The sequence below is a fragment of the Bufo bufo genome, chromosome 7 (assembly GCF_905171765.1).
Source record: "Bufo bufo chromosome 7, aBufBuf1.1, whole genome shotgun sequence".
NCBI classification, from domain to species: domain Eukaryota; kingdom Metazoa; phylum Chordata; class Amphibia; order Anura; family Bufonidae; genus Bufo; species Bufo bufo.
The window spans coordinates 7,081,306-7,153,394 of NC_053395.1; the positions used below are offsets into that span (position 1 = coordinate 7,081,306).

General features: G+C 44.6%; 2 protein-coding genes across 2 annotated transcripts; both read right to left on the reverse strand.

Annotated features, from left to right (window-relative positions):
- Nucleotides 1-296: 296 nt before the first annotated feature.
- Nucleotides 297-19,418, reverse strand: LOC121007943 (transmembrane protease serine 9-like). The gene is made up of 8 exons (XM_040440210.1): nucleotides 19,237-19,418; nucleotides 18,867-19,138; nucleotides 6,742-6,911; nucleotides 6,135-6,414; nucleotides 5,386-5,617; nucleotides 5,016-5,287; nucleotides 1,104-1,273; nucleotides 297-776 (listed from the first exon to the last, which is right to left on the reverse strand). Exons 1-8 carry the CDS (start codon nucleotides 19,383-19,385, stop codon nucleotides 297-299), a joined length of 2,025 nt encoding a protein of 674 aa, XP_040296144.1. The 5' UTR covers nucleotides 19,386-19,418.
- A 178-nt stretch (nucleotides 19,419-19,596) lies between these two features.
- On the reverse strand, nucleotides 19,597-38,756 carry LOC121007944 (serine protease 33-like). Its single transcript, XM_040440212.1, has 6 exons — nucleotides 38,717-38,756; nucleotides 38,201-38,405; nucleotides 27,671-27,930; nucleotides 21,811-21,974; nucleotides 20,929-21,145; nucleotides 19,597-19,613 (listed from the first exon to the last, which is right to left on the reverse strand). The coding sequence occupies exons 1-6, from the start codon at nucleotides 38,754-38,756 to the stop codon at nucleotides 19,597-19,599; spliced, it is 903 nt and encodes a 300-aa protein (XP_040296146.1).
- Nucleotides 38,757-72,089: the final 33,333 nt, after the last annotated feature.

Sequence of the window (72,089 nt, forward strand, 5' to 3'; positions counted from 1 at the left end):
ATAAGGTTTGACAATCACCTATCCTGTCTTATCATTACAGGAAGGATTAGAATGACAGATATCACCTCTGTGCGTAGATAAGCAGGTAACTGCAGTAAAGTGATCTGTACAGACCAAGAAGTGGAGCCGATTATTAGGCCTAGTGGCCAGTGTGGAAACTGCAGGATTTCATGGGTTCTGTTTAAATAAAGATATGGACATGGAAAATTAAAAACAACATCAAACAATTTTACAAAATATTTTAAACATAAAAATGTGATTTTAATAATAGGCTATTTTCTGGTGACACATTTCTTTTAAACGTAATGAAAAAACATTAAACTTAAGGCAAGAAGAATCACAGTCGTCATCTCTTGACCCAGCAGCTTGGAGCCTTCATTTGGAGCTTTAGTTGGACCAACTTTAGTTGAAGCTACAGTTGGATCACCTTTAGTTGAAGCTACATTTGGATCACCTTCAGTTGAATCACCTTCAGTTGAAGCTACAGTTGGACCACCTTCAGTTGAAGCTACAGTTGGACCACCTTCAGTTGAAGCTACAGTTGGATCACCTTCAGTTGAAGCTACAGTTGGATCACCTTCAGTTGAAGCTACAGTTGGACCCAGGTTTATGAAGTTAAGTTCTGGGATGTAACTTTGTATCCAATGCTGGTAGAAAGTAGTGAGGGTGTAGACTCCAGGGCGATAAGGTTTAGCACATCCCTCGCCCCAACTGACAATGCCAGCCTGGTACCATGCACCATTTACTTCACACACCAGAGGTCCTCCAGAGTCTCCCTGAGGGAAAAAGACAGAATTGGTGACCACTTGGCCTGCTGAGAGGACATCTTGTCTTGAGTAATTGTTAGGTGTAAGTCATTGACCAGCATTGTCCACAGCACTAAACAACCAAAACACTGAGATGTCGTCAGAACACATATGGAGAATATTGTCTAGAAGGAAAGACAAGCTAGATATTCCACTTATGACCTCATCTCTGGCTTTATCATCTGAAAAGTCAAGTAATAAACATTTCTCCTCTCCATAGACGCCCATCAGCTATGAAAGCTGTTAAGTGACTTCTAAGGAGTATATAAAGGAAGAACAAGATATAAATCTGTGTACCTGGCATGAATCCTTCATTCCATTTTCGTACCCGGAACATATCATATCATCCTTGATAATGCTGGTGTTCGCATTCACATTAGAGTTAACGTGGTACATAGCATCACACTTTTTGTAGTCAATCAGTGGGGTCATCACTTCTTGAAGAGTCTTAGGATACGGTAGATTCACTGTGGTGTTACATAAGACATTGTGAGGCTTCTCATCTATCTACACATGACTATTACATTGTACAAGTGCAACCATTCTTTGTAGAATTGAGTTCTAAACATTGATAAAAGGACCAACCTCTCCTCTAGTGGTTCTTCTACATTTCTTCTAAGGTTTGGTGTAGTTTAGAAAACCAAGTTTCCAATACCCGACTAAGTGTAGGGTCCTGTGTACTGGATCCTCATTTCTTGGTCAGAGCAGAGAATGGTTTCAAATAACATCCATCTATCTGGAGGATCTGTGCCAGATCTCCTATGATAGTGCTGTAGGGAAACGAATCACTTACCGGCAGATTCCTCTTCATATTACAACTGATTGGTGGGGACTCAGCAAGGAGACACTTTGTGAGCTGCTTATTGTCAAAGGGACTTTCTTATCAGTATGATTTGTCAACACAGAGAACTTCTTTCACCTTCTATAACCATGACTGGAGTTTACTGTGTTCTGCCTTACAATTTGTCTGCCTTATAAATTTGCAGATTTGAAATTTACACTATCTAGAAGATGGAGCTACAAGAGCAAATAGAAAAAGCCCCAAGTAAGTATTGGGTTTGGGATTTAATTCCGGGTGTATAACCTAGAAAGATATTTCAGCCACATTGTCTTGACTCATGGAAAGACCGTCCACCATAAACTATGCTCAATTTTGCATTCGCCATCAGACCACTGGTTTTATTTGAATCAGAGAAGACTCAGAGGAGCTTTGTACTCATTAATGACAGTACTGCCATTGAGATTAGAGATGAGCGAAGTCCGGGTCGCCAAATTTTTCGGAAAAATTTGCAGCGAATTACATAAAAAAATGGCTATTTCCTGTCTGCAGAGCCTTTATAGTGATGTAGAACACAGTGCCTTGCAGTAAGACGCATAGGGAGTCTGCTGTGGTAGAGAAATAATACTGTGAGTCCGTATGACCTGCAGATGACAGACGTCGCTCTTAGAATCACTGCACACTTCACTAATTTGCGCAGTCACGGGGCCAAAAATGACCAAATAACTCAAGTGTGAACTCAGCCTTACAGGTCAATGTTAGCGCCAAGAAGAAGCGCACTCCTTTTACACCGTCGTCAGCTGATTCCACATAGATGTCTACAGAACCTGTTCTATTAAACACTGATACAAGTAGAGCCCCAGACAGAGTGGAGAGGGGGTCAGCAGTAAGTTTGTGTTGACGTCACTGATTATTTTGCCCTTCCTCTGATCCGTCAGAACAATAACCCCCAAAAATCGGTCAGCATTTGCTCAGTAATCCATCAGCATTGCTAATGCCCAAAAAAACAGGAGTGGATCCAAAACAGAGATGACACATGAATGGAATATGTCCATGTCTTCTGTGTTTTGTACCCACTCCTGCTTTAGGCTACCAAATCATAAGCCAATTCTGATGGGACCGTACAGGCCTTACAGCTGCTACACAGACAGTTTTTCCTTCCTTCTGACAGATCAGAAGAAAGGTCAAATAATTGATGATGTCAGCCAGGCCGAAAGCCAAAATAGTGGCCCAGTCGTGAAGTGGGGAAGGTGGGAACAGCACGAGAAGTCCACAGAGTGGCCCTATGAAATAGTGGTGAGATGGAAGCAGCATGAGGAGCTGAGGTGTCGGCAGCAGAGTCTTGAGGTGTCGGCAGCAGCGGCATCAGGAGGAGGCCACAGAGTGGCACAATGACAGAGTGTGGATGTGGCAGCAGCATAAGTAGGCCACAGAGTGGCCTAATGACAGAGTCTGGAGGTGGCAGCAGCATCAGGAGGAGGCCACAGAGTGGCACAATGACAGAGTCTGGAGGTGGCAGCAGCATCAGGAGGAAGCCACAGAGTGGCACAATGACAGAGTCTGGAGGTGGCAGCAGAATCAGGAGGAAGCCACAGAGTGGAACAATGACAGAGTCTGGAGGTGGCAGCAGCATCAGGAGGAGGCCACAGAGTGGCACAATGACAGAGTCTGGAGGTGGCAGCAGAATCAGGAGGAAGCCACAGAGTGGAACAATGACAGAGTGTGGATGTGACAGCAGCATGAGTAGGCCACCGAGTGGCACAATGACAGAGTCTGGAGGTGGCAGGAGAATCAGGAGGAGGCCACAGAGTGGCACAATGACAGAGTCTGGAGGTGGCAGCATCAGGAGGAAGCCACAGAGTGGCACAATGACGATGATTGTCGATTGATCAATATACTTCTGGGGGAACCTGCCTGGCATGAACAGGCCTCTTGTAGCTACAGACAATGAGAAGACAAAGCGTCAAGGTGGCTTTGAGCTCGGAAGAGTCACAAAGTTTATTTATTTTATGCGCTTATATAGCGCTACTATATTCCACAGCGCTTTACAGACATTTGCATCTAACTATCCCCAATGGGGCTCACAATCTAAGGTCCCTATCAGTATGTCTTTGGAGTTCATCAAGATACGTCATTAAAGATCTTACCGCATATAACCGCAGCGCTGACCGCTGAATTAATTTTGGTTTTTCAACCAAAATACTTCAATAAAGATTTTACCACATATAACTGCAGCGCTAAACGCTGAAAAAAGTTTGTTTTTCCACTGAAAAACGACAATAAAGATTTAACCACATATAATTGAGCACGGAGATGGAGAGGGTCTTCGGATTCCCCCCGCATTATACGGACATCTCAGAAATGAACCGCTGCTCCCGACAGCAGCTCCTGGGAAGGTCATGGAGCGTCCCGGTCATCCGGACATCTATTTGCCCCGCTGAAGGATTATTTTGAAAGTGTGTAGAAGCCACACGGGGCCCCCACGCTGCAGATTTATCATGGAGAGATCATGGAGATTTTACCGCATATACCTAATTTGTTTTTGTACTGAAATAATAATAAAACCCGAAGTGAAATGCGTATATAGTTTTCGTTTTGTACTGAAATAGGCCACTGAACGCTTTCACCACATATAACTGCAGAAGTGAACTGAGTATATTTTTCTTTATGTACTGAAACAGGCCACTAAACACTTTTAGCAGAAATAACTGCACCCCAAGTGCGCATATTTTTGTCTTTTTGTACAGAAATAGGCCACTAAATGCTTTTGCCACAAAAGAGTGCACCACTAAAGTGCGTATATATTTTTCTTTCTGTACGCTTTCAACATATATAACTGCAGAAGTGAACTTTTTCCACAGATATAGGCCACTAAAGGCTTTTCAACACAGGACTTGCACCCCAAGAACAAATTTCTGGAATGACAGAGCTGTATAATGGCTATTTGGATCCCCAAATAATCTTTCCCTGCACTTGTAAGTAATTTTTTCAGTTCTTTTTGTTCACAATGAGGTTTTTCCAATTGAAGTCCCTAGCTCTTTCTCACGTCTGTCTCTGCACTCAGAACGCTGGAAAATGGCACAATCTAAAATGGCTTCCATATTTCTAGGGCTGTGACATCACAGGGCAGGCTGGCTGCTGATTGGCTAAATGCATGTCAATCTGGGTGATCCCGCCTTCCCAGCCCCCAAGTCCTCAATCCTCACACGTGTAGCCGCCATTTTAGGAAAAATTGCAATTCATTACCACGAAGCGCGAGGAAATTCGCATTCGCTGCAAATAAAAATTGTCCTGACATTCGGATGGAATTCCACTTCATCAGCTTTGATTCGCTCATCTCTAATTGAGATATATATGGACTGAAATAGTATTTAGGAAGTTCTAGCTAAAAACCACAGCAGTTGAGGAACAAGTAATAAATGAAGACTCACCACCAGATCTAGTGTTCCCCCAGCCAGTTACCCAGCATTCCAAACCAGTCTGGAAGCTGACAGACAAAGATGGTAAACAGATAGGCAGGATGTAGTTGGTGTAGGGGACAGGGTCAGTCAGCTTGATAAGGGCAATGTCTCCACTGTTCACTGCCCCAGCAAATGTGGGGTAAATTATAATTCGCTCTACATAGGCATAATATTCATGGTAATCGGTGATGGACAGCTGGTATTCCCCCACCACGATAACATAATAGTCTGGGTTGTTGGGGCTGTGAAGAACATAGGAAACATATTTGGAATAGACACTTTGGGTCCAATATTCAGTGTCTTGTGGGAAATAATACACATGGTCATGAGTAAAACTTACTATCCAAAGCAATGAGCAGCAGTCAGGACCCACTGGTTAGAGATCAAGGACCCACCACAGATATGAAATCCCTTGTACCGCAGGCTGATCTGCCAGGGCCATTCCCCATCCACAGCATCCATGCCCCCTACAATTCGGTCAGTGAACATCGGAGAGCCGCAAACATAATTACTGGGTGAGGTTGAGGTATAACTGAGGTTCAACTGAGTGGTCTGGGGCAGAGAAGTCGTCACTGGAATAACATAATACAGACATGAAATTATTACAACAAAGATGATAATGAACAACTGCGTAGAGGTGAGCAAACTTCCTGTCTATAAAAACGCTGAAGGTGAATTTCCTATGGAGTTATATAGGCCATTACAAGGCGATGAAGGCTGAAATATGCATCACCATATCATGGCCAATATCTCCATAACAGGATATCCACCCACAACTAAAATGTTGCAAAAACAGATCTTCAGAAGTTCGGTCACATCTACATGCAATCAATGTTATAGGTGTAAATGGGTAACAAACCACCCATCAGCCTATGTAATTCCAGAGGAAGCAAAAGCAAGACCTTAGGGTGGACTATGACTGGCCATAGACCTGAAATAGCTGCTGGCCAAACATTCGTTCAACCAACAGAAATGGACCACCTTTGGTTGAAGCTACAGTTGGATCACCTTTAGTTGAAGCTACAGTTGGACCACCTTTAGTTGAAGCTACAGTTGGACCACCTTCAGTTGAAGCTACAGTTGGATCACCTTCAGTTGAAGCTACAGTTGGACCGCCTTCAGTTGAAGCTACAGTTGGATCGCCTTCAGTTGAAGCTACAGTTGGACCAACTTTAGTTGAAGCTACAGTTGGACCCGGGTTTATGAAGTTAAGTTCTGGGATGTAACTTTGTATCCAATGCTGGTAGAAAGTAGTGAGAGTGTAGACTCCAGGGCGATAAGGTTTAGCACATCCCTCGCCCCAACTGACAATGCCAGCCTGGTACCATGCACCATTTACTTCACACACCAGAGGTCCTCCAGAGTCTCCCTGAGGGAAAAAGACAGAATTGGTGACCACTTGGCCTGCTGAGAGGACATCTTGTCTTGAGTAATTGTTAGGTGTAAGTCATTGACCAGCATTGTCCACAGCACTAAACAACCAAAACACTGAGATGTCGTCAGAACACATATGGAGAATATTGTCTAGAAGGAAAGACAAGCTAGATATTCCACTTATGACCTCATCTCTGGCTTTATCATCTGAAAAGTCAAGTAATAAACATTTCTCCTCTCCATAGACGCCCATCAGCTATGAAAGCTGTTAAGTGACTTCTAAGGAGTATGAAAAGGAAGAACAAGATATAAATCTGTGTACCTGGCATGAATCCTTCATTCCATTTTCGTACCCGGAACATATCATATCATCCTTGATAATGCTGGTGTTCGCATTCACATTAGAGTTAACGTGGTACATAGCATCACACTTTTTGTAGTCAATCAGTGGGGTCATCACTTCTTGAAGAGTCTTAGGATATAGTAGATTCACTGTGGTGTTACATAAGACATTGTGAGGCTTCTCATCTATCTACACATGACTATTACATTGTACAAGTGCAACCATTCTTTGTAGAATTGAGTTCTAAACATTGATAAAAGGACCAACCTCTCATCTAGTGGTTCTTCTACATTTCTTCTAAGGTTTGGTGTAGTTTAGAAAACCAAGTTTCCAATACCCGACTAAGTGTAGGGTCCTGTGTACTGGATCCTCATTTCTTGGTCAGAGCAGAGAATGGTTTCAAATAACATCCATCTCTCTGGAGCAGGGGTGCACAACCTGCGGCCCGCGGGCCGCATGCGGCCCCCAGAGCCATGGTTTGCGGCCCCCGCCCTGCTGGGCAGAAACACAGCTGATCCTGCAATCAGCTGTGTTTCTGCACAGAGCGCCGCACAGCAGATGGATCACAGGTTTTGCTTGTGCACTGTATCAGGAGCAGAAAGGGTCCCCGGCTATTAGTGAGAGCGGGGAAGCCGAGGAGAAGACAGAAGCGCTTTATTAGAGATTCTGCCTTCTCCTCTATGAGCGCTCTACAGTGTAGACCCAGCGATCACGTGATCGCTGGGTGTCTCGGGAACAGAGGAGCGCTGCCCTGGTACAAAGCCTCCGCAGCAGGCTGGTTTCCCTGTAACTGGGGCTCCTTTGGATGCTCCAGTTACAGTGGAAAAAGTACAAAAAAAAATTCACTTATTGTCTCCCAAAGGTCTTTTAGTGACCTCTTGGGGACAAATTATGTGGTAAAAATATATTTTAAAAAAAGTAAAAAAAAATGATAAAAAAAAATTTGAAAACTAAATAAATTAAAAAAATTAAAAAAAAAAGAAAAAGTGCTTAATAAAAGAGTGTTCACTGTCCCACCACAGTCTTTTTATGAAAAAGTGCAAAATTTTAAAAAGTGACAGTGTCCCCCAAGGTCTTTTTATGACCTCTTGGGGGACATATTATGCAGCAGAAATAAAAAAATAAAAATTCATACATAAAAGAAAAGACACCCACACCAATCAAAACCGTCACCATTACCGCCCCATTCACGTGAAACTTTTCATATTATATAGCAAAATACACAAAATAGAGAACTAATTATAATAATTTATTTTGGCGTCAGTTTGCATATTTAAAGAATAAGGATAGTTTGAAAAAATATATACTTTTAAAAAACGTTTTGTACAGTTTCCCCCAAATAAAAATTGTTGCAAAAATTATCTTGGTAGTCCAACAAATAAGATAGTTACAACCATTTGAACCACCACGCGCGCTAAATCACAAAAAAGTGTCTGGTCATTAAGGCCTTTTCGGGCCTGGTCATTCAAGCGTTAACCAATAGGCGCCTTCCCCACTAGCAAGGTAATGTGCTTACTGGTTACTGCAGGACGCCTATAACTGGATTGGCAGGAGATGTGATAACCAGTGAGCTCCGTCCTCTGCAGTGAAGGAAACCGCTGATTTATCAATAGGAGGCAGGATGGAAGGAAATGTCGCCACTTTTCTGGTAAAAATGATTTTTAACAAGTTCCTGCAGCATGGCCTCTGAAATAGAAAATTCATAATTACTTGCTCCACTCCGCTCTGGTCCTCTGCGCTGCCTCCGCTGCCTCCATCTTCTGGTTCCTGCTCTGTTTACACCTGACAGTGCATGGCCATGGTCACTTGCACGGCTCCAGTCAATGACTGGCTTCAGCAGTGACACGCTACTTGTGGCCACATAACCGCCTAAGCCAGTCATTGTCTGGAGTGGTGTATGACCATGTCCATGCACTGCCAGGTGTAAACAGCGGAGGCAGTTCGGAGAGGCGGGGAGCAGGTAAGTATGATGCTGGGTTCACACCTGAGCGTACCGAAGGAGCGCTCTGTATGCGCAATTTTATCGTGCGTTTACAGACGCGGCTCCGGCAACAAGCAACGCCCATTGTCACGCGTTCCCGGAAGTCTATGTACGGGAACGAGTGACCATACGCCCCAAAGAAGTGTCTGTACTTCTTGGGGCGTAGGGCGTTTTGCAGCGCGTTCGTACGCGCTGTAAAACGCTCAGATGAGAACCATGCCCATAGGGGATCATTGGTTCTTGCCTGTTGAGCGTTTTACAGCGCGTAGGAACGCGCTGTTAAACGCTCAGGTGTGAACCCAGCCTAACTCTTCGGTTTCAGGGGTCATGCTGCAGCATGATATTTGGGACAATTACTGGGAACAAGTGTTCATAGGAGCGCTCATATCTTATATCTGGCCGGTATAATCGTGCAGCTGATCAGTTGATAAACAAGGAATCGCTCATTTGTCGGCTGATTTGCATATTTTATCAGGATGAAAGATGTCCGATTATCTGCAGCACGACTATGGCAGTGATCACTCCTCCCCAGTCACTTTGCACTGGCTTGTGTAATAGGCAGATGAGCGCCGATCAACATTTTTTTAATTTGCGGCCCCTTGAAATAGAGCGATGTGACAATGCGGCCCACAGACCAAAAAAGGTTGTGCACCCCTGCTCTGGAGGATCTGTGCCAGATCTCCTATGATAGTGCTGTAGGGAAACGAATCACTTACCGGCAGATTCCTCTTCATATTACAACTGATTGGTGGGGACTCAGCAAGGAGACACTTTGTGAGCTGCTTATTGTCAAAGGGACTTTCTTATCAGTATGATTTGTCAACACAGAGAACTTCTTTCACCTTCTATAACCATGACTGGAGTTTACTGTGTTCTGCCTTACAATTTGTCTGCCTTATAAATTTGCAGATTTGAAATCTACACTATCCAGAAGATGGAGCTACAAGAGGAAATAGAAAAAGCTCCAAGTAAGTATTGGGTTTGGGATTTAAATCCGGGTGTATAACCTAGAAAGATATTTCAGCCACATTGTCTTGACTCATGGAAAGACCGTCCACCATAAACTATGCTCAATTTTGCATTCGCCATCAGACCACTGGTTTTATTTGAATCAGAGAAGACTCAGAGGAGCTTTGTACTCATTAATGACAGTACTGCCATTGAGATTAGAGATGAGCGAAGTCCAGGTCGCCGAATTTTTAGGAAAAATTTGCAGCGAATTACATTAAAAAATGGCTATTTCCTGTCTGCAGAGCCTTTATAGTGATGTAGAACACAGTGCCTTGCAGTAAGACACATAGGGAGTCTGCTGTGGTAGAGAAATAATACTGTGAGTCCGTATGACAGGCAGATGACAGGCGTCGCTCTTAGAATCACTGCACACTTCACTAATTTGCGCAGTCACGGGGCCAAAACTGACCAAATAACTCAAGTGTGAACTTAGCCTTACAGGTCAATGTTAGCACCAAGAAGAAGCGCACTCCTTTTACACCGTCGTCAGCTGATTCCACATAGATGTCTACAGAACCTGTTCTATTAAACACTGATACAAGTAGAGCCCCCGACAGAGTGGAGAGGGGGTCAGCAGTAAGGTTGTGGTGACGTCACTGATTATTTTGCCCTTCCTCTGATCCGTCAGAACAATAACCCCCAAAAATCGGATCCTGTCTGTGAAGCATCCACCTTCACTCGGTCAGCATTTGCTCAGTAATCCATCAGTATTGCTAATGCCAAAAAAAACAGGAGTGGATCCAAAACAGAGATGACACATGAATGGAATATTTGCATGTCTTCTGTGTTTTGTACCCACTCCTGCTTTTGGCTACCAAATCATAAGCCAATTCTGATGGGACCGTACAGGCCTTACAGCTGCTACACAGACAGTTTTTCCTTCCTTTTGACAGATCAGAAGAAAGGTCAAATAATTGATGATGTCAGCCAGGCCGAAAGCCAAAATAGTGGCCCAGTCGTGAAGTGGGGAGGGTGGGAACAGCACGAGAAGTCCACAGAGTGGCCCTATGACATAGTGGTGAGATGGAAGCAGCATGAGGAGGCCACAGAGTGGCCCAATGACAGAGTCTTGAGGTGTCGGCAGCAGCAGCATCAGGAGGAGGCCCCAGAGTGGCACAATGACAGAGTCTGGAGTTGGCAGCAGCATGAGGAAGCCACAGAATGGCACAATGACAGAGTGTGGATGTGGCAGCAGCATAAGTAGGCCACAGAGTGGCCTAATGACAGAGTCTGGAGGTGGCAGCAGAATCAGGAGGAAGCCACAGAGTGGCACAATGACAGAGTGTGGATGTGACAGCAGCATGAGTAGGCCACAGAGTGGCACAATGACCGAGTCTGAAGGTGGCAGCAGCACGAGGAAGCCTCAGAGTGGCACAGTGACAAAGTCTGTAGGTATCGGCAGCACCAGGAGGAGGACACAGAGTGGCACAATGACAGAGTCTGGAGTTGGCAGCAGCATGAGGAAGCCACAGAATGGCACAATGACAGAGTGTGGATGTGGCAGCAGCATAAGTAGGCCACAGAGTGGCACAATGACAGAGTCTGGAGGTGGCAGCAGAATCAGGAGGAGGCCACAGAATGGCACAATGACAGAGTGTGGATGTGGCAGCAGCATAAGTAGGCCACAGAGTGGCACAATGACAGAGTCTGGAGGTGGCAGCAGCATGAGGAAGCCACAGAGTGGCACAATGACAGAGTGTGGATGTGGCAGCAGCATAAGTAGGCCACAGAGTGGCACAATGACAGAGTCTGGAGGTGGCAGCAGCATCAGGAGGAGGCCACAGAGTGGCACAATGACGATGAGTGTCGATTGATCAAGATACTTCTGGGGGAACCTGCCTGGCATGAACAGGCCTCTTGTAGCTACAGACAATGAGAAGACAAAGCGTCAAGATGGCTTTGAGCTCGGAAGAGTCACAAAGTTTATTTATTTTATGCGCTTATATAGCGCTACTATATTCCGCAGCGCTTTACAGACATTTGCATCTAACTATCCCCAATGGGGCTCACAATCTAAGGTCCCTATCAGTATGTCTTTGGAGTTCATTAAGATACGTCACTAAAGATCTTACCGCATATAACCGCAGCGCTGACCGCTGAATTAATTTTGGTTTTTCAACCAAAATACTTCAATAAAGATTTTACCACATATTGCTGCAGCGCTAAACGCTGAAAAAAGTTTGTTTTTCCACTGAAAAACGACAATAAAGATTTAACCACATATAATTGAGCACGGAGATGGAGAGGGTCTTCGGATTCCCCCCGCATTATACGGACATCTCATAAATGAACCGCTGCTCCCGACAGCAGCTCCTGGGAAAGTCATGGAGCGTCCCGGTCATCCGGACATCTATTTGCCCCGCTGAAGGATTATTTTGAAAGTGTGTAGAAGCCACACGGGGCCCCCACGCTGCAGATTTATCATGGAGAGATCATGGAGATTTTACCGCATATACCTACAGCGCTGAACGCTGATTAAAATTTGTTTTTGTACTGAAATAATAATAAAACCCGAAGTGAAATGCGTATATAGTTTTCGTTTTGTACTGAAATAGGACACTGAACGCTTTCACCACATATAACTGCAGAAGTGAACTGAGAATATATTTTTCTTTATGTACTGAAACAGGCCACTAAACACTTAGCAGAAATAACTGCACCCCAAGTGCGCGTATTTTTGTCTTTTTGTACAGAAATAGGCCACTAAATGTTTTTGCCACAAATAACACCCTTCCCCCCAGTGTTTAAACTAGGGACTGGGGGGGAGGGTAATTACATTATAGGAAAGGAAGATAGTGCAGATAGAGACCGGGGGCAGGTAGTGGGACTGGGGGAGGAATGGAAGGAGGGACCAGAACAGTTCAGAAGGAAAGGTGTAGGGTAAAAAATATACATAAACCTCTCAAATGTATGCATACTAATGGCAGAAGCCTGACTAATAAACCGGGGAACTGGAATTAGTGATGTGTGAGGAGGACTATGACAGTGGGAATAACTGAGACACGGCTGGATGATAGCTATGACAGGGGGAATAACTGAGACATGGCTGGATGATAGCTATGACAGTGGGAATAACTGAGACACGGCTGGATGATAGCTATGACAGTGGGAATAACTGAGACATGGCTGGATGATAGCTATGACAGGGGGAATAACTGAGACATGGCTGGATGATAGCTATGACATTGGGAATAACTGAGACACGGCTGGATGATAGCTATGACAGTGGGAATAACTGAGACACGGCTGGATGATAGCTATTACAGTGGGAATAACTGAGACATGGCTGGATGATAGCTATGACATTGGGAATAACTGAGACACGGCTGGATGATAGCTATGACAGGGGGAATAACTGAGACATGGCTGGATGATAGCTATGACAGTGGGAATAACTGAGACATGGCTGGATGATAGCTATGACTGGGCGGTTAATGTACAAGGTTATAGTCTGTTTAGAAAGGATCGTCAAAACCGGAGAGGGGGAGGGGTTCTCCTTTATGTAAAGTCCTGTCTAAAGCCCACACTCCGTGAAGATATAAGTGATGGACATGGACATGTGGAGTCTCTGTGGGGAGAGATACATGGAGCTAAAAACAACAATAAATTACTAATAGGAGTTTACTATAAACCACCTAATAGACCGGAGTCCACAGAAAATCTACTAGTAAACGAGAAAGACGAGGCGGCAAATCATAATGAGGTGGTTATTATGGGGGAACTCCGCAGATATAGACTGGGAAACTGAAACTTGTATATCTCATAAAGGAAACAGATTCTTGGCAATAACTAAAGACAATGACCTCTCCCAACTGGTTCAGGACCCGACTAGAGGGACGGCCATACTGGACTTAATATTAACCAATAGACCTGACAGAACAACAGACGTGCAGGTCGGGGGACACCGGGGAAATAGTGACCATAAAGTAATAACCTTCCAATTATCATTCAAGAGAGCGTTTCTACAGGGAGGAACAAAAATACCAAACTTCAAAAAAGCTAAATTTAGCCAACTAAGAGAGGCCATAGGACTAACTAAATGGGATAAAGTCCTCAAAAATAAAAATACAGCCACAAAATGGGATATCTTTAAAAACATCCTAAAATCTCATTGTGAGAGGTACATACCTTATAGGAATAAAAGGTTAAGGAACAAAAATAAACCAATGTGGATAAACAGAACTGTAAAGAAAGCAATAAATGACAAAAAGAAAGCATATAAAACACTAAAACAGGAGGAGAGCGAGGAAGCACTGAAAAACTATAAGGAAAAAAATAGAACATGTAAAAAACAAATAAAAGCGGCCAAACTAGAGACCGAGAGATTAATTGCCAAAGAGAGTAAAACTAACCCTAAAATATTCTTCAATTATATAAATGTTAAAAAGTATAAATCTGAAGGTGTCGGCCCTTTAAAGAGTAATGAGGGGGAAGTCGCAGAGAGCGACGAGGAGAAAGCAAAGCTGTTAAATTTTATTTTCTCCAATGTATTCACTGAGGAATATAAACTGTCAGATGAAATGCAGAATGTAAAAATAAATTCCCCATTAAAAGTGTTCTGTCTGACCCAGGAAGAAGTACAACAGCGACTTAAAAAGATTAAAATAGACAAATCGCCAGGACCGGATGGCATACACCCCCGTATCCTAAGGGAATTAAGTAATGTCATAGCCAGACCCTTATTTCTGATATTTGCGGACTCTGTACTGACAGGGAATGTCCCACAGGATTGGCGAATGGCAAATGTGGTGCCAATATTCAAAAAGGGGCCAAAAACAGAGCCTGGAAACTATAGGCCGGTAAGTCTAACATCTGCTGTGGGTAAACTGTTTGAAGGTTTTCTGAGAGATGCTATCTTAGAGCATCTTAACGGAAATAAGCAAATAACGCCATATCAGCATGGCTTCGTGAGGGATCGGTCATGTCAAACTAATTTAATCAGTTTCTATGAGGAGGTAAGTTCTAGACTTGACAGCGGCGAATCAATGGATGATGTATATCTGGACTTTTCCAGAGCATTTGACACTGTACCGCATAAAAGGTTAGTATATAAAATGAGAATGCTCGGACTGGGAGAAAACGTCTGTAAGTGGGTAAGTAACTGGCTCAATGATAGAAAACAGAGGGTGGTTATTACCGGTAAACACTCAGATTGGGTCACTGTCACTAGTGGAGTACCTCAGGGGTCAGTTTTGGGCCCTATTCTTTTCAATATATTTATTAATGATCTTGTAGAAGGCTTGCATACTGTAGTAAAGTATAAATTTTCGCAGATGACACTAAACTGTGTAAAGTAATTTACACTGATGAGGACAGTATACTGTATATATATACACTACAGAGGACAGTATACTGTATATATACTACAGAGGACAGTGTACTGTATATACATACTACAGAGGACAGTATACTGTATAGATACTACAGAGGACAGTATACTGTATATACTACAGAGGACAGTATACTGTATATATATACTACAGAGGACAGTATACTGTATATATACTACAGAGGACAGTATACTGTATATATATATACTACAGAGGACAGTATACTGTATATATACTACAGAGGACAGTATACTGTATAGATACTACAGAGGACAGTATACTGTATATATACTACAGAGGACAGTATAATGTATAAATATACTACAGAGGACAGTGTACTGTATATATATACACACTACAGAGGACAGTATACTGTATAAATATACTAAGAGTACAGTATACTGTATATATACTACAGAGGACAGTATACTGTATATATATACTACAGAGGACAGTATACTGTATATACACTACAGAGGACAGTATACTGTATATATATATATACACTACAGAGGACAGTATACTACTACAGAGGGATCTGGATAGATTGGAGGCTTGGGCAGATAAGTGGCAGATGAGGTTTAACACATGTAAGGTTATGCACATGGGAAGGAATAATGCAAGTCACCCGTACATACTAAATGGTAAAACACTCGGTAACACTGACATGGTAAAGGACCTAGGAATTTTAATAAACAGCAAACTAAGCTGCAATAACCAGTGTCAGGCAGCTGCTGCCAACGCCAATAAGATAATGGGTTGCATCAGAAGGGGCATAGATGCCCGTGATGAGAACATAGTCCTAACACTTTACAAATCGCTAGTCAGACCACACATGGAGGACTGTGTACAGTTCTGGGCTCCTGTAAACAAGGCAGACATAGCAGAGCTGGAGAGGGTCCAGAGGAGGGCAACTAAAGTAATAACTGGAATAGGGCAACTACAGTACCCTGAAAGATTATCACAATTAGGGTTATTCACTTTAGAAAAAAGACGACTGAGGGGAGATCTAATTACTATGTATAAATATATCAGGGGTCAGTACAGAGATCACTCCCATCATCTATTTATCCCCAGGACTGTGACTGTGACGAGGGGACATCCTCTGCGTCTGGAGGACAGAAGGTTTGTACACAAACATTGAAAAGTATTCTTTACTGTAAGAGCAGTGAGACTCTGGACTCTTTACTGTAAGAGCAGTGAGACTATGGACTCTTTACTGTAAGAGCAGTGAGACTATGGACTCTATACTGTAAGAGCAGTGAGACTATGGACTCTTTACTGTAAGAGCAGTGAGACTATGGACTCTATACAGTAAGAGCAGTGAGACTATGGACTCTTTACGGTAAGAGCAGTGAGACTATGGACTCTGTACTGTAAGAGCAGCGAGACTATGGACTCTATACAGTAAGAGCAGTGAGACTATGGACTCTTTACTGTAAGAGCAGCGAGACTATGGACTCTATACAGTAAGAGCAGTGAGACTATGGACTCTTTACTGTAAGAGCAGTGAGACTATGGACTCTATACTGTAAGAGCAGTGAGACTATGGACTCTTTACTGTAAGAGCAGTGAGACTATGGACTCTTTACTGTAAGAGCAGTGAGACTATGGACTCTTTACTGTAAGAGCAGTGAGACTATGGACTCTATACTGTAGGAGCAGTGAGACTATGGACTCTGTACTGTAAGAGCAGTGAGACTATGGACTCTATACAGTAAGAGCAGTGAGACTGTGGACTCTTTACGGTAAGAGCAGTGAGACTATGGACTCTTTACTGTAAGAGCAGTGAGACTATGGACTCTATACTGTAAGAGCAGTGAGACTATGGACTCTTTACTGTAAGAGCAGTGAGACTATGGACTCTTTACTGTAAGAGCAGTGAGACTATGGACTCTTTACTGTAAGAGCAGTGAGACTATGGACTCTATACTGTAGGAGCAGTGAGACTATGGACTCTGTACTGTAAGAGCAGTGAGACTATGGACTCTATACAGTAAGAGCAGTGAGACTGTGGACTCTTTACGGTAAGAGCAGTGAGACTATGGACTCTTTACTGTAAGAGCGGTGAGACTATGGGCTCTTTACTGTAAGAGCAGTGAGACTATGGACTCTTTACTGTAAGAGCAGTGAGACTATGGACTCTTTACTGTAAGAGCAGTGAGACTATGGACTCTTTACTGTAAGAGCAGTGAGACTATGGACTCTTTACTGTAAGAGCAGTGAGACTATGGACTCTTTACTGTAGGAGCAGTGAGACTATGGACTCTGTACTGTAAGAGCAGTGAGACTATGGACTCTATACAGTAAGAGCAGTGAGACTGTGGACTCTTTACTGTAAGAGCAGTGAGACTATGGGCTCTATACTGTAAGAGCAGTGAGACTATAGACTCTGTACTGTAAGAGCAGTGAGACTATGGACTCTGTACTGTAAGAGCAGTGAGACTATGGACTCTATACTGTAAGAGCAGTGAGACTATGGGCTCTTTACTGTAAGAGCAGTGAGACTATGGACTCTTTACTGTAAGAGCAGTGAGACTATGGACTCTTTACTGTAAGAACAGTGAGACTATGGGCTCTTTACGGTAAGAGCAGTGAGACTATGGACTCTTTACGGTAAGAGCAGTGAGACTATGGATTCTTTACGGTAAGAGCAGTGAGACTATGGACTCTATACTGTAAGAGCAGTGAGACTGTGGACTCTTTACTGTAAGAGCAGTGAGACTATGGACTCTTTACTGTAAGAGCAGTGAGACTATGGACTCTTTACGGTAAGAGCAGTGAGACTATGGACTCTTTACGGTAAGAGCAGTGAGACTATGGAACTCTCTGCCTGAGGAGGTGGTGATGGTGAGTACAATAAAAGAATTCAGGAGGGGCCTGGATGTATTTCTGGAGTGTAATAATATTACAGGCTATAGCTACTAGAGAGGGGTCGTTGATCCAGGGAGTTATTCTGATGCCTGATTGGACTCGGGAAGGAATTTATTATTCCCCTAAAGTGGGGAAAATTGGCTTCTACCTCACAGGGTTTTTTTTTTTGCCTTCCTCTGGATCAGTTTGCGGGATAACGGGCCGAACTGGATAGACAAATGTCTTTTTTCGGCCTTATGTACTATGTTACTATGTTACTATGTTACTAAAGTGCGTATATATTTTTCTTTCTGTACGCTTTCAACATATATAACTGCAGAAGTGAACTTTTTCCACAGATATAAGCCACTAAAGGCTTTTCAACACAGGACTTGCACCCCAAGAACAAATTTATGGAATGACAGAGCTGTATAATGGCTATTTGGATCCCCAAATACTCTTTCCCTGCACTTGTAAGTAATTTTTTCAGTTCTTTTTGTTCACAATGAGGTTTTTCCAATTGAAGTCCCTAGCTCTTTCTCACGTCTGTCTCTGCACTCAGAACGCTGGAAAATGGCACAATCTAAAATGGCTTCCATATTTCTAGGGCTGTGACATCACAGGGCAGGCTGGCTGCTGATTGGCTAAATGCATGTCAATCTGGGTGATCCCGCCTTCCCAGCCCCATGTCCTCAATCCTCACACGAGTAGCCGCCATTTTATGAAAAAATTGCAATTCATTACCACGAAGCGCGAGGAAATTCGCATTCGCTGCAAATCAAATTTTTCCTGACATTCGGATGGAATTCCACTTCATCAACTTCAATTCGCTCATCTCTAATTGAGATATATATGGACTGAAATAGTATTTAGGAAATTCTTGCTAAAAACCACAGCAGTTGAGGAACAAGTAATAAATGAAGACTCACCACCAGATCCAGTGTTCCCCCAGCCAGTTACCCAGCATTCCAAACCAGTCGGGAAGCTGACAGACAAAGATGGTAAACAGATAGGCAGGATGTAGTTGGTGTAGGGGACAGGGTCAGTCAGCTTGATTAGGGCAATGTCTCCACTGGTCCCTTCCCCAGCAAATGTGGGGTAAATTATAATTTGCTCTACATAGACATAATATTCATGGTAACCGGTGATGGAGAGCTGGTATTCCCCCGCCACGATAAAATAATAGTCTGGGTTGATGGAGCTGTGAAGAACATAGGAAACATATTAGGAATAGACACTTTGGGTCCAGTATTCGGTGTCTCGAGGGAAATAATACACATGGTCACGAGTAAAACTTACTATCCAAAGCAATGAGCAGCAGTCAGGACCCACTGGTTAGAGATCAAGGACCCACCACAGATATGAGATCCCATGTACCGCAGGCTGATCTGCCAGGGCCATTCTCCATCCACAGCATCCATGCCCCCTACAATTCGGTCAGTGAACATCGGAGAGCCGCAAACATAATTACTGGGTGAGGTTGAGGTATAATTGAGGTTCAGCTGAGTGGTCTGGGGCGGAGAAGTCGTTACTGGAATAACATAATACAGACATGAAATTATTACAACAAAGATGATAATGAACAACTGCGTAGAGGTGAGCAAACTTCCTGTCTATAAAAACGCTGAAGGTGAATTTCCTATGGAGTTATATAGGTCATTACAAGGCGATGAAGGCTGAAATATGCATCACCATATCATGGCCAATATCTCCATAACAGGACATCCACTAAAATGTTTGGTCACATCTCCATCTACATGCAATCAATGTTATAGGTGTAAATAGGTAACAAACCACCCATCAGCCTATGTAATTCCAGAGGAAGCAAAAGCAAGACCTTAGGTTGGACTATGACTGGCCATAGACATGAAATAGCTGCTGGCCAAACATTCGTTCAACCAACAGCTATCTCTCCTTATCTTGACATGCACATGGACGATCGGCTCAGTTGAACATGCATGTATTCTCATTAGTAACAGAGGAGGGTTTGGCCATCAGGAGAGGGTTTGGAGATCGCATTAGATGGTTGCTGATCCCACCAATGTACATTTAATATCTATGGCCAGCTCAAGAGTGACCTGGGTCCCCAATAAAGCAATTTGCACTTTTTACATGCTACGCACTTCTGCTACCACGGAAAACCTCCCTGAATTACGGTAAGAGCTCAACTGGGAATCTGTCTCTCCGAGTTTTCCGGAGTTCAGGGGGTTTCCGTGAGGACAGTGATCCTGACTTGGAGGTAGCCACCACTTCGCTGTGGGCTCTATGGTCTATATCAATCTCCTTCTCATCTCAATCTCCTCAATCTTCTTCCTCTACTTCACAAAAACTTTTTTTTTTTTTTCACATTTTTAATTCATTGGAGAAATTGTGGTTATGTAAAAAAAAAAAATTCTGTTTCTTTTGTAAAATAAAGGGGGTCATTCACTAACCAGAAATACTAACCAGTAGGCGTATTTCTGGCGCACATTGCGCTGCAATCTGTGACTTTTCCCCACTCACGTCAGGTCAAAAATAGTGGACGTGGAGTGGGCTGGAACTTGGAACTTGCCTTATGCAACATACACTTCTTTTTTCCATGGTTACGACCACCCTGTAATCCAGCAGTGGTGGTCGTGCTTGCACACTGTAGAAATAAGTGCTAGTCTATGCACACTCTCATGGTCGTGAGACATGGGCATTAAGAAATGTATTGTATTAACTTTCTCTACATGATACATGCCACTTGCTGAAGTGAGACAAACCCTTTAAGACCAGTGTTTTAGAGGCTGGTCTTAATAAGCCCTATAGCTGGTGCTGTTATGAAGAGGCGCCGGTCTCTACATTACATGCCACTTTCTGAAGTGACACAACCCCTTAAATAAATGACCCCCAACATGTTTAGAAGAGAAGTGTGGAGCCTGCACGGTGGATGCACAAGGTGTCTGGTCCAAGGCTCTTGTAAATGACTTTCCACAGGATTGTGCCTGAGTAGTGGTGTCCACATCTTACCTTCTGGTGTAGAATCCGCAGGTGTAGGCAGGGGTATGTCTACAAGGTCAATGAAGGTCGCATCGGGAACATAGCTCTGGATCCATGCTGCATGGGCCGGTACTAAGGTGTACACCCCAGGGAGGTAAGGTAAAGCACATCCTTTCGCCCAACTTACGATGCCCGCTTCATACCAGACACTGTTTACTTTACACACCAGAGGTCCCCCGGGGTCTCCCTGGAAGACACAAATGGCAGCAATTTCCACAGAAAGGTCATTATTTGTGAAATTAGTGAAAAATGTCATCCTATGGAATCATCCTAGTCTGGTGGGTGGATCCAAGGAAAGTGAATATTCTGAAGGTCTGACACCAGAGAGCAGGTGCATGCATAGAACTGCAAAGAATGCAATGTGGTGTGGCCCCCCCTCTCTCTGTCAAACACCTGGGATGCTGCAGCCGACGTTTAGGAAGTGGAGGGCGCCAATCAGAGCGGATGTAAGTGCGCTGCAATCACCGGCGCCAGTGCTGCATCTATGGCTCACTTAAGAAAAGCTGTTGCCGGCAATCAGGAGGAGAGGTTGTGCTGGGGCCCAAGCTGGGGGCTTTTCCATCCTGACCCTTCAGCCCTCAGTTACCCCCATCTACAGACACCAATTGTTCTAAGTTTTGTTGTCCTCCATTTGCTGGAGGGCACAGGGCAGCGGGCGGAGCACCCATTATAATTTACTGTACAAGTTCTGCAAGTGTGAATATCCCAGATCTCTATGTAACTGTGGAAGATAAAGTGGAAGTCCTCAGCATGGGCAGATGTATGTGGTCCTGGCTATTGATCGCCGTGCACCTACAGGTGGGTCCAATGGAAGACAGCAGCCTCGCCCATCTCTGCACCACTCGTACTTACCCGGCAGAAGCCTCCATTTGTGTAACCAGAACATATCATGTCATCTAGGATGATGGTCTGGTTGCTGCTGATGTCGGAGAACATATGGTAGAGCTGGTCACATGTCGCTCTGTCAATGATCTGTGTCATCACTTCCTGTAGAGTGTCGGGATACCATGTTCCGTCTAGGAAATGGGGAAATGAATGGTTCTGAATCTAAGTGGAAACCTGGAACCCTCTACCCAACAACAAGGTGATCAGTCAATGCCTACACAGACATGTTCCACCCTATAGGGCAGAGGGCCTTCTTATTGTGGCCTCTGGCAGAACGAACATACATATGCCTTTGTATTAATAGCAGACAGAGGTACAATATGGTCCCATAAAGTAGAAGAGGAGCCATAGTGAAGCTCTGTAGACCTCAGTGGTCATACCATGCTGTAATACATGGTGAGGGGTCACATCTGTGCCCACCTAATCAGGCTGCTTCGTTTATTTCACGGCTTGGTGACTTTTTGTTAGAGCCTCTTCGCTGTAACTGGAGACGAGTGAACTGATTCTAATTCAATTGAGTTCATTACAAATTCCAGAAAAATGATTTGTTTAGTTGTTTTGCTTCTGACGAATTGTGGAAAGCGGTGCCCGCCATTTTACTTTTACAGTTCAGTACACTAGCGAATATGTCAGGGCATGGAGGATAAAGATGAAGGATCACAGCTGGTGGACTCCCCCACAATGCTCTTCAGGCAACCTGACCGCCAATCAGGAGGCAGGATACTGGCCGGTCTATTAGGTTCCCTGCTAGCTCAGATGATATTGTGAGCTCAGGAGGGGGTGGAAAAAAACCTAAAAGTGCCCCAAATTGTAGAAAAGTCCAAATTCACATTAGGCGGGACAACACAAGTAGGCAGAGACAACAGAAGTGGGCAGGGCCTGCAGTACCGTACTACAGAAGAATATACCTCTTCAGCAAAACCAAATACTACAGTGCAGCATAAAATTCTGCCCTATCACCATTCTGAGGACGGAGATACAGTTGAATTCAGGAGGGCCCCTGCGGCCGTTGGCCAGGTGTATCAGTATCTGATGCTCGGACATTAGTTATTGCCTAGAGCAGGGATCAGCAACCTCCTGCACTCCAGGTGTTTTGAGACTACAACTCCCAGAATGCTCCATTCACTTTTATAGGAGTTAGCAGAACAGCCAAGCATGCTGGGAGTTGTAGTTTCACAGCAGCTGGAGCGCCAAAGGTTGCTGAGCCCTGGCTTGGAGCATCAGATCATTTTGTACCAGTGTCTGTGAGGAGGGCTCAGGCAGCCCCCTGGCCAGCATCCCACCAGGACAGTTCCCTGTAAGGTACGTGGCCGGTCCACCCCTGAGCTCAGGCACTGATTCGGTAGGATGTGTCCAATCATACACACAAGCCAGTCGTTATAGGGTCCTGCAGGGACAGTGTATGGATACTATGGACTACTAGGTAGAAAGTCAGGTTTTATCATTAGGGACAGGATGGGGCCAGTTAATGTACTGGGTGTCTTATAGGGCTGGAGCTGTTCACATGCATACACACTCTGCTGCACTGCACATCCATTTAAAGACATAGTACTCTTTTTTATGTGCAGGAGCCAGGTAGCAGCCTAAATAATAATTTAAAAAAATCTACTGGTTGGTGATATTTTAAGAATCATAGTTGCACCGGACACTGTGCAATTGTGTCTTTTTTCCACAAAAATCTGTTGGAAATTTTCTGCAGTTAATAACTGCACAGTAAGCGTATTTTATTGCTTCTCCATCATGTTCTGTACTGCACTGCCACTCCTCCTGCTGCCACTAGTACTACCCCTGTAGTACTGCACTGCCACTCCTCCTGCTGCCACTAGTACTACCCCTGTAGTACTGCACTGCCACTCCTCCTGCTGCCACTATTATTACCCCTGTAGTACTGCACTGCTACTCCTCCTGCTGCCACTAGTACTACCCCTGTGGTACTGCACTGCCACTCCTCCTGCTGCCACTAGTACTACCCCTGTAGTACTGCACTGCCACTCCTCCTGCTACCACTAGTACTACCCCTGTAGTACTGCACTGACACTCCTCCTGCTGCCACTAGTACTACCCCTGTGGTACTGCACTGATACTCCTCCTGCTGCCACTATTTCTACCCCTGTAGTACTGCACTGCCACTCCTCCTGCTACCACTAGTACTACCCCTGTAGTACTGCACTGACACTCCTCCTGCTGCCACTATTATTACCCCTGTAGTACTGCACTGCTACTCCTCCTGCTGCCACTAGTACTACCCCTGTAGTACATATATTTACATTTAGTCGGAGACTACTGGTTGCCTGCTCTTGACATGTACATTTTTTATTTTGTAGGCATTTATTTTCATAAAATTTAGCTTTTATTAGTCATTTAGTTAATATATATATAGTGAGCACTTAAATCTAACCTACTGATTAAAACTCTCTATAGTAGACCCTTTGTGTGCTGCGTTGCTGTTAGCTGTTAATGGACAATGTGTCTTTTTGCTGAGTGCCTATGTGTACACCTTCTAGGCTTACTGTGGTAACACTGTTGCTTCCAATACTGCCTGCTGGCTTTTCATTATCTGTAGTTACTGACACATTGATATATCATGTAACTCAGCTTGGTGACTGTGATGGTAGCTGTTTGGTCGCTACACTTGCTGACTGCTATAGGCTTTGATTTGCCTATTCAAAGACTGTGCTTAGTTTCTCATGGCGGCGCATTACCTCACTATGCTGCCTAAAGGCTACTCGGTAGCTTGCACACTAATTCCGGGTCTGCTGTGATCTAAAAACCTAATCACTGCCCCCCGACATGTTTCGCCATATACATGGCGTCTTCAGGGGATCGGGCAGTCTGCACTGAGATTGGCGTTGTTGGTAATAAATATATCTGTAGTAACTACAGATAATGAAAAGCCAGCAGGCAGTATAGGAAGCAACAGTGTTACTACAGTAAGCCTAGAAGGTGTACACATAGGCACTCAGCAAAAAGACACATTGTCCATTAACACGTTGTTACTGTAATACTAGCCGGCACCAGAAACAAGCTAACAGCAACGCAGCACACAAAGGGTCTACTATAGAGAGTTTTAATCAGTAGGTTAGATTTAAGTGCTCACTATATATATATTAACTAAATGACTAATAAAAGCTAAATTTTATGAAAATAAATGCCTACAAAATAAAAAATGTACATGTCAAGAGCAGGCAACCAGTACTCTCCGACTAAATGTAAATATATGTAAAAAGTGCCTCTACATGTGCAGGGTATACACAAGTGTAATAAAAAAAAAACTGTAGTACTGCACTGCTACTCCTCCTGCTGCCACTAGTACTACCCCTGTAGTACTGCACTGCCACTCCTCCTGCTGCCACTAGTACTACCCCTGTAGTACTGCACTGCCACTCCTCCTGCTGCCACTAGTACTACCCCTGTAGTACTGCACTGCCACTCCTCCTGCTGCCACTAGTACTACCCCTGTAGTACTGCACTGCCACTCCTCCTGCTGTCACTAGTACTACCCCTGTAGTACTGCACTGCCACTCCTCCTGCTGCCACTAGTACTACCCCTGTAGTACTGCACTGCCACTCCTCCTGCTGCCACTAGTACTACCCCTGTAGTATTAGTGGCAGCAGGAGGAGTGTCACTAATTCTACCCCTGTAGTACTGCACTGATACTCCTCCTGCTGCCACTATTTCTACCCCTGTAGTACTGCACTGCCACTCCTCCTGCTGCCACTAGTACTACCCCTGTAGTATTAGTGGCAGCAGGAGGAGTGTCACTAATTCTACCCCTGTAGTACTGCACTGATACTCCTCCTGCTGCCACTATTTCTACCCCTGTAGTACTGCACTGCCACTCCTCCTGCTGCCACTAGTACCACCCCTGTAGTACTGCTGTCGTGGAAATCTTTATTAGCATAGGATGACTATAGTGGACTTTCTCTTTAGGTTAGGAATGTTATGTAGGTTTATTTTGTATATGCCTCCCTGTGTAATGTCTGACCGGATTACGGTTATGAAGGAGCGTGATCGGGTCACGACGTTGCACGGGAAATTCTATAAATCAGCACTCTGGTCCCTACTCCCCATGTGAAAGCCGCCACCGTTGGTTTGAGGGGGATCTAATGGCTGCTGGGTCTGAGAGCAATGTTCTTAGTGAAAGCTGCCAGCGGCTCCTCGTCAGCAACGGTGGGGTATAGCACACTGATGCCGGTCTCATTGAACCATGGGGGCCCCAACATGCTACAAAATATTGGTTGGTGGGACTGGTGGCCATGTGAATGCTATATCACCTTTCTTGGTCGACCCTGTTTTAAAAGACCTTCCTCAGGGACTGATCCCCCCTTTCGGAACAATGTCTAACAGAGGTTCACTTTGGGTCTGTAGGATATCTGTACCGAATTAAATAGATATTGTCCGATTAGGGCCATATCTGTTTAAATAAAAGGCTGATTCATTTAGAAGAATTTGCACGTGTTCTGGGTGTGGTAGCGGATGGTGAGAATGTTTGAGCGCCACCCACCGGCACTCTCAGGAAGTGTGCAAATGTGTACCTTTCTGAAATGTATTCCTATTGGTCAAGGCATGAGGTGGATTGTACCTGCCTATCTGTAAATATTATTGGGCAGCCATGTGCCATGGAGGGCGGGGTTAGCCCAGAATTTCTTGGACACGAAGCAGACTGTACACGAGTCTTATTTCATCGGTGCTGGTTGCTTACACTTGCAAGTCTCCATATATCTAAAAGAGCTAATAGTACTTCACAGGATCCGACGGTACCAGGTTCCAAAACGATCACTACACTGCACTGCCACTCCTCCTGCTGCCACTAATACTACCCCTGTAGTACTGCACTGATACTCCTCCTGCTGCCACTATTTCTACCCCTGTAGTACTGCACTGCCACTCCTTCTGCTGCCACTAGTACTACCCCTGTAGTACTGCACTGCCACTCCTTCTGCTGCCACTAATACTCCCCCTGTAGTACTGCACTGCCACTCCTCCTGCTGCCACTAGTACTACCCCTGTGGTACTGCACTGCCACTCCTTCTGATGCCACTAGTACTACCCCTGTGGCACATCTGCTGTCAGGTTCCATACTGCACTGCTGCTCCCAAAGTAGGGAGAATCTTTGGGTGCTTTGGATGCTCAGAACAAGCCATAACACCATCTTCCCCCGATAAGGGACAATATTTGGAAGCTGTGAAATATAAAGAAGCAGAACACATGTGCCGGCTCGGTGTGATATTAAATACGCTGTATGTTACCGCCATCATTTACTATTGTGTCATTGCATTTCAAAGCTTGGGGAGGGAAAACATTCCTAGGAGACTAGAGGGTGTTATATCCCAATTTTCAGGGCTATTGGAGCACTTTCTTTTCGGGGGATTTATTTGTACCCATATCAAATCATTCGAACTGGATCTGAAAGGAAATTTGTGAAATTTGCACATCTCCAATTATGACCTCTGAGTGGCCCATCCTTCCAGAATGACAGATGGAAAGGACATTACGGTACCATGAAAGGTTTTTGTGGTAATCCCTTTTCATGGGAGCGTGCCCTTCACGTAGAGGTTCTGAGTGCACCAGTCTCAGGTGTCTCCCTCTAATTTCACCTCTCTAGTCTTCACCAGCCATGGTTGCCCCCTTTACAGCCTGCACCAACCAATGCTGCTTTTGGTAGAACCGGTGCCAGACAGAAGTTTGCAGCTTTGGAATTGTGAAGCATTTGATATGAGATGACCCAGAAGCAGACGTAAGGCTCAGCTCTACAAGTCATATGTTCTGCCCGGACACAATCATTTTTCATGTAAGACCGAGAACAATTCATGGGTCCATCCTCACCTGAGCCCCAACCGGTTACCCAGCACTCCAAGCCTTCGGGGAAGATGACGGAGGCGGCGGGCAGACAGATGGGCATGATGTAACTGGTGTAGATGACCGGGCTGGAGAGCTTCACCAGAGCGATGTCTCCTGGACCTCCAGTCCCCGTATAGTTAGGGTGTATATAGATGTTAGAGACAGAAGAGCTCTGAGTGTGGTTATACGCCTCTGATAACCTGAAGAGCCCAAAGTACATGGTGTAGGCCGCTTCACTGGTGTCACTGCGAACGAAAGGAGAGAACAGAAGGTAAACTGATAACTATATAATATACACTGAGATATAGGACCGGCCCCGAGCAACAAGCACGACTATCATTTAACAAGCCAAAAATACAAACTAATTCTGCCATACAGTGTCCATATAAGACTGTTCTACGTTGTCCACATAAAACCACCACACAGTGTCCCCATATGGCTGCCATACAGTGTCCACATACTACTGCCATACAGTGTCCATATAAGACCACCATACAGTGTCCACATAAGACCACCATAAAGTGTCCACATAAGACCGCCATACGGTGTCCACATAAGACCGCCATACAGTGTCCACATGCAACTGCCATACAGTGTCCACACACGACTGCCATACAGTGTCCACATACGACTGCCATACAGTGTCCACATACGACTGCCATACAGTGTCCACACACCACTGCCATACAGTGTCCACACACCACTGCCATACAGTGTCCATATAAGACTATTATACATTGTCCACATAAGACCTTTACAGTGTCCACATAAGAATGCCATACAGAGTTGACATAAGACTGCTATACAAAGTCAACATAAGACCACCACACAGTGTCCACATAAGACCAACATATAGTGTCCACATAAGACGGCCATACAAAGTCAACATAAGACCACCATACAGAGTCCACATAAGACCACCATACAGTGTCCACATGAGACCAACATATAGTGTCCACATAAGACTGCCATATAGAGTCTACATAAGAATGCCATACAGAGTTTACATAAGACCACCATACAGAGTCCACATAAGACCACCATACAGAGTTCACATAAGACCGCCATACAGAGTCCTCATAAGACGGCCATACAAAGTCAACATAAGACCACCATACAGAGTCCACATAAGACTGCCATATAGAGTCTACATAAGAATGCCATACAGAGTTTACATAAGACCACCATACAGAGTCCACATAAGACCACCATACAGAGTTCACATAAGACCGCCATACAGAGTCCTCATAAGACGGCCATACAAAGTCAACATAAGACCACCATACAGTGTCCACATAAGACTGCCATATAGAGTCCACAGAAGAATGCCATACAGAGTTTACATAAGATGGCCATACAAAGTCAACATAAGACCACCATACAGAGTTCGCATAAGACCGCCATACAGAGTCCACATTAGCATGCCATACAGACTCCAGATAAGACCACCATACAGAGTCCACATAAGACCACCATACAGTGTCTACATGCAACTGCCATTCAGTGTCCACATAAGACGGCCATACAAAGTCAACATAAGACCACCATACAGTGTCCACATAAGACTGCCATATAGAGTCCACATAAGAATGCCATACAGAGTCCACATAAGACGGCCATACAGACTCCACATAAGACCACCATACAGAGTCTACATAAGACCACCATACAGTGTCTACCTGCAACTGCCATTCAGTGTCTACATAAGACCGCCATAAATTGTTCACATAAAGTAAGACTGCTATACATTGCTCACATAAGACCACTATACAGTGTCCAAATGGCTGCCATATTGTTTTTACATAGTATTCATATCAGGTACAAGAACATTGTACTTTCTTCTAGGGTACAACAATATGGTGGCTTTTTGCTATAATGTGGGTTTTCTGGTCTGTGTCGCTATTACACGTACCTTTCAGTATTGCTATGTATGCTGCTATTTTAATTTTCCCACACTACGGTAGGTGGGGGCACCTTTTTTCCCCCTATAAATTATAGTAAATAAAATGTTTTCACATAAAAAAAGGGGGGGGGGGGATAAAAACACAAACACCCCCTTCTCATTTATTTTTATTATTTAAAAAAAAAAGATGTAAAAACCATGACTGTGTCAGTAACAACCCAAACTGCTGAATCACTGCGTTATTTAAAACACACAGGAAAAAACGGTCAGAATTTCTTTTGTTTTGGTCACTACTCTTCCCAAAAGGAGCAATAAACCTACAAGTACTATGGAAACGTTAAATGTCCCTGCACAAAACCAGCACAGCCGTATTGATGGAAAAATAAGAAAAGCGATTCTCTCTGAATATAGCCGCAGTTTTATTTATTTATTTTGTCTTTGAAGAGAGAATTTTATTGTTGAAGGCAGTGTATAAATCATACATCACCATAATCGTACTGACCAATAAGGTCATTTCTACCGCATAATCAAAAAGAAACTCATAAAAACAATACCCAAAAATTGGGCCAGGGAATTAGTCACGATACGCTCTGTGCGCGGTTCCAGGAGGCGGGGACGGCCTGGTTTGTTGGTCTCCTGCTCGTGTTGTGATTACCCGTCCGTCTCATCGCTTCGTCTTGGCGTTTCCTCCATCACATTTGACTTCGGCTTCTCCTGACGATCCTCCGCTTGCTCCTCTGGTACCGTGCTGCTCTCCTGGTTGTTTGACCACATTGCTGACACTCTGCTTCAAACGGCTGACATCTGTGCTGTGATGTCAGCCGTTTAACCCCTTCCATGCCGCGGTCCGTAGGGTGAAGTTTGTAAAATTGGGTCATTTTTGGGTGATTTCTATTATGTAAGCCTCACAAAGTGACTTCAGACCTGAACTGGTCCTGAAAAAGTGGGTTAGAGAAATTTTCTGAAAAATTTCAAGATTTACTTCTAAGCCTTCTAACATCCCCAAAAAATAAAATGTCATTCCCAAAATGATCCAAACATAAAGTAGACATATGGGGAATGTAAATTAATAACTATTTTTGGAGGTATTACTATGTATTATAGAAGTAGAGAAATTAAAACTTGGAAATTTGCTAATTTTTCCTGATTTTTGATAAATTTGGTATTTTTTTTATAAATAAAAATGATTTTTTTTTACTCCATTTTAACAGTGTCATGAAGTACAATATGTGACGAAAAAACAATCTCAGAATGGCCTGCATAAGTAAAAGCGTTTTAAAGTTATTCACACATAAATTGACACTTGTCAGATTTGCAAAAAATGCCCTGGTCCTTAAGGTGAAATGTGGCCATGTCCTTAAGGGGTAAAACGTGGTCGTCGACTTGTCACATGTGTTGAATTCCTCCGAGATCCATGCCTCATTTATTTTTAGAAATGTGAGGTAGTCCACACTGTCGTGAGCTAGGGGAGTGCGCTTATCGGTCACGATCCCCCCTGCTGCCCTGAACGTCCTTTCGGACAGGACAATGGACGAAGGGCAAGCCAAGAGTTCCATGGCAAATTGTGCCAGCTCTGGCCACAGGTCAAGCCTGCACATCCAGTAGTCCATGGGTTCCTCGCTTCTCAGAGTGTCCACATAGGGCGTTAACCTGATGTAGTCGGACACCTGTCGGTCTAGGTATACCCTAAGGCTGGATCCGGAGGGTGGCTGTTGATGGGTTGGCTGCAAGAATAATCTCATATCTGAAGTGACCGACACATCTTCAAACCGCCCTCTTCTTGCAGGCGCTGTTGGATTGGTACCTGCAACTGTTTCTCTGTGAGTGGGAATTCCTCTGCCAGTGCCCACATAATCAGAATGCAGCATTTCTCGAAGCAAGGCCTGTAAGTGCTGCATTCTGACAGCCCTCTGTAATGCTGGTAACATGTCCACCATTTTGTGTTTGTACCAGAGGTCTAAGTACGTTGCCACCCAGTACTGCTCCTTGCCCTTTATGATTTTTATACGGGGGTCCCTCTTCGAACACTGGATCATGAAGGCCCCCATTTGCACTAAACTAGAAGCGGTGGAGCGGCCTGGCTCCTGCTCATTGTCCAGGATAATGTCGTCCTTGGTCTCCTCCCCACAGCCACTGACAACACCAGGGATCCCAGAAAAGTTTAAAGCCTGCTCTTCTTGCTCCTCCTCTGCCCTGGCACCATCCTCCTCTGACTCCTCTTCAGACTCCTGCTGACTTGTCTCAGATAGAGTAGCCCTCCCTGGGAATTCATCCAGCATTGCAACTTCCTCATCTTCCTGCTCCTGCTCCTCGATGGCTTGATCAATGACACGACGCAATGCACGGTCCAGAAAGAAGGCGTAAGGTACAATGTCACTGATGGCACCCTGGCTGTGACTGACCAGTTTGGTGATCTCATAAAATGGCTGCAGAAGTCTGCATGCGTTGTGCATGAGCAGCCACTGGCTTTGGTGAAAAAAAAAACCAAGCTCCCCAGAACCTGTCCTGCTGCAGAGTTCGTACAGGTAGTCGCTAACGGTACATTGCTGCTGGAGCAGCCTATCGAGCATAAATAAGGTGGAGTTCCAGTGCGTCGGGCAGTCACAAATCAGACGTCTGATGGGCAGGTGGTGTCGCCGCTAAACATCAGCAAGGCGAGCCATGGCCGTGTAAGATCTTTTAAAATGTGCAGAGATTTTCCTGGCCTGCCGCAAGACGTCCTGGACACCGGGGTATTTGGCAACAAATCACTGCACGACTAAGTTCAGGATGTGTGCCATTAACGGCACATGTGTCATTTTGCCCTATTTCAGCGCGCTTAGCAGATTGGCACCGTTGTCGCACACCACTTTACCAACTGTCAAATTGAGCGGGGTTAGCCACTGATTAGCCTGTGACCGCAGAGCTGAAAGGAGTGCAGGACTGGTGTGGCTCTTGGCTTCCAGGCATAACAGCCGCAGCACAGCATGGCAATGTCTCACCTGGCACGTCGAATAGGTTCTGGGGAGCTTGGGAGGCGCAGCGAAAGAGGCGGTAGCAGTGGAAAAGGAAGAGTCAACTAAGGAGGAGACAGAGGAGGGAGTAGGAGGAGGAGAAGAAGAGGCAGGCCTGATTGCAATCCGTGGCAGTAACACCAAATCCACACGGGTGCCACGGGTTACATTCTTGACGGCCGTCAGAAGGCTTACCCAGTGGGCAGTAAAAGTTATGTACCGTCCCTGCCCGTGTTTACTAGACCACGTGTCAGTTGTCAGAAGTATCTTGGCATCAACACTGTGTGCCAGAGATACAGTCACTTGCTGTTGAACGTGGCCATATAGCTCTGGGATGCCCTTCTGGGCGAAATATTTCCTTCCAGGGACCTTCCATTGCGGTATGCCAATGGCCACAAATTTTCTAAAGGCCTCTGAGTACACCAGTTTATATGGAAGTAGTTGGCGGGCTAGCAGTTCCGACAAGCCAGCGGTCAGCCGTTGGGCAAGAGGGTTATCTAGCGTCATCATCTTTTTACGCTCAAACATTTGGGCCACGGAAGCCTGCCTTTTGCCAGATGAACGCGACGACAGCCCGGTGGAAGGTGGAGTGGAGGACAAATGGGAGGAGAGAGGAGAAGGAGAAGAGGCAGGACATGGAGCGCCGGGAGTGTGACTTAGCGGGTTCTGACGGCATTGCTCCCACTGGGCTCGATAATTGGAGGCCAGGTGCCTTCTTAAGGCCGTCATCTCTAGGTGAGTGTTGAGCTTACCGCGACTTATGCATTGACAGCACAGGCTGCAGATGGCAACACTATTGTCAGCAACTGACACATTAAAAAAAGTCCACACTGCAGAGCCATGTGCCGGCATCCTGGGAGCGCAAGATGTGACCATGAATGGTGGATGGCTCATTCCAGATACATTAGCAGTCTGCTTTTTGCCTCCTGTGCACTGTAAGTTGCTGCTTCTCCTCCTTCTCCTGCCTATCTGCTGCTCCGTCTCTCCCTCTGAACTCCCCTCCTCTTCCTCTCTTGTGGGCACCCACATGACCTCCATTGACACGTTATCCTAGTCACCTTCACCACCACTGACATTCGAGATCTCGGAGTAGGCAGCAACAGTGGGGAACACCCTCCTTAAGCTGATCTGGGTGGCGACCGTTAATACCTCCTCTTCCTGATCCAATGCCAAGAATGGCTGCGCATCGGTAAGGTCTTGTAATAGATGGGAAAATAATTCCTCTGACTCGAGCGGAGAGGAAATGGTGGTGTCTTTGCGGGTGCACACAACAGAGAGTGAAGTGGGTGAAGATAGAGAGGATAAGGAGGGTGCAGAAGCGGAGGGCTGAGTGAGTCACTCAACCAACTCTGGTGCGTCCTTTGATGTAATCGCACACACCCTCTGTAACTTCCCACTTAGGCTACGGCCTGGTGCACCTGCCTGACCCCTACCACCCCTGCGGAACGGCCTGCCTCTTCCTCTGCCTGTCATTTTCAAAATGACCCAGTGACAAAGGTTTCTATGGAAAAGCAGTGTTTGTGGAAGAAGGTATATCACACCTCTGCTTCAATCAGTTTTTTTGGGGGGCAACTGGTAAATCACACCAGTAGAAATTATTTGTTCCAATAGCGTTTGTCCCTCTGTGTGGCTGCAGTATCGCAGCAGAACCGCACACAACTGCTGCACAATACAAATGCACTATAATATACTTTCTATGTTAGAAAGTATATTATAGGTATATTACACCCCTCAGTAAGTAACACCTATCGGTAGCATACCTGTACCAGTCCTTAAAAATACTTTTGTGGCCCTATTAGCCAGCGTTTGGTGTCTCTAACAGCCTGTCCCTGCTCCACACAGCAACCTCTCCCTACACTGGCAAAAGACTGAATGTAAAATGGTGGCCAGATCCGGTTTATTTATAAGGTAGGGGGTGTGTCCATGTGCTGAAATGTCTCAATTGGCTGTCCTGTACCACCTGATGGATGTGTCATGGGTAAAAGTTTAAAAAAAGGGGGTCAGTCAGCACATCCCAATGGGCAGGTGCACGCTGCCATGGCTAGAATCATACAGGAAAAAAGAAGTATGCAGCAGCACTCTGCAAACAGAAATAAAGTACAGTAATGCCATAGTTTTAGAAAACATTCTGGTGCTAATACTACGCTTATTTTGCAAATTAGAGACTCTTGGCAAATACATTTTGTACAAAATTAATTGAGCCCATCTGCCAAACGCTAATGCAATCTCTTATCAGACGGGTTCCTAACACTAAATACTACCTGCTATATGCCATAATGACCACCATAAAATTCATGCTGGATCCACTTTGCTTTTTACCATCTTTGGTGCCATAACGGCCTCCATTAAGTCCAGGGATGCAGTTACCAACATGCATGCCGAGCCCACTCTACACCTCTCCTGGTGCCAAATGGCTTCCAATACATACAATGAGAGCAGGCTACAGCTTTACATTTACTCTAATTAAAATCAGCCTATGGGGCAGACAGGCTAGTCAGGAGTCCAAGACCAGATAAGAGATCGCCTTGACGTTTGGCAGACGGGCTCAAATAATTTTGTACAAAATGTATTTGCCAAGAGTCTCCAATTTGCAAAATAAGCATAGCATTTAGACCAGAATGTTTTCTATAATTATGGCATTACTGTACTTTATTTTTTTTTGCAGAGTGCTGCTGCATAGTTCTTATTTCGTTTATGGGTCAAAGTTCTTCACAATGTAAAAGAATATGGCGCCGGCGGACAACCGCCGGGCGAACCGCAAGACTATCTCTACTGGTCATATGATGCTTCTCTTGTGAAAATCCTTGTGCCACTGACATCACATCCCTTACCAGATCTCTTGTCTGGTCCGTGGACAGAGAGACGTCACTCTGCAGCCCAGGACGGGAGAGGTGCTGTGGACTGGGCCAGAACTATTAGGCACAAGTAGCCAGAAAGTGGCCATTTAAGTAATTAAGGTGGGTTTGTGGGTCCACTGGGCCCTTAAAGACATATTTACCAATGCCCATAATTTTTTACAGTATTTACAGCTACAATTGTACAGATTTGCTGAGCTGATCACAATCTGCACTTCCTTGCCTATCCTGAGGGCTCTCTTGTTTGTTCATAATGTATACATACTGCTCATGAGATCAGCGTAGAGCAGACCATGAAGATTCTCTAAGCTCCATAGCAGAGTAACAATCCCGATCATGTAAGCAGTTGGGGACCAGGGCCCATGTGCTTTAGGCAGTTCCGACCAACATCTGCCATTGTGCATGGTTATCCTAGGATTTCATGGAGCTGCTCCAAAGTCTATTCACAATGTGCTTTACACAACTTCGGCAGATGCTTGGCATTGTGCATGCAAACCTTTGCTTTTATGCTGCAGCTTGAGCATTAAAACCCATTATATGTAGCTCCCGATGCATAGTTCTTGTGCTGGTGCCCCTTCCAGAGGCAGTTTGGAGCTGTACACTAAGTGATACCACAGAGGACAGATCATTTTTAGGCTTCGTTGTGGCTGCACTGCTCTTACTCCAAGACATTTTCATTTCACAATAATAGCACTTACAGGTGATCGGAGCGAATCTAGCAGATCAGAAATATCATAAACTGACATGGACAAGCTAGCATTCCTACAGAGACACGTAGCATCTCCTGTACTCTCCCCATCCAGCTAGTTCTTTCATTTTAAAAAATTCTTAAAATAAAACAGAAGAAATGTTCTCTTAGTAGAGGACAGGAAGAATTAGGGGCAGGTAAGGACACGTCCACATCTGCATCGGACGCTCCATTCGGGCTCTGTCACAGAATATGTTAAAGAGCAAACGAAAATGTTCTGCATGTAGGACTTTTCATCTGATAAAAAGTGGAGTCTCAACCAGAAATCAAAGGTCTGATTCTAGTGAGTGGGGTCTGTTCAGCTCTGTCGGTTTCCGTGTTGTGCTGAATACGCCACTTCTGCTATTTTTATTGCTCTGCTCCTCTAACAAATCCACCCAGCCAATAGCATTTACTTCTGCTCGTGTGTGAACCTAGACTAAAACTAGAAGAAAAATGTGTGTTTTTATATATATTTTTTTTTTTTTACCCTTTGAACTGTACTTTATTTTAGAAGAGAAGGACATCACCGGGATTCTAGAGTTCCTGTATATTATACGTTTATTCTAATTTATTTTTGGTCTAATGTGTTATGATTTTTATGTTTTGTATTTCCGTTCATGTTTCTCCTTTCTGCTTTGGAATATTTAATTGTCCTTATGAGGTTTGAATGTCTTTATTCTACAGATTTCAACAAAATCTATTGGCAGCCACTGAACTATTAAAAAGAGGGGTACATCACAAGCAGGGAGGTGCAGTCACTGAGAGAAAGCCCAAAAATCCAGCTAATCCTTATCACAGGTGAAAACACAATGAGAAAATCCGGATGAACTGAAGATATAGTTTGTATTTTGAACTCAGTCTATCTGTGTTGTCGATGCCGCTGTCTGTGGTCATCATGGACGTCTTAACAGAGGTGGTGAATGTACGGAAGGATTCATTACAGATGCCTTCCTCAGATCGCTCCTAAATTTGGAAAGGAACTTTTTGAAAATACCCTTTTTATTCCACTGTGGAACTGAACCTCAGTGGGAAAGGAATATTATGGAAGACCAATAAGTCTGGGCTGCACCTCAATCAACTTTGGATCTCCATGAGCATTATTTCTTTCCCTGCAGCTAAATTTGTATAAAAGCCTACAGGTTACATGGAGATACTCTGACAAACAGAAGACAAATAATGGCTGACATACAGTACAGACCAAAAGTTTGGACACACCTTCTCATTCAAAGAGTTTTCTTTATTTTCATGACTATGAAAATTGTAGATTCACACTGAAGGCATCAAAACTATGCATTATCACATGTGGAATTATATACATAACAAACAAGTGTGAAACAACTGAAAATATGTCATATTCTGGGTTCTTCAAAGTAGCCACCTTTTGCTTTGATTACTGCTTTGCACACTCTTGGCATTCTCTTGATGAGCTTCAAGAGGTAGTCCCCTGAAATGGTCTTCACTTCACAGGTGTGCCCTGTTAGGTTTAATAAGTGGGATTTCTTGCCTTATAAATGGGGTTGGGACCATCAGTTGCGTTGAGGAGAAGTCAGGTGGATACACAGCTGATAGTCCTACTGAATAGACTGTTACCGGACCTGAACCCAATCGAGATGGTTTGGGGTGAGCTGGACCGCAGAGTGAAGGCAAAAGGGCCAACAAGTGCTAAGCATCTCTGGGAACTCCTTCAAGACTGTTGGAAGACCATTTCAGGGGACTACCTCTTGAAGCTCATCAAGAGAATGCCAAGAGTGTGCAAAGCAGTAATCAAAGCAAAAGGTGGCTACTATGAAGAACCTAGAATATGACATATTTTCAGTTGTTTCACACTTGTTTGTTATGTATATAATTCCACATGTGTTAATTCATAGTTTTGATGCCTTCATAGTCATGAAAATAAAGAAAACTCTTTGAATGAGAAGGTGTGTCCAAACTTTTGGTCTGTACTGTATATAATACTCACTAGAGCCAAGAAAATCACATTCACAATAGCTTCCTACACAAGAAGATCACAAGATAATCATCTACTATACCTACTATGGAAAGCAGTTTGCTGCGGACATCACCCACTGGCGGGAGATCAGGCTCCCTCCACACCTATGGTCGCCATAATACTGCACGCTGACCTGCCAGGGCCATCTTCCATCCAGAGCGTCTGTGCCCCCGACTATCCTGCTGGAGAATACTGGAGAGCCGCACACCGGCGGGGATGAGGTTGTGGTAGTGGAAGCTGAAGGGTAAACTGTGGAAGGAAATAAATCATGTTTAGTGTTCCACTTCATTATTTCTTTTTTTGCTACTGATATAAATGTCCTATATTCTAAAAAAATATATATATACAAAATAACTCTATAGACAGATAGAAAAAACTGGTCCATGGAGTGTGTTCAATGTTTTGGTGTGAATTTTAACAAAAAGATCTATGAAGTGGGTCATTGTGTGGGGAAATATTTTAAAAGAACCTAGATGAAACCCCCCTTAAAGACATCAAGAACAAATACAAGAAAATCAAACAAAAAATCCAAAGACAACAACCAAGAAGAAGTCACTCACCGACAAACAACATTACCAGTAACACGAGTAACATTCCCATGGCTTGGCTCTACAATAAGGAGCTTGTGTCCTTGGTGTAGGCTGAGAACCTCCTAAGAAATCAAGTCCTATGGCCATGTGCTGCATATATATATATTTCTATGACCACTCCTTCCAGTTCAGCAACTAGACCGGATTTATTTGCATTTACAGATGACATACATCACATGTAAGTCCTGATAGACAACTTCTCACCCACCCCTTAAGGGCCCTGCCATTTTTCACCTCAAGGACCAGGCCATTTTGAGCAAATCTGACATGTGTCACTTTATGTGGTAATAAATTTCAAATGCTTTTACTTATCCAAGCCATTCTGAGAATGTTTTCTCGTCACATATTGTACATTCATGACAGTGGTAAAATTGAGTCAAAATATTTCATTTTTATGTATAAAAAATACCAAGTTTCCAAATTTCTATTTTTCTACATTTATAATAGATAATAATACCTCAAAAAAATAGTTACTACTTTACATTCCCCAAATGTCAACTTCATGTTTGGATCATTTTTAAAATTTCATTTTATTTTTTTGGTTTGCTAGAAGGCTTAGAAGTTTAGAAGCAAATCTTTAAATTTTTAAGAAAATTTCCAAAACGCAATTTTTTCTGGTCCAGTTCAGTTATGAAGTCACTTTCTGGGGCTTACATATTAGAGACCACCCATAAATCACGAAGAAAGCAAAGTTCCAGCGTTCAGGATAAAACCTAGATGTTTTCTTTATTCATAATGGTCACAATTCACATACATGGACAGCTTCTCCCTCCACCATTAGGTTGACATGTTTCGGACTTGTTAGTCTTTACTCGTAACCTCATGTGTGAACCAGCCACACAGCTGAAATAATCCCAGGATCTCAAACCGAGGCTGGAATTAACCCCTATGTGACCAGTGCACACATATTACATTTATTTTACCCCTTGTGCAAAAAATAGACATCAATTGTAATACTGAGGGGGTAATTTACACCATCATTTGCATTTTGTGTGATAAAATGTACATTGGTAGTACAATTAGGAAGTTCAAAAATTGATTTAGAGAAAATTTGAACTACATTACTAATCCTCAGGCCACAGGTACATCAAGTGTAGCTAATCATTTTATTAACGTACATAGTAGAAGTACGGTAGGATTTTGCACTTATGCATTTGAGAAAGTAACATTACCACCCAGAGGTGGCAACATCAAACAGAAGGTTCTACTACGTGAAGCCTTCTGGATTCTGAGACTAAACACCCGTTATCCTATAGGATTAAATTTAAAAAAGGAATTAATGTATTTATATTAGTAAGTAACTTTTAGGAAGGTGAGATTAGCCCGCAAAAGGTGCAATTGCTATATAAAAGTAATACATTTTAAATATAATTTAATAACAATAATGTGCACACCAGTGGGATGATAGTGAATACGATAAAATTAGAACAATATATTTTTTATATATTTTTTTTTATTTGAACAAATTGTTTTAATTTTTTTTCCTGTTCATGCAGTTGGGGACTAAAAATAAAATAGAAAATATAAACAACATTAATTATGACACAAAATAAACTTTAGATAATACGTATGTTTATTTAAGTTTGTTGTGGAATATGTAACATAGCCAGTTTTACTTCTTTGCAGTATTTGCTATAAAGAAAAAGGTCTAACTAGGCAGATCCAGCAGTATTGTTTTTGTTCACTTTGTGGGTTTGGATATATATCCACTTCAGTTCCACGGTAACATCATATGTGGGATCGGGGTGGATAGGGTCCATTTCACACAGTGCTTTTTATTATGTATATATACACATATTAAATATTTTAGTCTCCAATGTATTCACTGAGGAAAATAAACTGTCAGATGAAATGCTGAATGTAAAAATAAATTCCCCATTAAAAGTGTCCTGTCTGACCCAGGAAGAAGTACATCAGCGACTTAAAAAGATTAAAATAGACAAATCGCCAGGACCGGATGGCATACACCCCCATATCCTAAGGGAATTAAGTAATGTCATAGCCAGACCCTTATTTCTGATATTTACGGACTCTATACTGACAGGGAATGTCCCACAGGATTGGCGCATGGCAAATGTGGTGCCAATATTCAAAAAGGGTTCAAAAACAGAGCCTGGAAACTATAGGCCGGTAAGTTTAACATCTGTTGTGGGTAAACTGTTTGAAGGTTTTCTGAGAGATGCTATCTTAGAGCATCTCAACGGAAATAAGCAAATAACGCCACATCAGCATGGCTTCGTGAGGGATCGGTCATGCCAAATTAATTTAATCAGTTTCTATGAGGAGGTAAGTTCTAGACTTGACAGCGGCGAATCAATGAATGTCGTATATCTGGACTTCTCCAAAGCATTTGACACTGTACCACATAAAAGGTTAGTACACTGCTCAAAAAAATAAAGGGAACACTTAAACAACACAATGTAACTCCAAGTCAATCACACTTCTGTGAAATCAAACTGTCCACTTAGGAAGCAACACTGAGGGACAATCAATTTCACATGCTGTTGTGCAAATGGGATAGACAACAGGTGGAAATTATAGGCAATTAGAAAGACACCCCCAATAAAGGAGTGGTTCTGCAGGTGGTGAACACAGACCACTTCTCAGTTCCTATGCTTCCTGGCTGATGTTTTGGTCACTTTTGAATGCTGGCAGTGCTTTCACTCTAGTGGTAGCATGAGACGGAGTCTACAACCCACACAAGTGGCTCAGGTAGTGAAGCTTATCCAGGATGGCACATCAATGCGAGCTGTGGCAAGAAGGATTGCTGTGTCTGTCAGCGTAGTGTCCAGAGCATGGAGGCGCTACCAGGAGACAGGCCAGTACATCAGGAGACATGGAGGAGGCCGTAGGAGGGCAACAACCCAGCAGCAGGACCGCTACCTCCACCTTTGTGCAAGGAGGAACAGGAGGAGCACTGCCAGAGCCCTGCAAAATGACCTCCAGCAGGCCACAAATGTGCATGTGTCTGCTCAAACGGTCAGAAACAGACTCCATGAGGATGATATGAGGGCCCGACGTCCACAGGTGGGGGTTGGGCTTACAGCCCAACACCGTGCAGGACGTTTGGCGTTTTCCAGAGAACACCAAGATTGGTAAATTCGCCACTGGCGCCCTGTGCTCTTCGCAGATGAAAGCAGATTCACACTGAGCACATGTGAACGACATGAAAGAGTCTTGAGATGCCGTGGAGAACGTTCTGTTGCCTGAAACATCCTCCAGCATGACTGGTTTGGCATTGGGTCAGTAATGGTGTGGGGTGGCATTTCTTTGGAGGGCCGCACAGCCCTCCATGTGCTCGCCAGAGTTGACTGACTCCCATTAGGTACCGAGATGAGATCCTCAGACCCCTTTTGAGACCATATGCTGGTGTGGTTGACCCTGGGTTCCTCCTAATGCAAGACAATGCTAGACCTCTTGTGGCTGGAGTGTGTCAGCAGTTCCTGCAAGACGAAGGCATTGATGCTATGGACTGGCCCGCCTGTTCCCCAGACCTGAATCCAATTGAGCGAATCTGGGACATCATGTCTCGCTCTATCCACCAACGTCACGTTGCACCACAGACTGTCCAGGAGTTGGCAGATGCTTTAGTCCAGGTCTGGGAGGAGATCCCTCAGGAAACCGTCGGCCACCTCATCAGGAGCATGCACAGGCGTTGTAGGGAGGTCATACAGGCACGTGGAGGCCACACACACTACTGAGCCTCATTTTGACTTGTTTTAAGGACATTACATCAAAGTGGGATTAGCCTGTAGTGTGTTTTTCCACTTTAATTTTGAGTGTGACTCCAAATCCAGACCTCCATGGGTTGAAAAATTTGATTTCCATTTTTTTTTTTTTTGTGTGATTTTGTTGTCAGCACATTTAACTATGTAAAGAACAAAGTATTTCAGAAGAATATTTAATTAATTCAGATCTAGGATGTGTTATTTTTGTGTTCCCTTTATTTTTTTGAGCAGTGTATATAAAATGCGAATGCTCGGACTAGGAGAAAACGTCTGTAAGTGGGTAAGTAACTGGCTCAATGATAGAAAACAGAGGGTGGTTATTAACGGTACATACTCAGATTGGGTCACTGTCACTAGTGGAGTACCTCAGGGGTCAGTATTGGGCCCTATTCTCTTCAATATATGTATTAATGATCTTGTAGAAGGCTTGCATAGTAAAGTATCAATTTTCGCAGATGACACTAAACTGTGTAAAGTAATTAACACTGAAGAGGATAGTATAGTGTATATATAGTACAGAGGACAGCATACTGTATATATACTACAGAGGACAGTATATATATATACTACAGAGGACAGTATACTGTATATATATACTACAGAGGACAGTATACTGTATAGATACTACAGAGGACAGTATACTGTATATATACTACAGAGGACAGTATACTGTATATATATATACTACAGAGGACAGTATACTGTATATATACTACAGAGGACAGTATACTGTATATATATACTACAGAGGACAGTATACTGTATATATACTACAGAGGACAGTATACTGTATATATATACTACAGAGGACAGTATACTGTATATATATACTACAGAGGACAGTATACTGTATATATATACTACAGAGGACAGTATACTGTATAGATACTACAGAGGACAGTATACTGTATATATACTACAGTGGACAGTATACTACTACAGAGGGATCTGGATAGATTACAGGCTTGGGCAGATAAGTGGCAGATGAGGTTTAACACTGACAAATGTAAAGTTATGCACATGGGAAGGAATAATGCAAGTCACCCGTACATACTAAATGGTAAAACACTGGGTAACACTGACATGGAAAAGGACCTAGGAATTATAATAAACAGCAAACTAAGCTGCAAAAACCAGTGTCAGGCAGCTGCTGCCAAGGCCAATAAGATAATGGGTTGCATCAGAAGGGGCATAGATGCCGGTGATGAGAACATAGTCCTACCACTTTACACATCACTAGTCAGACCACACATGGAGGACTGTGTACAGTTCTGGGCTCCTGCGAACAAGGCAGACATAGCAGAGCTGGAGAGGGTCCAGAGGAGGGCAACTAAAGGAATGGGGCAACTACAGTACCCTGAAAGATTATCAAAATTAGGGTTATTCACGTTAGAAAAAAGATGACTTAGGGGAGATCTAATTACTATGTATAAATATATCAGGGGTCAGTACAGAGATCACTCCCATCATCTATTTATCCCCAAGGCTGTGACTGTGACGAGGGGACATCCTCTGCGTCTGGAGGAAAGAAGGTTTGTACACAAACATAGAAAAGGATTCTTTACTGTAAGAGCAGTGAGACTATGGAACTCTATACGGTAAGAGCAGTGAGACTATGGAGCTCTCTGCCTGAGGAGGTGGTGATGGTGAGTACAATAAAGGAATTCAAGAGGGGCCTGGATGTATTTCCATAATTTCCCATTATGGAAATAGCACCCCCGTACGAACATTTTTAGAGGTAGAAAGGGTACTTTTCAGCAAACAGGTGTCTCACAGAAGGCAGAAACACTTGTTAAAGGATTTCAAAGCACACATTTCGGAAAATGAAAAATTACTAGCAGACCCCAATTTTTCACTTTTACAAGGGGTTAAAGGAGAAAGTTCACCCCAGTATATGTTTCCCATTTTCTTCCCATTCAGGAAACACCCCATTTGTGCTTGTAGCCTGCTGTATGGGCGCACAGCAGGGCTCTAGAGGCATAGTGCAAAATTATTATTTTTTTGCAGACCTGAATTGGCAGACATGGATTTTAGGTGCCATGTCGCATTAAAAAAATTCCTGAGGTCCCCAGAAATTAAAAACCCCAAGAAGTGACCCCATTTTGGAGAGCCGCAGGTTGGCCAGCCCTGCCCTGGTACAACATGGGCACCACCGTAACTTCCAGAAGTACTGGGGCCCTCCATGGCCTGGCTTTGAAAAATTAGGGCCTTGATAACCACCTCTTGGAACTGAAGGAATTTTCCTGTGTGGCCTGCAGACTAAAATAGGATGTACGCATTGCACATTGCCATCTGTACAAGGTGTACGGCCAGCTTTTTGTACCACACTTTTGTTTTTCATGTGGCACTGTAGGGCTTCAGAAGTTGATCTGAAAGATCAACCCCTCCCATGTGCCTGTTGTAGTCCAGGATACAAACTGGTTTGGGGGTAGTGGTTGTCGTACCTCATACAGGAGCAGGGGAGCTGGCGTTAGTGTGAATGGTGGTCAGTACAAGGACGTCCCTCTTGTCCTTTTACTTAACCACCAGCATGTTCTCATGGAGGAGAGCCCTGCTTTCACTCTTTCTCAGTGGTTGCCCTGATTTTTGTGTTCTGTGCCGCAAGCCACAGTACCTCTGGCAGTTAGGGACATGAATAGTGGTATGCTGGTGTAATAGTTATCAACATAGAAGTGGTAACCCTTATCCAGCAGTGGGTGCAGTAAGTCCGATCTTCCCACTAACTCCTAAGACTGGGGGGCATTCTGGAGGTTCTATCTGGGAATCTTTCCTTTTGTAAATGTGGAAATTGTGGGTGTACCCGGAGCTACTCTCAGAAAGTCTGTATACTTTTATGACATACCTTGCCCGTTTGTTAGGCAGGTACTGGCGGAATCTAATCCTCCCTTTGAAGAGTAGTAGTTGCTCATCTACACAGACATTTGCAGCATGCCGGACCGCAGGGGATAACAAGTGAGGCTCATGGGGATAGTAGTTTTTTGTACTCACGGTTAACAGATGCCTCCCTGGGTCGGTAGGGCAGTGGATGGGAAGACAGCAGGAGATCTTCCGGGGCACACTCCGTTGCAGGGAACACCAGCCAGATGTTGGTTGAGGTGACCTTAATGGTGGTGATGTTTAGGGTGATTGTGCCTGGGCCCCTGGTTCGTGACGCCAGCAACGTTGGGTGCAAATGTTGGGAGTAGTAGTTGTAAGAATGAGTAGTAAGTAATTGTAAACCAGTTGAACATTTACTGACGATCAATAGTCTCTGGACAGTTAGTAGTTAGTTCATCAATAAGAAGCGTTTTGTATGGCATAAGCAATAAGTTCACTGGTAATCCTATTATCTGGTAGTGGCAAATGTATTCGAGGAATTGTTCTTTTAGGAGTGGAGTCTTGGCAGGAAAGGATCCTGGTAGTAATCCTACATTTACTTGCACTTGCGCTGAAGATGCTAATAATTGTTTATCTAGGAGTTTTCCTTTAAGGGCGTCCCCCGCACATCAGGCAAACACATCTGCTTCATTATTTGGCAGGAAACTCATCTAGAAACAGATTTTATGTTTTCTCACTACCACCCGGAAGGTTTAGTTAGTGATGAGGACAATGTGGCCTAAATTGTCTGGTTGTGATCAGGCACTCTGAAAGCTACTCCTGATCACTGGTGCTAATGAGGTCCATAAGCCTTAGTTAGCTGTTACCCTGAATAGTCTCCTTGCTTTAGCAACTGAAGTCATCTATGTTAGTCCCATGTTCATATGTAATATATGCAAATGATGCAACAGGGATCTTGTCATTACACCTAGAACATTGGACCAACACAGATGCCTTCATCTGCCAAGCACACATGCAATAATTCAGACAGATTCATAGGTACAAATCTGCTGACCAATGCCCTTAAAGGGCATTGCATAGTACTGCAAGGTAATGGGTAGCTACAGCAAAAGCAATATTGCAATAACATAATTTTTATACCCATGTTATGGAAAGAATAATTCAAAGACATTTTACTGCAAACATTGCATTATTACCAAAGTAAATTGTCAATACCAGTTTGCAGTGTGTTTATTAGAAGGTAAAGAATACCTCAGATTTTTTTCTATTATCATTTAATAATCTATGTGTATCAAACCCATGATTTTTCATTTATAGGTTTCATAATAAAATGTCTGGAAAATGGAAGAGTGAAAAACAAAAGACCCATGCAGCATCCTCCCAGAGTCAGAATGTGCGTAGTAGCAGCAGAAGCAGCACCATCTATCCAGCTAATAATAATAGTGGCACCTGTAGCTATAGTGGTGGCAGTAGGGTTAGTGATAGGAACACTGGCAGTCAGGGAAAATAAAGAGCAGGGAATCGGGAAGGAGGTCAAAGAGCCCTCAATGACATATCACAGTCTGATAAAATTGTCAGAGAGGGTGAGGCCTATGAAGATAATTGTGTCTTGGACAGGATCTTGGAACCAAATTGGGATTCTAAAGAGGTAATATCAGAGGAGGAGAGTGGAGGTCACGGTGCCAATAAAGAGCAGAGGCAAAGTACAGCAAAAACCTTCCAAAAACTTGCAGGGCCAGATCTGCTTCTATTGTGGTCAGCTCTGGAATTGGTGATGCCGCTGATACTTTAGACATAGGCTCAAAATGTGCCATACCTAGGCCAGGCTCAGCTGGTCTGTAGCTATGTCCGAGCAACTCCCGTATGATGTTTTTACTCCACAAGGCCAGCACACTAAACCAAAGCCATGTGCAAGGTCTGCAGGGTTAAAATAAGCCATGGCTGTTAAAGTGTGCAGATATATGGAGTCATTTATCAAACTGGTGTAATGTAGACCTGGCTTAGTTGCCCATAGCAACCAATCAGATTACACCTTCCATTTTCCAAAAGAGCTGTCAAAAATGAAAGGGGGAATCTGATTGGTTGCTATGGGTAACTAAGCCAGTTCTACTTTACACCATTTTAATAAATGACCCCAATAGTTTCTGAAAATTTGGACTCCATTTTGTATCTGTTCATATTAAACTTCATTTTGTTTCTGTTAGAGCCATTGTGGCCTGTGAATGAACTGAAGATTTGTTTAGGATTGTTTGTGGAAGGGAGTTTTACTTCGTGTAAATTTATTTTCAAGGTTATTTTGGGATTTTATTGTGGATCTGGTAATTGGACTCTACGGTGTCTGGAATGTAAACAAATAAACAAGAGGTACGCAGTGACCCTTTATACAGTGCATGTCCTGGCTACATTCCACTAGGGAATGGAATCCATTGTTTAATCTGTATAGAGCTGTACCTCTTCAGGGAAGAGGACAGGAGCTCATCCTACGGCAGGATGCCTCGTGTAGAAACCTAACAGGATAGCTGTATAACTTAGCTTTAGCTGAAGCCTGCAACTTTCTTCTTGTAGTCTGTCTCTAAACTGGTCCAGGGAACTTTACTCCTGGCTTCAGAGGCTTCCAGCTTCTGCCTCCCTATCCAGCTGAGCTGAAGGTGCTCCAGCTGGCCTGGGCAAGGCCATGTCGAACAGGGACGTGCACATGCTGCACACCCTCCCTTGGCAGGGCGTAACCTAGACCCTTCCCCTAGCAGGGGTAAGCTGAACTGAACTAGAACTGATCTCCACCCTTCCTGCGGCAAGTGGGAAATGCTCACCACACCACAGAGGGAGGGTTAGAATGGAAGTAAAGGCTCCATTCTATGTCCCTGTAGCTCTGCCATTTATGCTGCCACCTGCTGGTGAACCAGGCATATTACAATTGAATATAACAGTTACATGGAAAGAGATATGCACATTATATAGGACCTGGAAATAAACGCACAGATGACATTAGGTTAACCATAGGAGATAGTAGTGAGGTGCAGAAGTGGTAATGAACCTCTGGGGCGTTACGCATGCCACTATGGACACCTTGAGCAGCTGTAACAGTTACAGGGACAGTACATGTCTTTCACAGTCCTCTGGGTCAATGTTTTTTGTGGTGAGGCAGCACCACAGCAAGAAGGCCAGTTCCTATTAATACCTCCATGTTTGTGTCAGTCTGGTTTCCACATTAGCAGATTATCTACCTCCTCCACCTCCTTCTCCAATGACATCTATCTGTCTCCAACAGAAGCAGGGCAGAATGTCTCTCTCTCTCCCTCCTATCATATGTGTATAGGAAAGCGTTGCCATGCAGTGTTAGAACTGATCGGCCTGGGGTAAAGTTTCCACGGACATCCCACTGGCTGTCTACTCGCCAACTGTGTGGATGAGGACTTGACACTGGAGGAGGAGAAGCAGGAGGATGATGATGATCACAACAACACTGGCCATGATAACCAATCATCTTACTGGTGTGCGGAGCCAGAAGGAAATGGGTCCTCAGGCTCAATGACCAGAATGGTGAGCTGTCTGTTTGCTTGCTTATGCACTGACAGGCATATCATTCACATCAAGCAGTCTCATGATTAATGAATTAATAACCATGCTTTTAGACCCTTGCTGTCAAAGCAAAAAATGGGAATGTTTTCTTCTCACCTAAAAAGAGGCCAAATTACTTTATTACCAGGATATATTGTGCACGCAGCTTTTCTTCTTATATTAACAGTTTTAGTTTTTTTTAAACAGAACAAGGGTCATCACTGGCCAGGGATCAGATACATGATATTTTGCAGAGACACAAAGCTCAGTCAGAGATATAAATGCATAACAGTATCTCTCAGCGAGATGGTAGATAATCTCTTAGGCAAGTATTACAAACAGCAATACAACAACGCACACAGACACACTGCTGAATCCACACAAGTATAGATCTTTATAACACTACAGATAATCACAGACATATCTGGCCCACCACCAAGGGGGTGGAAATCAAAACTAATAATTTGATTCGTTATTCAAAAAAGGCAATACTTCTGCACTATACTAACAGACGTGATGACGCAGACGTAGTGCGTCACGCTCTCCTCTCTCCACACGGCTCGGCTAACCCCGCTGCTCCTGGCGTCCCTGCTGCCGCTTTGCCTCCATGGTGCCGTAACCTCCCGATACCGCTAGCGGTGCCTGCTTCCCCGGCTTCCCCGGTTTTCCCACTTCACCTTGGTGTTCCACCTCGCCTGGACTCGCTTGGACTGGGGGCTTCTGAACGTTATCCTGGAACCTTGCATCGCTTGTTCCTTGCTCACCCTTTTTTGTTCCTGTAACGGACCGTTTCAGTAGACAAGGGGTTAAAATCCGTTTAGGCGATAAGCCCCTTTCTGAGAGACAGGCACAGCTACTGCAGGATACACCAAACTCCCGAACTGGATACAAAGTAGCACTCCAAACTGGAACCTCACGAATATCTGCTAGCAAACGAACAGGGATCAGCTTACACTTCTGGCAATCGGTCTTCTAACAGCATACAGCGAATCCCCCCAATAACGAGACAAGGCTCCGTGTTGAGGGTCAAACAGTGGTCTGACTGTACTTCACGTACAGCCTCTTTTATTCATAAACCACAAACATAGTACTGCCCACAGGGGTTTGAAATACAACCAATCAGTAATTTACAACACATACAATGTAACTACAGCAACCAATCGTTCACTCCCCCAGAGGACCAGAATGAAGACTGTGACATAGGACAACATATCCCCACAATGCATCATGGTCTCCTCCTCTCTGTCCCGGAGACAACCTGAGGAGCAATCCAATTATCTCTGAGGACAAAGGGAGATCGCCAATACACATGTGAGGACAACAGAACAGACATCACCATTTAAACACACAATGGGACAATGGCACAATAGAAACACACCCAGCATTTTCCTCCCAAGCTGACAAGTTACACTTATTATAAATTGTTACAACTTTGTGAGTTTACATTGTCCATACATATAACTTACATCAATTTAAACAGTATAACTTGGGGACAAACCTATCCAAAATTCACTTGAATAGGTTCAGGGGTTTAAAAGTTAGTATATGGCCCATAATCCAGGGGCAAGAGGCCAGCAGCCAGTCCTCTCCAAAACCCAGTGGCGAGGTTGGTTTCGCCACACATCTCCCCCCCCCATCAGGGAAGACTAACTAGATACCTGACCTCACGCCGGTCGGTACCTGAGTTAGTCTGGCAGCCCACCCACAACCAAATACTGGACCTGTTGACTTTAGTAGCCTGTCTCTATCCAGTGAGTCCACCAAGGTTATGTTGGAAGCTGGTACTCCCGGTCTCTGTGTTGCTTTGTGGGCAGGTATCAGCGGTACTCTGCCCTGGTGCCAGCGCTACCACGGAAGAAGCCTGGTTGGAGCCTGGTTGTTGGAGGGGGAGACCGACTGTCTCTACCCCCTGTGCTGTAAGTGCAGAGACCACGGTCCCATCTGCACTGTTGTGGGGCTTACTGTCTCCCCCTGGTGCGTTAAGCTGCCGCTGGGGAGAGGGGGTAACAAGCTCCTCTCCCATACATACTTCCAGCCACTGGGGAGGGCGACCGACCGTCTCCGCTCCCAATACAGTGTCCTGCTGCTGGGGAAAGGAGACTGGGCTCTCTATTCCCTGCTGGACACTCTGCCGCTGGGGGACAGGACCGACTGTCTCTGCCCCCTGTAACTCCGCCTGCCGCTGGGGAAAGGAGACTGGGCTCCCGATCCCCAATAATTCATACGGCCGCTGGGGAATGGAGACTGGGCTCCCAATTCCCAAAAAATCATGCTGCTGCTGGCGGGCAGGAACAACTACCTCTGCCCCCTGTAACTCAGCCTGCCGCTGTGGAGGGAGGATGCTGCTCTCCTCTCCCTGCATTTCACACTGCCTTCCCGGCATATCACTCTGCTGCTGGGGGGCAGGAACTACTACCTCTGCCCCCTGTAACTCAGCCTGCCGCTGGGGAGGGAGGACGCTGCTCTCCTCTCCCTGCATTTCACACTGCCTTCCCGGCATATCACTCTGCTGCTGGGGGGCAGGAACAACTACCTCTGCCCCCTGTAACTCAGCCTGCCGCTAGGGAGGGAGGACGCTGCTCTCCTCTCCCTGCACTTCACACTGCCGCTGGGGAATGGAGACTGGGCTCCCAATTCCCTGCAGGACCGGTGGAGAGACCTCGGTCCCATCTCTACCGGCCACCTGGGGTCCTTCCCAGTAACACTCTACAATATCTGCCCAGCTGAATGGGTCTGGATCTGGGTCTGTCACCTTACCGTCCTGCTGAGCCTTCTCAATGGAGTGGAAGAGATTTCGATAGTCCTGCTCCAGTTCCCACTACAGGGTTTCTAGGTGAGCCAGGTCTTGCTCTACCTCATGGGGGTCATCCGGACGAACTTCCCGGAAATGTTCGGGTTCGGGATCCGAACCCGACCCGAACTTTGTCCCGAACCCGAACCCCATTGAAGTCAATGGGGACCCGAACTTTTGGGCACTAAAAAGGCTGTAAAACAGCCCAGGAAAGAGCTAGAGGGCTGCAAAAGGCAGCAACATGTAGGTAAATCCCCTGCAAACAAATGTGGATAAGGAAATGAATTAAAATAAAAATTAAAAAAATAAAAATGAACCAATATCAATTGGACAGAGGTCCCATAGCAGAGAATCTGGCTTCACGTCAGCAGAGAATCAGTCTCTTCATGCCATAGCAAAGAATCTGGCTTCATGTCAGCAGAGAATCAGTCTCTTCATGCCATAGCAGAGAATCTGGCTTCATGTCAGCGCAGAATCAGTCTTCATGTCATAGCAGAGAATCAGGCTTCACGTCACCCACCACTGGAACAGGCCACTGTCACATATTTAGGCCCCGGCACCCAGACAGAGGAGAGAGGTCCCGTAACAGAGAATCTGGCCTTATGTCAGCACAGAATCAGTCTTCATGTCATAGCAGAGAATCAGGCTTCACGTCACCCACCACTGGAACAGGCCACTGTCACATATTTAGGCCCCGGCACCCAGACAGAGGAGAGAGGTCCCGTAACAGAGAATCTGGCCTTATGTCAGCGCAGAATCAGTCTTCATGTCATAGCAGAGAATCAGGCTTCACGTCACCCACCACTGGAACAGGCCACTGTCACATATTTAGGCCCAGGCACCCAGGCAGAGGAGAGAGGTCCCGTAACAGAGAATCTGGCTTTATGTCAGCGCAGAATCTGTCTTCATGTCATAGCAGAGAATCAGGCTTCACGTCACCCACCACTGGAACAGGCCACTGTCACACATTTAGGCCCCGGCACCCAGACAGAGGAGAGAGGTCCCGTAACAGAGAATCTGGCCTTATGTCAGCGCAGAATCAGTCTTCATGTCATAGCAGAGAATCAGGCTTCACGTCACCCACCACTGGAACAGGCCACTGTCACACATTTAGGCCCAGGCAGCCAGGCAGAGGAGAGAGGTCCCGTAACAGAGAATCTGGCCTTATGTCAGCGCAGAATCTGTCTTCATGTCATAGCAGAGAATCAGGCTTCACGTCACCCACCACTGGAACAGGCCACTGTCACACATTTAGGCCCAGGCACCCAGGCAGAGGAGAGAGGTCCCGTAACAGAGAATCTGGCCTTATGTCAGCACAGAATCAGTGTTCATGTCATAGCAGAGAATCAGGCTTCACGTCACCCACCACTGGAACAGGCCACTGTCACACATTTAGGCCCCGGCACCCAGGCAGAGGAGAGAGGTCCCGTAACAGAGAATCTGGCCTTATGTCAGCACAGAATCTGTCTTCATGTCATAGCAGAGAATCAGGCTTCACGCCACCCACCACTGGAACAGGCCACTGTCACACATTTAGGCCCCGGCACCCAGACAGAGGAGAGAGGTCCCGTAACAGAGAATCTGGCCTTATGTCAGCGCAGAATCAGTCTTCATGTCATAGCAGAGAATCAGGCTTCACGTCACCCACCACTGGAACAGGCCACTGTCACACATTTAGGCCCCGGCACCCAGGCAGAGGAGAGCGGTCCCGTAACAGAGAATCTGGCCTTATGTCAGCGCAGAATCAGTCTTCATGTCATAGCAGAGAATCAGGCTTCACGTCACCCACCACTGGAACAGGCCACTGTCACATATTTAGGCCCCGGCACCCAGACAGAGGAGAGGTTCATTCAACTTTGGGTTGCCCCGCAATATAATGGTAAAATGAAAATAAAAATAGTATTGAATGAGGAAGTGCCCTCGAGTAGAATAATATATTGTTAAGGGGAGGTAGTTAATATCTAATCTGCACAAGGGATGGACAGGTCCTGTGGGATCCATGCCTGGTTCATTTTTATGAACGTCAGCTTGTCCACATTGGCTGTAGACAGGCGGCTGCGTTTGTCTGTAATGACGCCCCCTGCCGTGCTGAATACACGTTCAGACAAAACGCTGGCCGCCGGGCAGGCCAGCACCTCCAAGGCATAAAAGGCTAGCTCTGGCCACGTGGACAATTTGGAGACCCAGAAGTTGAATGGGGCCGAACCATCAGTCAGTACGTGGAGGGGTGTGCACAGGTACTGTTCCACCATGTTAGTGAAATGTTGCCTCCTGCTAACACGTTCCGTATCAGGTGGTGGTGCAGTTAGCTGTGGCGTGGTGACAAAACTTTTCCACATCTCTGCCATGCTAACCCTGCCCTCAGAGGAGCTGGCCGTGACACAGCTGCGTTGGCGACCTCTTGCTCCTCCTCTGCCTTCGCCTTGGGCTTCCACTTGTTCCCCTGTGACATTTGGGAATGCTCTCAGTAGCGCGTCTACCAATGTGCGCTTGTACTCGCGCATCTTCCTATCACGCTCCAGTGTAGGAAGTAAGGTGGGCACATTGTCTTTGTCCCGGGGATCCAGCAGGGTGGCAACCCAGTAGTCCGCACACGTTAAAATGTGGGCAACTCTGCTGTCGTTGCGCAGGCACTGCAGCATGTAGTCGCTCATGTGTGCCAGGCTGCCCAGAGGTAAGGACAAGCTGTCCTCTGTGGGAGGCGTATAGTCATCGTCCTGTGCTTCCCCCCAGCCACGCACCAGTGATGGGCCCGAGCTGCTTTGGGTGCCACCCCGCTGTGAACATGCTTCATCCTCATCCTCCTCAACCTCCTCCTCATCCTCGTCCTCCTCGTCCTCCAGTAGTGGGTCCTGTCTGGCCACATTTGTACCTGGCCTCTGGTGTTGCAAAAAACCTCCCTCTGAGTCACTTCGAAGAGACTGGCCTGAAAGTGCTAAAAATGACCCCTCTTCCTCCTCTTCCTCCTGGGCCACCTCCTCTTCCATCATCGCCCTAAGTGTTTTCTCAAGGAGACATAGAAGTGGTATTGTAACGCTGATAACGGCGTCATCGCCACTGGCCATGTTGGTGGAGTACTCGAAACAACGCAACAGGGCACACAGGTCTCGCATGGAGGCCCAGTCATTGGTGGTGAAGTGTGTCTGATCCGCAGTGCGACTGACCCGTGCGTGCTGCAGCTGAAACTCCACTATGGCCTGCTGCTGCTCGCACAGTCTGTCCAGCATATGCAAGGTGGAGTTCCACCTGGTGGGTACGTCGCATATGAGGCGGTGAGCGGGAAGGCCGAAGTTACGCTGTAGCGCAGACAGGCGAGCAGCGGCAGGGTGTGAACGCCAGAAGCGCGAACAGACGGCCCGCACTTTATGCAGCAGCTCTGACATGTCGGGGTAGTTGCGAATGAACTTCTGCACCACCAAATTCAGCACATGCGCCAGGCAAGGGATGTGCGTCAAACCGGCTAGTCCCAGAGCTGCAACGAGATTTCGCCCATTATCGCACACCACCAGGCCGGGCTTGAGGCTCACCGGCAGCAACCACTCGTCGGTTTGTTGTTCTATACCCCGCCACAACTCCTGTGCGGTGTGGGGCCTGTCCCCCAAACATATGAGTTTCAGAATGGCCTGCTGACATTTACCCCGGGCTGTGCTGAAGTTGGTGGTGAAGGTGTGTGGCTGACTGGATGAGCAGGTGGAAGAAGAGGAGGAGGAAGCTGAGTAGGAGGAGGAGGAGACAGGAGGCAAAGAATGTTGCCCTGCGATCCTTGGCGGCGGAAGGACGTGCGCCAAACAGCTCTCCGCCTGGGGCCCAGCCGCCACTACATTTACCCAGTGTGCAGTTAGGGAGATATAGCGTCCCTGGCCGTGCTTACTGGTCCACGTATCTGTGGTTAGGTGGACCTTGCCACAGATGGCGTTGCGCAGTGCACACTTGATTTTATCGGACACTTGGTTGTGCAGGGAAGGCACGGCTCTCTTGGAGAAGTAGTGCCGGCTGGGAACAACATACTGTGGGACAGCAAGCGACATGAGCTGTTTGAAGCTGTGTGTGTCCACCAGCCTAAATGACAGCATTTCATAGGCCAGTAGTTTAGAAATGCTGGCATTCAGGGCCAGGGATCGAGGGTGGCTAGGTGGGAATTTACGCTTTCTCTCAAATGTTTGTGAGATGGAGAGCTGAACGCTGCCGTGTGACATGGTTGAGATGCTTGGTGACGCAGGTGGTGGTGTTGGTGGTACATCCCATGTTTGCTGGGCGGCAGGTGCCAACGTTCCTCCAGAGGCGGAGGAAGAGGCCAAGGCGGCGGCAGCAGCAGCAGAAGAGACCGAGGCGGCGGCAGCAGCAGAAGAGGCCGAGGCGGCGGCAGCAGCAGAAGAGGCCGAGGCGGCAGCAGCAGAAGAGGCAGCAGGGGGAGCCTGAGTGACTTCCTTGTTTTTAAGGTGTTTACTCCACTGCAGTTCATGCTTTGCATGCAGGTGCCTGGTCATGCAGGTTGTGCTAAGGTTCAGAACGTTAATGCCTCGCTTCAGGCTCTGATGGCACAGCGTGCAAACCACTCGGGTCTTGTCGTCAGCACATTGTTTGAAGAAGTGCCATGCCAGGGAACTCCTTGAAGCTGCCTTTGGGGTGCTCGGTCCCAGATGGCGGCGGTCAGTAGCAGGCGGAGTCTCTTGGCAGCGGGTGTTCTGATTTTGCCCACTGCTCCCTCTTTTGCTACGCTGTTGGCTCGGTCTCACCACTGCCTCTTCCTCCGAACTCTGAAAGTCAGTGGCACGACCTTCATTCCATGTGGGGTCTAGGACCTCATCGTCCCCTGCATCGTCTTCCACCCAGTCTTGATCCCTGGCCTCCTGTTCAGTCTGCACACTGCAGAAAGACGCAGCAGTTGGCACCTGTGTTTCGTCATCATCAGAGACGTGCTGAGGTGGTATTCCCATGTCCTCATCATCAGGAAAAATAAGTGGTTGTGCGTTAGTGCATTCTATCTCTTCCACCCCTGGGGAAGGGCTAGGTGGATGCCCTTGGGAAACCCTGGCAGCAGAGTCTTCAAACAGCATAAGAGACTGCTGCATAACTTGAGGCTCAGACAGTTTCCCTGATATGCATGGGGGTGATGTGACAGACCGATGGGCTTGGTTTTCATGCGCCATCTGTGCGCTTTCTGCAGAAGACTGGGTGGGAGATAATGTGAACGTGCTGGATCCACTGTCGGCCACCTAATTGACTAATGCCTGTACCTGCTCAGGCCTTACCATCCTTAGAACGGCATTGGGCCCCACCAAATATCCCTGTAAATTCTGGCGGCTACTGGGACCTGAGGTAGTTGGTACACTAGGACGTGTGGCTGTGGCAGAACTGCCACGTCCTCTCCCAGCACCAGAGGGTCCACTAACACCACCATGACCATGTCCACGTCTGCGTCCCTTATTAGATGTTTTCCCCATTGTTCCCGTTCACCACAATTTTGAGAATGGCAAATTTGGGAATAGTTTTTCAACCCAGAACAAAAAATGTGCTTTTACGGTCACTACAAATAACTTGACCAGCTAAAACAGTACAGATTTGGTTGAATAGAAATGTGAGGCCTGTTTTTTTTTGCGCTGTGTGACAGGTATAGGTTTAATCACAGAATCAGACTTCTATCTGCACGCTAGCGTGTGTCTTAGGTTTTTCTGAATGACACTATCAGCACCTTCAATGTAAGATATCCTTTTTGGGATAGATTTCAAGTAGGCCTCATATAGCAGAAACTAGTTTTTTTGAGAATGGCAAATTTGGGAATAATTTTTCAACCCAGAACAAAAAGTGTGCTTTTTTGTTCACTACAAATAACTTGACCAGCTAAAACTGTGCAGATTTGGTTGAATAGAAATGTGATGCCTGTTTTTTTTTGCGCTGTGTGACAGGTATAGGTTTAATCACAGAATTAGACTTTTATCTGCACGGTAGCGTGTGTCTTAGGTTTTTCTGAATGACACTATCAGCACCTTCAATGTAAGATATCCTTTTTGGGATAGATTTCAAGTAGGCCTCATATAGCAGAAACTAGTTATTTTGAGAATGGCAAATTTGGGAATAGTTTTTCAACCCAGAACAAAAAATGTGCTTTTACGGTCACTACAAATAACTTGACCAGCTAAAACAGTACAGATTTGGTTGAATAGAAATGTGAGGCCTGTTTTTTTTTTGCGCTGTGTGACAGGTATAGGTTTAATCACAGAATTAGACTTTTATCAGCACGGTAGCGTGTGTCTTAGGTTTTTCTGAATGACACTATCAGCACCTTCAATGTAAGATATCCTTTTTGGGATAGATTTCAAGTAGGCCTCATATAGCAGAAACTAGTTATTTTGAGAATGGCAAATTTGGGAATAGTTTTTTAACCCAGAACAAAAACTGTGCTTTTACGGTCACTACAAATAACTTGACCAGCTAAAACAGTACAAATTTGGTTGAATAGAAATGTCAGGTCTATTTTTTAGGCGCTGGGTGACAGGCTCAACTTGCCCCTGATGTAGTATATGGCCAAAAAATAACCGCATTATTGATGGTTAAATGCACGTGGGTGACACAGGCTCAGCCTGCACCAGATGTAGTATATGGCCAAAAAATAACCACACTATTGATGGTTAAATGCACTTCGGTGACACAGGCTCAGCCTGCACCTGATGTAGTATATGGCCAAAAAATAATCAGACTGTCGATGGTTAAATGCACTTCGGTGACACAGGCTCAGCCTGCACCTGATGTAGTATATGGCCAAAAAATAATCAGACTGTCGATGGTTAAATGCACTTCGGTGACACAGGCTCAGCCTGCACCTGATGTAGTATATGGCCAAAAAATAACCAGACTGTTGATGGTTAAATGCACTTCGGTGACACAGGCTCAGCCTGCAGCTGATGTAGGATATAGCACAAAATAACCAGACTGTTGATGGTTAAATACACTTGGTAATAGCTTGTGCTGTCGCACCACAAGCCACAAAATGGCCGCACATCACCCCAGAAAAAAGTGATCTAAAAACGCTCTGGGCAGCCTCAAAAAAGTGAGCAAGTCAATATTAGCACTTCAATGATCCCCAGCTGCAGATCGATCACAGAATGAAGTCTTTTGGAGGAGTTAATCTGCCTAATCTCGCCCTAACGTCGCAGCAGCAACCTCTCCCTATGCTTGAATCAGCAGAGTGACGTGCAGCGCTACGTGACCCAAGCTTATATAGAGGCTGGGTCACATGCTGCACTGGCCAATCACAGCCATGCCAATAGTAGGCAAGGCTGTGATGGCCTCTTGGGGCAAGTAGTATGGCGCTTGTTGATTGGCTGCTTTGCAGCCTTTCAAAAAGCGCCAAGAAAGCGCCGAACAACGAACCCGAACCCAGACTTTTACGAAAATGTTCGGGTTCGGGTCCGTGTCACGGACACCCCAAAATTCGGTACGAACCCGAACTATACAGTTCGGGTTCGCTCATCCCTACTCCCAAGCTGACAAGTTACACTTATTATAAATTGTTACAACTTTGTGAGTTTACATTGTCCATACATATAACTAACATCAATTTAAACAGTATAACTTGGGGACAAACCTATCCAAAATTCACTTGAATAGGTTCAGGGGTTTAAAAGTTAGTATATGGCCCATAATCCAGGGGCAAGAGGCCAGCAGCCAGTCCTCTCCAAAACCCAGTGGCGAGGTTGGTTTCGCCACAGCTCCCCTTTGACTTTCTGACCAACCGGCTGACTTGATCGGAGGGCTCTTGTTGCGCCTGGGATCCTGGATGCTGGATGTTGTTCTTCCGGTGTGTCCCCTGACTGCCTGTTTCCCGTTGGGGACGGGGCCCTTCTCGGACGGGTCAGGTTCGGTCTCTACGTCCTGAAACTGGAGCCTGGCCGGCCGTTCCTCCTAGTGTTGAGCGTGAATATTCGAATATCTAATTTTTTTCGCGAATATCGGCACTTCTCTAATTAGCGAATATTTCGAATATAGTGATATAAATTCGATATTTCGAATATTCTTTTTTTTTTTTTAATTGTTATATATTTTTCTTTCCCACTTCCCTAAAGTTGTTCTTACCTGTCCTTTGGATTCCTGGCTTCCTGGCTGCTCCAGTCAGTGCCCGTTGCCGCTTCTGCCAACTTCCGTGCTCATGGAGCGTCCCCATCACCATGGGAACGTCTCCATATACTAGAATGTACTGTCGGATTTGAGAATTACGTGAAAAATCGCAATTCGATTATTTCAAGTTATAATAATCGAATTTCGATTTTAACTTAGCACTGCTATATTTAATTCTAGCCTAATATGGAATATAGCAGTGCTAAGTTAAAATCGAAATTCGATTATTATAACTTGAATTAATCAAATTGCGATTTCAACTTGGACCTGGCTTACTATGGTTGGCTTGGTAGAATAAGTGAATATGACGAATGTATTCGTCATATTCCACAAAACGAAGATAACAAAGTATTCTGCATCTTCATTTTAGCTACCTATTCATCAACTTCTCTAATTCTAGCAATCATATAGGAAAGTTTACTATAGAGACAGCTAAGTTTAATTCGCTTTGCGATTATATGACTGCTTTTTAAAAAAAAAAAAAATAGAATAATTATAATACCTGATAATTATTATAATTATTCTTTTTATAAAAAAAAGCAAAGTAATATAATCGCATAGCGAATTAAACTTAGCTGTCTCTATAGTAACTTGAAATAATCGAATTGCGATTTTTCACGTAATTCTCAAATCCGACAGTACATTCTAGTATATGGAGACGTTCCCATGGTGATGGGGACGCTCCATGAGCACGGAAGTCGGCAGAAGCGGCAACGGGCACTGACTGGAGCAGCCAGGAAGCCAGGAATCCAAAGGACAGGTAAGAACAACTTTAGGGAAGTGGGAAAGAAAAAAATATACAAATAAGAGAAATATATAGAGAGACCCCCATTCAGACTAAACCCGTATTGGCTATCACTAATAAAGAAACATGAAATAATACAAAATGAAATTGACCAATTTTGGGGTAATAACTACGGCTCAGTTAAAATCCAGGTGGTATGGACACTTTCAAGGCCTATATGAGGGGGATCATGGTCAGTAATATAGCGAATCTTAGAAAGGAGTATGGAAAAAAACTGAAAAATCTAGAAGAACTAGCATCCTTAGCTACACAATCCTTCTACATAAATAAGACTGAGGAGAATTGGGAAAATATGCAAAAGTGTACACAAGCATACTCTAATTTTTTGTTGGATAAGGCCCAACAAAGGCTATTCTTTAAGGGGAAAAAATATTTTACAGAGTCAGGGCGACCTGGTAAACTCTTATCGAGAGTGATTTCGAATCAAGAGTCCAAAAAATATATAGACAATGTCCGACTGGCCAACGGTAGGATGGTTAGTGGGCAAGGTCCTGTAGAGAAGACCTTTCTGGATTATTTTTTAGATCTTTATAAAGCTGATACTAAGATTACAGATGAAATGATGGACTCTTACCTCGACAGTATTGTTTTTCCAACTATCACTCTGGCCCAAAAGAAAACACTGGAGGTAGATTTCTCTATTCAGGAACTTGAGGGGGCAATTAAATTATGCTCAGGTAATTCCACACCCGGTTCAGATGGACTACCATAGGAATTTTATAGCAAATATAAGGAGTTTATTCTCCCTAGACTCTTGGGGGTCTTTGCTGAATCAGTGGAGGATTGGAAATTGCCAGACTCAATGATGGAAGCTGTAATAACATTGATCCCAAAAAAAGGCAAGGACCCCGCAGATCTGGGATCGTATAGACCGATCTCACTGCTTAATGCAGATGTAAAACTCCTTGCAAGGATATTGGCCACAAGGCTTTCCAGTGTTATCTCCTCCATTGTCCATCCAGACCAGACCGGTTTTATTCAAAATAAGGGCACGTATCTCAATCTGCATCGGCTCTTTGCCAATATACAGGCTCCTGGGGGAACCGCTTGCTCCATCCTGTCATTGGATGCGTTGAAGGCCTTTGATAGGGTGGAGTGGCGCTTCCTCTGGAAGGTTTTGACAAGGATGGGCTTTGGGGAAAGATTTATAAACATCCTTCAATTATTGTATAGATCCCCCACTGCAAAATTGAGTCTTAACGGGATCTTGACCACTAGTTTTGAGCTAAATAGAGGTACGCGCCAGGGTTGTCCACTATCCCCATTATTATTTGATATCTACATTGAGCCCCTAGCCTTGGCTATTAGGCAGGATGAGCAGGTTAAAGGATTTGGAACACTAGGAGTGCAAGACCGTATCTCTTTATATGCGGATGACGTTCTTTTTTTTATAGACCATACGGAAATAACTCTCCCCAGAATCATTCAATTGGTCAAATTATTTGGCGAGGTGTCCGGCATTCTTATAAACTGGTCTAAGACCAGTTTGATGCCAATAGACCCGTTACCTCAGAAGGATGCGTTTGTAACCGAGTTGGACATCATTGACACCTTTCAATACTTAGGCTTGACTATATCGCCTAGGGTTGAAAACTTTGTCCAACTAAACTTGATCCCACTAATAACGAAAACTAGAGCAAAAATAGGAATCTGGTTGAGACTTCCCCTATCTAGAGCCGATCGAGTGCCATTGGTTAAAATGGTGATACTACTACAATTTCTTAGGAACACACCTACTTGGATACAAGACAAATATTTTAAACTTATGGAAAGAATAATTCATGATTTAGTGTGGGGAAGAAAACGAGTCCGGTTAAAATTGGAATATCTATATAAACCACTGGAATACGGGGGTTTAAACCTCCCTTATTTTAAAGGGTATTTTATTGCTGCCCAGCTACTGATGTGTTATGAATCGGAAAACAGTGCCCTTTTAGGGAGGTTAATAGGGAGCTATTCACATAATAATATATTTTCCCTTTTGGAATCTGGGTTACTGACTAGCCAAGAGCGGGGTTATAGAGAGACTATAAAACTACTCTAGAAAGTCTGGGCTACTACTAGAACATGGTTGAAGGTACAGGGTTCACTTACATTCACGCCTCTTTGGCACAATATACACTTACAGACGTTAGACGGTATAGCAGCTGACACATTCTGGCAAAAGAATAGGATTTTTTATTTTTCACAAGTGGTGAAGGATAGAGAGATTAAGTCATATACAGAGCTATCACAAAATGTAGAAAACCTCTCTTGGTTCAGGTATTTCCAGTTGCGTTCAGCATTATCTAGTCTGGATGATAAATTAATTCTGGATATAGATAGTTCATCTTTTTTAAATGACTGGATAGGGAGGACAACTTCTAGAATGAAGATTTCAAATATATATAAACTATTACTTAAGGCACGGTTTTGTGACATACAGTCACTAGGACAAAGAACCTGGGAGGTGGACTGTCCGAATATACAATTAGAGGGGTGGGGGAATATCTTTGCTAATTCAGGCTTACTATCCCGGAACTTCAACCATGTCCTAGTACATTTTAATATCTGCCATAGACTATATGTTACCCATACATGGCTAAATAAATGTGGGCTACGAGATACATCCAAGTGCCCTAGATGTGATATTCTAGGTGCGGACTACCTCCATATGATCTGGACCTGCCCAGAACTTAGAAAATACTGGATTAATATCAATAACTTTCTTAACCATAGACTTAAAATACGAATCCCCTTTGAACCTCAAGTGTTCTTGCTCAATGAGCTTTCTACAATAAGTAGTCACAAGTATCAAAAGATCTTTCTAGGTAGGATACTGCTGTTGGCTAGAATTTTGGTTAGCCGGACCTGGTTCGCTCGGCATACCCCAGAATTAAACACCTGGATAAATCTAGTTAACAAGGTAAAAAACTATGAACAGATTCTGTATAGGGAGAGAAATGTGGAGGAGAAGTGGATTAGGATATGGGGCGGCTGGAAGATCTGATTGACTGTAATAATCTATAAATTGTTTCTTTTGTTGTGTTTTGTGTTTTTTCTCCCCCTTTTTTTTTTCTCTTTTCCTCCTCTCCCCTCCCCCCTGTCTCTCCACCCTGTCTCTCCCCCTTCCTTTGAAGGGGGGGGGGGAGGGTGGACGCATCACAGGGTTGGGGTGGGAGGAGGGCTAGAGGGTGGGGGGATAGGGATAAGGGGAGAAAAAGAGGCTATCAAATATATGGAGTGTTTACTCAATTTCTTGTTCACTGTAAAAAAAAAATTGATATACTAATAAAGAAACAAAATTAAAAAAAAAGTTTCTGCAGCATCTTATCTCAAATTTGACATTCTTAAGCATTACATTCCGAAATTAAGAAAACAAAACATAACTTTTTTGAACATTAAACTCTGATAATGGGAGCGAGGGAACTGCTTACCTTGGCCATGTAGCTAGAACATTTTGTTTATTCACAGAAACCGCCCCCCCTTCCCTTATCCTTTACAGCTGGCTCAGTAATTTTCTACATATGCACAAGATGGAGGACATGTTCATACAAAATGGATTCTCATCCCTCACAGCAATAGAATATAAAAAATAACAGGCATGGAAACATACTAGTTCTACAAGGTAGAACCGATGCAGTAAATTGGAGGAGATCCAGTATGCCCTCAAGAGAAAGTCTATAAAGTTCAAGTCTATAAATTTGGTCTATTTTGTTAATCCATTGATTAATACTAGGGACATCTGCAGAGAGCCAAAAAGTTGGCTGCACTCTTCTATTGGTCCCTGCATCTCCCTATAGTGTGGATAATGCCTTCCTATTATATCCCGACACTTTCTCTAGGTTGCCCCTGCTGTTTCCTTATAGTGTGTATAGTGTGGATAAAGCCTCCTTATTATATCCCTACACTATCTCTAAACTGTCCCTGCTCTCTCACTATAGTGTGGATAAAGCCCCCCTATTATATGCCTACAGTATCTCTAAGCTGTCCCTGTGTCACGGATGGTGTTGCAGAAAGCTGGAACTTATAAATAAACATCTGACTGGCTTGATCCCAAACTAAGGAGCATATGGGTGAGCCCTATAAAACCCCTAGAGCTCTCCCTGACTGCTATGCCCATGCAAAGTTCTTTATGGTAGACGATTGCATGCCCTCGTACCTAATACTGTGTGACACCTGAAAACCCTATAATAGTGAGGGGACACGACCGGCTCCCTGCACTTAATACGGATGGAGTCAGGGTCACCTAGAATCAAGCCAGCAAGTAAACACAAATAAAGGAAAAAGACTTATCTGAGGAATCAGTAGTAGCAACCTCCAGCAGTGAACAACACATCCAGGAAGAAGTATAAACCACAAAGTGAGGCAGTATGGGAGGGAATATAAAGGGAGACAATTAGTGTAAATAGGTGACAGCTGTGAGAAGGAAAGAAGATGACAAAGTGAAACCAAAACAAAGAACGTCATGCAAGAGGTAGAGAATAGCGTCTAACAGACCTTCTCACAGAACTGGCGGTGACACCCTGCTCTCTCCCTATAGTGTGGATAAAGCCTCCCTATTATATTCCTACACTTTCTCTAAGCTGCCCCTGCTCTATCCCTAGAGTGTGGATAATGCCTCCCTATTATATCCCTACACTATCTCTAAGCTGTCCCTGATCGCTCCCTATAGTGTGGATAATGTTTCCCTATTATATCCTTACACTATCTCTAAGCTGTCCCTGCATTCTCCCTATAGTGTGGGTAAAGCCTCCCTATTATATCACTACACTCTCACTAAGCTGTCCCTGCTCTCTCCCTATAGTGGGAAGAGAAAGGAAAAAGAGGAAGTTTATTCAAACACTCAAGGATCTGGATAGGAAATCCCCCGAGTGTCTGAAAGTAGGGGCCGACAGTGGTGGTAACTTGAGTCTGAGTAGCGCAAGGGAGGCAGCCCAAAAAGTGTCCAGTGAAGGCACTCAATGTAAATTTCGAAAAACACAAGGGAGGGGATCAAAAAACAAGGGTAATGGGGGAACGTACAAAAGGCGCCAAACCGAGCGAAAAAATGAACTAAAAATAGGTCAAGAATATGGTATCCTGGTGCTATAGTACTAGCATATTATACAGATAGGTAAAAAACTTTAAATAAAATAGTGTACAAAGTTATTTTGAGACCAATATAGTAAAATGAGGTCCCTGTTTGCGGTTTATGCCGAAGGTAGAAGGCAAAGGTCAAAAACAAAGGTTAAAAGCAAGGTATAAAATGGATGAGAAAACATCCAGTGAGGCACTTACTTCACTGGGGGGCCATCAGCAGGATAAGCATAAAACACTTGTGACGATTCCCCCCTGGCCAGGATCGTGTGTAGAGTCTCAGTGAATGATGGCAGCAAGGCAGTGTGCTTCTGATCAAATCACCTTTATTAGAAGATATGTGGCTCAACGCGTTTCGGGGATCAAGGTTTCCCCTTCATCAGGAGCAAGTGGCTATAGTTGTACCTGTAGCAAGTCAGGTCTATAAATACACAGTCCAATTGGTGGTTTAATTGGCAAATTGGCGCCAAAAATACCGAAAACGGAAGTGGTGTGGTGTCACTTCCGGTCGGTGCAACGTGTTCCAAAGGGCGGAAGTGGTCAATTAGAATGACAGTTCAAATATGATGAATAAAGTGAAAATAAAATAAAATAAATGCAGGTAATGGTCATAGTAGTGAAGTGTGTAGAGGGGTGGAGTGGAGCCTTGAATACTTAGTGGTGGCCGAGGGCAGGTGGGGAAATGAGGCGCTTAGATGCGATCCGTACGGGCGATCCCAGTGGTGGAACGATTGGTGGAATGCATGGGTGGGGGGGGCGGGGTCAATGAGGAGAAGGGAGGAAGTATTAATACGTCACATGGTGATGTGTTGACTCGGTGCAGGAGGCTGAGCTGGCGTGGCTGGGGGAGGTATTATTACAGGGCGAGGATGCAGTGGCGTCCTGTGGAACGCATAATGGAGTGCAAGTTCGGGGGGGCGGGGTTATCAGTACTTGTGTACTTAGAGTGACTGGCCGGGAGCACGGAGGGATAGTACTGTGTGTGTGGTCACATGACAAGGTTATGTATGCTGCTGGAAGGAGAAAGGGATGTATTTATAAAGGGTAAAAGGGCATAAAATTGAGGGATAGTAAAGGGCATACGGGATGGTTAAAAGTATATACCGGATGGCTGATATGGGATAATAAATATTAGTGGTAAATATAAGACAAATGGGATGAAGGGAAGACATATGGGATGAAAACCGATATAGACATGTCAATATAAATGTATATACATATATATAAACCGGGTGACATGAGAAAGATCCCTGAGGTACAGTTAATAAACATGGTGGGTGGTGTTTATCCCCCATAGAACACATACACTATAAAATAAATAAATAAATAAATAATTCAAAATAGTGAAGGAAGGGATATGGATTGAATGTATAAAGTTGTATATCAAATACAGTGACGGACAGGTGTGTGAATTTACAGAAATAGAAACAAAAACAAAACGGGTGCATATGTATACATAATTCGCATAGTGGGCAGTCGTGATAGGGGCCAGTGATATATATATGTATATATACAATTACACACACACATATACAGATATATATAAATATGCATAGACAAGGTATACGAGAGGATTATAAGAAAATGATACGAAAATTATAAAAAAAATTATAAATGGATGAACACGTATAAAACCGTACAAATGTCTAAAAGGGAACGCACAGAATCTACATATATATGATCTACATATATGTACATGAGGGAGGATACATGTATACATGCATCATAATGGTTCAGGTTGCTTATTGAGACTACTTGATGGGTTGGACATATAGTGTGGGTTAAGCCTCCCTATTATATCCCTACACTATCTCTAAGCTGTCCCTGCTCTCTCCCTATAGTGTGGGTTAAGCCTCCCTATTATATCCCTACACTATCTCTAAGCTGTCCCTGCACTCTCCCTATAGTGTGGATAAAGCCTCCCTATAGTATCCCTACACTATCTCTAAGCTGTCCCTGCTCTCTCATTATAGTGTTGATAAAGCCTCCCTATTATATCCCTACACTATCTCTAAGCTGTCCCTGCTCTCTTACTATAGTGTGGATAATGCCTCCCTATTATATCCCTACACTATCTCTAAGCTGTCCCTGCACTCTCCCTATAGTGTGGATAAAGCCTCCCTATAGTATCCCTACACTATCTCTAAGCTGTCCCTGCTCTCTCATTATAGTGTTGATAAAGCCTCCCTATTATATCCCTACACTATCTCTAAGCTGTCCCTGCACTCTCCCTATAGTGTGGATAATGCCTCCCTATTATATCCTTACATTATCTCTAAGCTGTTCATGCATTCCCCCTATAGTGTGGATAAAGCCTCCCTATTTTATCCCTACATGATCAATATTCTGTCCCTGAACTGCTCAATAGTAATATTTTGTGAATAATGTATTTCCTAATCACTGTCCCTAGTGCATGTAACGTCTCTCTGTGCACTAAGTTCACTTAAAAATGACGGAGACCGGGCAGGATGAGGATTTTTATAGGACTGTGACATCACAGGGCTGGCTATCTGCTGATTAGCTTTCTGCATGGTATTATGGGTGCTCCCTCATTCCCAGGCAGGCCTCTTACTTCCTCTTTCCAACATGTGCAGCAGCCATTTTGCAAAAAATATGCTTCTTTGCCACGAAGCACGAAGAAATTCGACTTTGGGACAAATCAAATGTTTTCTAAAATTCGGATTGAATTCCAGTTCTTCAACTTCGATTTGCTCATCTCTAGCTGTATTGATGCTTTTTATTCTCTTTGCTTCATCATTAGGCTTGGACTTGCCTGAGCTGAAAGGTTGCAAACCCCTGAGGACATGAATATTAGCAAAATGACTGATTACCTGGGCCACAAGCAAATCATGTTTCGAAGTCAAAGTTTATAGTGAGATCATCAGAGTCAAAGCAGCAAAGACAAGAAACGATAGAAAAAAAACACAAACTGCTAAAGTTTATGGATTGAAGCTTAAGTTTTGGCCAGTGGAATGTCCAAAGTTAGACTTTATTCACCCAAACACATAAACACATGAGTTGTTCTCAAGCTTTCTGGTGCTCATATGCTGGGTGATTACATGCTTTCTGTGGATTTCAAAAACTACAGAGTGTTTATTAGTACTTGGATATCAGCTGCAAGACCTGGAACTGGGCCCTCTAACCCTTGAGTTAGAAAGTAATCAGTTTCCTCCCACCATCTCATCAGAACACCTTTTCCACCTAAGAACCCAATCAGCTACATTAATGGCCCCAGGACCTTATAAAAACAACTAGGGTGTTAGATATTAATGTACAAAGACCTGAAAACCAGGAAGCAAAAAAACAGCTTCATGTAGCCTCAGTACTAAATTCTTAGTAGTTAATTACTCAGGCTAAAAAAAAAAAATTCTTGCTAGTAAACATTACAGAAACAGGCGGAAATAAAAATACAAGAAGCTGAAATCTTGGGTTAGTCTAAAACCAGTTCCCACTGGTTCTCACTGTACCGGTAAGTGTCTATATTTCATGAAAAAAGGGAGTATTTTTTCAGAACAGGGACAAAGGTTCCAGGAAAAACATGGCAATAAACAAAAAAATGCTGTGACAACATCATGTTAACCAGAAAGTGTTACCTGCTCTGGCAGTGGATGAAACAAATATAATTTATCCAAAATTAAAGTAAAAAGTGAAATAACAATAAAAGGGTCCTGGGCTTATGTATTACTCACTGAAACCACCACAAGGTATGGTTTTCTACATCTTGTATTGTTGATGGTGTAACACCCCAGAGTGGTGTAACCACTACTGCACCCTGCTACTATCTCTAATGGGCTAATATAATGTCATATTATGTATGTCTTTCCAGGTCCTCCACAATGGGCATTCATAATCTTGTTATGTAACTGTTTATTACATGTAATGTGCCTGGTTCACCAGTAGGTGGCAGCGTAAATGGAAGAGCTATCCTTAGATTCCATTCTAACCCGTCTCTGTGAAGAAGTGGGCCAGTATCACTTTCTGCAGGAAGGGTGGTGACCATTTCTAACTAGTCTAGCTTACCCTCCGCTTGGGAAAGGTGTGCAGGGCACGTCTGTGCTGGATGTACCTAAGCCAGCCAGAGCACCCTCAGCTCTGCTGGCCATGGAGGACAAAGCTTGAAGCCTCAGGAGCCAGGAGGAAATTTCCCTAGCCTAATCTAGAGACAGACTACAAAGAAAGAAGTGCAGCATACAGAAGAATCTGAGTTATACAGCCAGGCTGTCAGTACAGCAGAGCCAGAGAGAAACAGATGTAGTAGAGTCGAGTTTGCCTGCCAGTTTTCCTGCTAAAGCCAGTTGGGAAAAAGATAAAGCTTGGAGACGTTTATTCGAGTAAAGCCGCTGTTCAACTAAATACAAGGTCTGGACTAAATTTTTCTTGCAAACCCCTCAATTATTCCCCCTATTTATTGTTTCAGAGCCAAAACCTCTGGTCCAGCCGTATCCAGGTAGGAGCACAGTGACACACGTAAAGGGACAATTTAGGCCGCACTATACTACTCGGCATTCCTATACCTGGGTCGCATTACATAGAGGGCCCTAGGGGGAGGTGCCCGTTGCAATGGTGTTAAGATTAGAGGTGAGCAAATTTCTTGAAATTTGTTTTAGGTCTAATTCAAATGAATTGATCAGCTGATTCAATTCCGGTACAAAAAAATTCATCTGAATCAAAACTGCTCAGACTGCCCTGAAAAGTTGTGTATGACAGTCTGAGCAGTACAGTGTGTAGGCAAGGCAGGAAATGTACAGCTGTGTAGGGGTAGTAGTAGTAGTGGCAGCAGGGGCAGTAGTAGTAGCTGTGCAACAGTAGTGCAGTATGGAACTAGACAGACATGGCAGGAGATGTGCTGCTGTGTAGGGGTAGTAGTAGTGGCAGCAGGGCCAGTAGTAGATGTGCAACAGTAGTGCAGTATGGAACTGGACAGACAAGGCAGGAGATGTGCTGCTGTGTAAGGGTAGTAGTAGTGGCAGCAGGGCAGCAGTAGCTGCGGAGCAGCAGTATAGTATGGAACTGGACAGACAAGGCAGGAGATGTGCTGCTGTGTAGGGGTAGTAGTAGTAGTGGAAGCAGGGGCAGCAGTAGATGTGCAGCAGTAGTGCAGTATGGAACTGGACAGACAAGGCAGGAGATGTGCTGCTGTGTAAGGGTAGTAGTAGTGGCAGCAGGGGCAGCAGTAGCTGCGGAGCAGCAGTATAGTATGGAACTGGACAGACAAGGCAGGAGATGTGCTGCTGTGTAGGGGTAGTAGTAGTAGTAGTGGCAGCAGGGGCAGTAGTAGTAGCTGTGCAGCAGTAGTGCAGTATGGAACTGGACAGACAAGGCAGGAGATGTGCAGCTGTGTAGGGGTAGTAGTAGTGGCAGCAGGGGCAGCAGTAGATGTGCAGCAGTAGTGCAATATGGAACTGGACAGACAAGGCAGGAGATGTGCAGCTGTGTAGGGGTAGTAGTAGTGGCAGCAGGGGCAGTAGTAGCTGTGCAGCAGTAGTGCAGTATAGAACTGGACAGACAAGGCAGGAGATGTGCAGCTGTGTAAGGGTAGTAGTAGTGGCAGCAGGGGCAGCAGTAGATGTGCAGCAGTAGTGCAGTATGGAACTGGACAGACAAGGCAGGAGATGTGCTGCTGTGTAGGGGTAGTAGTAGTAGTAGTGGCAGCAGGGGCAGTAGTAGTAGCTGTGCAGCAGTAGTGCAGTATGGAACTGGACAGACAAGGCAGGAGATGTGCAGCTGTGTAGGGGTAGTAGTAGTGGCAGCAGGGGCAGTAGTAGCTGTGCAGCAGTAGTGCAGTATGGAACTGGACAGACAAGGCAGGAGATGTGCTGCTGTGTAAGGGTAGTAGTAGTGGCAGCAGGGGCAGTAGTAGATGTGCAGCAGTAGTGCAGTATGGAACTGGACAGACAAGGCAGGAGATGTGCTGCTGTGTAGGGGTAGTAGTAGTGGCAGCAGGGGCAGTAGTAGCTGTGCAGCAGTGGTGCAGTATAGAACTGGACAGACAAGGCAGGAGATGTGCAGCTGTGTAAGGGTAGTAGTAGTGGCAGCAGAATAGCAGTAGCTGCGGAGCAGCAGTATAGTATGAAACCTGACAGACAAGACAAACGACGTGTGGCTGTGTAGGAGTAGTAGCAGTGACAGCAGAAATATTATTGTATGCCCCCTGACCAGGGCACTGACCAAGGTCATATGATCCCCTTTCTTCATCTTCCCTGACCTGCTGTGCTGTCTTCTGATCTGTAAAATGTTGGATTCCATTTTTATTAATTCATCCACATCATGTCGCAAAAGTTTTGGATTCACTGGATAACTACTGCTAAACAAATTTGATTCCACTCAAATAATTGCCTTCTTCCACTGGCAAGTGACCATCTTTCTTCTACCCATGGCAATACAATGTTATGGATCAGGGTAGTCCTACTGTATGTAATATTTATCATCTGTGCAGCTGTACATGGACCCAGCAGGTAAAAGGGACCCTTT

Coding starts and splice junctions, on each gene's coding strand:
- LOC121007943 (XM_040440210.1), bottom strand. CDS start 19,385: ATGTTCACTGACCGAATTGTAGGGGGCATGGATGCTGTGGATGGAGAA. Junction 1,274..5,015: donor GGGGAACACTAGATCTGGTG/GTGAGTCTTCAT, acceptor GTAACACCACAG/TGAATCTACCGTATCCTAAG. Junction 777..1,103: donor GAATGAAGGATTCATGCCAG/GTACACAGATTT, acceptor TTTTTCCCTCAG/GGAGACTCTGGAGGACCTCT.
- LOC121007944 (XM_040440212.1), bottom strand. CDS start 38,756: ATGGGAATGTTACTCGTGTTACTGGTAATGTTGTTTGTCG. Junction 38,406..38,716: donor ACTGGTAATGTTGTTTGTCG/GTGAGTGACTTC, acceptor TTCCTTCCACAG/TTTACCCTTCAGCTTCCACT. Junction 21,975..27,670: donor GGTAACCGGTTGGGGCTCAG/GTGAGGATGGAC, acceptor CCCATTTCCTAG/ACGGAACATGGTATCCCGAC.